This window comes from Melospiza georgiana, chromosome 2 (genome assembly GCF_028018845.1).
Source record: "Melospiza georgiana isolate bMelGeo1 chromosome 2, bMelGeo1.pri, whole genome shotgun sequence".
Taxonomy (NCBI): domain Eukaryota; kingdom Metazoa; phylum Chordata; class Aves; order Passeriformes; family Passerellidae; genus Melospiza; species Melospiza georgiana.
Window position 1 is genome coordinate 65,363,888 of NC_080431.1, and position 72,089 is coordinate 65,435,976.

General features: G+C 40.9%; 3 protein-coding genes across 4 annotated transcripts in view; 1 reads left to right on the forward strand and 2 right to left on the reverse strand.

Moving 5' to 3' along the window:
- Positions 1–205: 205 nt before the first annotated feature.
- On the reverse strand, positions 206–28,963 carry CUL5 (cullin 5). Its single transcript, XM_058045304.1, has 19 exons — positions 28,828–28,963; positions 21,339–21,448; positions 18,938–19,037; positions 17,399–17,575; positions 16,541–16,682; positions 15,353–15,498; positions 15,196–15,276; positions 13,916–14,009; positions 10,556–10,686; positions 9,689–9,796; positions 9,052–9,116; positions 6,907–7,039; positions 6,226–6,357; positions 5,490–5,613; positions 4,570–4,745; positions 4,290–4,451; positions 3,505–3,623; positions 2,174–2,297; positions 206–1,060 (listed from the first exon to the last, which is right to left on the reverse strand). Exons 1-19 carry the CDS (start codon positions 28,849–28,851, stop codon positions 866–868), a joined length of 2,343 nt encoding a protein of 780 aa, XP_057901287.1. The 5' UTR covers positions 28,852–28,963; the 3' UTR covers positions 206–865.
- Positions 28,964–35,696: 6,733 nt separating this feature from the next.
- RAB39A (RAB39A, member RAS oncogene family) lies at positions 35,697–45,226 on the reverse strand. Its single transcript, XM_058045231.1, has 2 exons — positions 44,904–45,226; positions 35,697–38,832 (listed from the first exon to the last, which is right to left on the reverse strand). Exons 1-2 carry the CDS (start codon positions 45,224–45,226, stop codon positions 38,406–38,408), a joined length of 750 nt encoding a protein of 249 aa, XP_057901214.1. The 3' UTR covers positions 35,697–38,405.
- A 21,873-nt stretch (positions 45,227–67,099) lies between these two features.
- SLC35F2 (solute carrier family 35 member F2) overlaps positions 67,100–72,089 on the forward strand; it is a 20,562-nt gene continuing 15,572 nt past the window's right edge. The window contains exon 1 of one of the 2 annotated variants that reach the window (XM_058045372.1): positions 67,100–67,278. In XM_058045372.1, the coding sequence (XP_057901355.1) occupies positions 67,100–67,278 (179 nt within the window). Of the gene's footprint in view, positions 67,279–68,564; positions 68,629–72,089 lie in introns of those variants that run through there. The other variant, XM_058045373.1, reaches the window with a different exon arrangement.

Genomic DNA, 72,089 nt, shown 5'->3' on the forward strand with positions numbered 1-72,089 from the left:
GTACAAGGAAATACACTTAATATTTCTGTTCCTATAGCAGACCCACCCAAGAAAACTGCTTTTAGAGTCAAGTATCATTCAAGAAACTTTTACCTTGTCAAAAAGGATTGTAGCAAATCACCCGTCCAAATTAAGGTAACAACATATCCACTTGTTTACAGGAAACAATTTAAAAACAATGATCTCTTGTTTAGGGAAATTGGAATTACTTTTGTGTCACTTAATATGTTAATTATTAAAATCCAGTTACTAGATTGAAGCACTGCTCTAGCAAACAGGTTTTAACTGTAACAAATACGGATCAGTTGTGACGCATGTGTTTGTGTCTCTCAAATGTTATTACATGAAAAGGATCAGAGATGGACAGTACATTACTCTGTTGATCCAAAACACAAAAGTGAAAGTGCTACTTCTAGTCCTAATTGCATTAAAAAAAAAAACAAACCAACAACCCAAAAATCAAAACCAAACAAAACAAAAACAAACCCAAAACAAAACTAATAGCAGTTCCTCAGTGCATGAATATTTGAATATTTTTTCCTTGTGCAAGTACTGGTCATCTAAAAACCCAAACCTGTATTCTTCCTGGTGGGTGTAAATCAAATCTACTTTAAAAAGTTCACAATGGGCTCTTCATGAATGCAAGTTTCCCACAAAACAGCATGCTGTTAAAAGTGTGCAACATGAAGGGAATGCCATCATGCTAGCTGAATGAGATTGGCAAAATATAGTCCTCTGTAAGGTAAGGCAGGGATTTTAATATGTAACGAAAGTCAAAACAAGTCCTTCTGCAGCACAAACTGTTGCAGCTGTCTGTCCAAGCACCCTTCCATTTATGTTCTCAGCATCCCGCAGAGTCCTCCAATTATGCCATGTATATAAAGGTGTTGATATCCGACTCATCTCTTCTGATATATTTGTGCTCTATAAGCCATTCAATTTGCTCTTTTATCATTTTCTTTTGTGGCAAGAACATGTTTTTCAATATTTCTACCAGTTCAGTCTGAAGCTGGGCATTAGTAATTTTCTTGCGCATCTTCATTATTTGGATGATAGCCTCCTAGTGGGGCACAAGAAAAAAAAATTAAATACCTGGGTGAAGTGACAAAATGAACACAGCATTAATAGGAGGCTCCTAGTAAGGAAAGACAGCAAGGAAATCTGTATTTTTCCTTAGAAATCAGAAATACACTGCATTGTTTTAGCCTACATAGAACTGCTTTTACAAAGAAGCTGATAAAGGAAAAGAATGAAGCACTGGCAAGATGAAAGAGATGTAAGACAATGCCAGTCAAAGGAGCAGTTAAATCCTGTATCTAGAGTGTGAATTACTCACTAAAACCAAATGTTAACTCACAGCCTGAGCAGAAGTTGCAATTCACTAGGTGACTCGTGATATACCTTGTTAACATTTCATTCATTTCCTAAGTACAACCAGGCATTAACCCTGCTGCTGCCAGAATGGTTACATCATGTTACATCAGGTGGTACAACCCACAATGCGCATGGCCTGCAATCCAGCCTGACTGACAGAACAGACCTGAAACTTGAAGGCAAAATGAGACTCCATTGTATGTAATGATCCCTGATGCCTGAAAAAATTCAGGCTTTTTTAAAATTGTCAGCTCAGAAGATTTGGCATGAGTAGCTGACTATCAACCACAGAGCAGGAAGCTGCAGTTTGTACAGCTAAGATGCACTTTTCAACTTCTCCTCTAAGGAGAAGTCATAGTACTGTACTACAGCGTGATTCCACCTCCAAGATTATTCTTTACAGACAGATCAAAGAGATCTCAAGATCAGCAATGCTGTGTTTATTCATGGTGGTGGCCAGTGTCAGTCAACTTGGCCAATCTGCTGCTGTCACCCACCCCACACTGTATGCCTTCACCACTTGTGTAACATCTGCTTTGTCCTCTTTGAAGATGATGACCTGGTACCTCAGAACAGGAGGCTGATAGCTGTAAGTGCATGAACACACATGCAGAATCAGGTATTCACAAGGATCTAGAGTCATACAGCAGAAGTGACTTCCAGTGGCATTTAAAGGCACCCATTTCATACATCAACATCCAATGATGGGCAGCATGTAATGATAATACAACAAATTACAGTAATGACAATGCAACAAAAGAAATAGGGGAATTTTGTATTCCTCTGGCAGGTTACTTGCCTGGGTTCGCAATATTCTTAGCTGGACTATTCCTTCATTCTCCTCTTCCCGCATCCTCTCTGTAGTAAGTTGCAATCGACCAATCAAATTTATCTTGCCCCTTTTCTGAACTTTAGCGTTTTTTCTGAAAAAAGTTGTATTGCATGAAAGTGAGCAAAAAAAAAAAATACAAACCCCAACACTTTCAATCATAGAATTCCTGTTAAACTTAAACTACAGCAGCAACAAGTACCATGACAGATCAGATACTTATAGGTTATTAGCATTGCAGCAGCGAGAGAGCTGACAGATCAAAACTCAATGCCAATGTCTCTGCACAATGAAATCTAAATAATGCTAGCTGAAACCACAGAACTTCAGAAAAATATATTTCAATTTAGTTACATAAATGTAGAGTTTTTGGAGGAAGGTTTTACAACAAAGTTCAGGAAATACGGATAGTTAATATTCCATCAAAGAACTGTCTGGGACAAAACCCAGCTATTGCAACAAAGAAAGGTGATGACATTCTTCAGTGGTGACCCACAAACTTTCTCTACAGCCTGTGTCTTCTGTCATGTCCTATCATCATTTCCCAAAGTTCAGAATCCTGACGACAGGAATAAGCATTATGGTCCTGGGCAACAAACTAAGCCCCAGGAAAGCAGATTCATCACTTATCTCTTTCTCGACAGATCCAGATGTCCAGCTGCTGCTGAGAATGAGGCACAGAATCTGAGGTTCCTAGCAAGGAGCCAGTTCTCATCATAGACATTGAGAATGGAGGCAAGTATGTATCACTTAGACCTTCTCTCTTTGTATTATCTTGTGCTCAAAGGATTTCAAAGCACCAATAAAAGAGCACTGCAATTCTCACAGAAATAAAGACACTCCTCTCTGGGGAGAGCCACACCAAAAATCCTGGCTCTTCACAGCACACCACATCATTAAGCAGCTTCACTTCCTTTTTGTTAACTTATCATTGTTTCTGAACTTGTGTGTGTGTATGATAATCAATACAGCACTACTGCTGTGATTAGAGGCTGTCTTCCATGAAATTTTATGGACTTACTGCTAACTGGAACATAGCAAAGCCTCCAATTTTGCACTTCATCCCTAAGTGTGTAAGAAATTTAATTTCACAAAAATTAGAATTATAGAAACATTTGTTTGAAGGGGCTGCTGGAGGTGATCTAGTCCAATCAACTACCTGAAGCATAACTAGTGCCAAAATAAGTGAGTGCAGGGCAGCAAAGCATGTGTCTAGGTTCAAGAGCAAAGGTTAAGTTAAAGTGAATTCCTTTAGTTATAAAACAGTACATTGTTATTTTACTTTTCAAACATCATCTTACATTAAACTGAACTCCTGGTTCACCGAGAAGAGGGTTCCTTCTGTAAAGTCTTTGGGTGAATTGACTTGAGGTTCATATAATAAAACCTGACGTTTCAGCTTTGGAAATGCTACAAGAGACTACAGAGAAAAGGGAAGGGGGAGAAAGAATGAAAATAAAACACCAGACTTTCTAAATGGAAACAACTACTTTCTATAACCATAACTCACTGCAATACTGACTGTAGTGAGGGAACCACATAGCCTTGTTTGGAACTAGTAATATCAGAGCGGGGACACGGTTTACCAAATCTCCTTCTGAAATGGGTTAGTATAAGCAAAATCATACAAAGTAGTAAAACACACAAACTCATGGCTACAGAAGTGGTGTCAAGTCTGACTTACGTGATTTCTCTCTTTATTCATGAGCTAAATAATTAGTAGTCTGCTAAAGCAAACACTGAAGTTATTTCTAAGGAACATTTACCAGGTGTCACTAATTTCCTAGAGTTAGACCAAACCTACTTGACAATACACAATTGTAACTTTCTGCTTTAGACAGCATATGGTCAAAAAATTCTTGCAGTTTCCAAAAGTTTGTGAAGTAACACTGGGTAGAAAGAACATGTCAATGTAAAGGCTGTGTGTGTTCAGCAGCAGTGCAAGGAGCCAGCACTACAACTGATTAATTACCAAGAAAGGCGTTCACATTTTAAAGTGTTATCAGGCAGTGCTTTAAAAATACTAATCCAGTATTTCAGAGTACAAAAATCAAGAAGCAATCTGTTTCAAGAGAAAGGGATATACCCATAAAGTCCTCCTAAGTTCTGCATCAGGGAGCTCAGTTGCCAGTTTAAGATTTTCAAAGCTGATCTTCTCTCTGGGTCTTTGGTTCCACGCAAACAGCACAGCCAGCTGAAATGTTGTAACCTCCAAGTCATACTGGCCAACCTCGTTCTTAAATGTTATCTGTGAAGAGGATGAACATTTTACTTATAAGCCTGTCTGAATCACAAGCTTTCTTACTGTCATAAATACACAGAGAGTGCAGTCATTAAGACTGATACAATGAAAACTACACACTTACAATTCCATTGGACATGAGGTGGTGCCAGTGGAGTTTTCTACCACTGTGATTCTTTTTATAAAATTCTTCGACCTCTGGGATGAGATCTTCTAATTCCGTGGGCAGCGAGACAAACACTTTTTCAGAACTTCGGGACCAGGCACCAGCATTTAAAATTTTAATATTCACAGAGTCAGCTGTAAGATGATATTGGATGATAAGAATCTCCAGGAATAACAGATAGATAAACCAAAATGTTTTGGGTTTTTTTCCTACTCTCAACACAATTATGAAGGATTGGATTTTCAGAAAGTTGCAGGGTGTCTACCCACTTAAATATTAAGGCACTCTATGCACCACTGGCTTTCTGCCAGCAGCACTGATCAAAATCTGTTTTTATCTCTTGCTGCTGCAGAACTCCTTAAACACTGGTGCACCTTTACAGCCGATGCTAATAAGCACTATCAAGGGTTTTCAGCATGGCAGGTCCAATGCTAGATGTTCCTCAGCCTCTCTCATCGTGAAACAATCTCAGAATGTGAGTTATGCTCTCCATAGCATGCACCCAGCTCTCCTGCTAGCAGATGAAGGAGGAGCACAGCATGGAGCACTAGAAGAATGATGAGGGCATAAAAGGAGGTAGTTCAGGCATTCACCTGGCTGATGCCAATTCAAGCCCCTGCTTGCAATTTGTCTACAAGCGAAGGGAATCTTTATCTACGAGGCTGCTGACAAGAAAAACCCAAAACAACTCACAGAGTGATACAGCTCTAATATCAACTGCAGGAGAACGCAGGGTCTACAGACAATTCCAATCTAGGGGCAACAGAGCCATGGAGACTGTGTTCAACCTGCAGTTGACATTATTTTTAACCTAAGATTTAACTGAGCTATTTTTCACTAAGAGAAATAAAAAGTAGCAAATAATTTGAAAACAATACCTGGTAAAGCAAGCTTATTATTTTTGTGCATTTCTTTGAAGGCCTGGTTCAAGTCTTCAGAGACTTTGATATCCTGGAACATTCTAGCCAGCTTGTTTACATAGTCTGCTGGCATTCCCACTTCCTACATAAACAGAACAGTAAATATGACACAGAAAACTACGAACAAAAATTTTATGTTTAAAATAATAAGCTCGAATAAATAAAAAGCATAAAGAAGTACACTGGTATCATCACTTTACAGTAATAGTGAATCTGCAATACAATATAAAGGGTTTTTTGCATAAATCATAAGTAGTTATCCCTTAAGGGCATATGGTGATTCTTTTAAAGAAATTCAAGTGCTGAAGAACATATGCATGTATTAAAGAATCCATGACTTCTGAAATTTGAAGGAATGTTTCAGGCATGCAAATAAAATTCAAAATTAGAATGCATCTCAAATTATTTACATAATTAAATAAGTACACTGCATTTTGCTTATATGGAATATATGAAACCTTTACATAATTGTATGTGAAATACTTTAAAATCTGTCACTGGCACTACTAAAGAAGAGCCAAAGAGTTTTACTTCCACGAAGTACTGTGATAGAAGGGAAGTATTAAGATGCCCTGAGGGGCCTGCTATTAAAGATAAAACTCACCTAAGCAAGAAAGATATTTAAGTTCAAGAGTGGAATATTAACTAATCACAAGCATGAGACACAACCAAAGAGAGATGTGATGCTACTTACTCTGAGCCATTCCACCATATTCTCCTCAATTTCACTATCAGCTGATATATCTAATATCAGACGTCTCGTTAAGTGAGCTTTGTGATATCGCATGAAAACGTCCTTATTCTGTACATATTTAAGTACCAAAAGCTGTCAAAAACAAAGTTAAATATATTTATTTGCATTGTCAGCCAGACGAGTCTGAATGCTGATCTAATGGCGCTGCAGACTATGACTAAAGAAAGGCTGCTTGACATTGCCTTAAGAGCAACTGTGTTAGCACTATCATAGGCATCAGCAAGGAATGTTTCATAATATCACACCTTCAATTTCTTAATTTTTCAAACATCAAGAAATTATCTTAGATCAAAGAAGACATTGACACTGGTATGTGAAAATCCCCTGTATTATTTTCTAGACAAATATCAGTTATTGTAATATGTTACAGTCTCATATAGGCATTAATTTAATATACCAATTTTGTGAACCAACACAGAAGACATGAAACACCAAATGATTTACAATATTCAAACACACACACACACTTCATAACAAAATAAACTCTTTTCTCTACTATCCTACTATCACACCCCACACAACTGCTTTTGAAGATCAAGGCCTCAACCCACATACGGAAATAAATTAAACCAAATAAATTCCTTCTTCAGAATAATTGTGAAATAAAAAGCAAAAACATACCACTTCTTTAAGCTTTGCTTCAATTTCTTCAGAGGTTAGTTTTTTGCTTAGTGGTGTTTTTCTTAGCAACATGTCACAGTAATTAGCAAGAAGCTCAGGGCATTTGGATTCAGGCTGTGTTTTCAATCCAACACTAGATAAAAGAAGAACAGTATTTCTTCAAACCATACAGCATCCTGCTATTCTGGAGTAGTCACATTGTTAACAAGACAGACTGCTCTCTCCTGATCCCCTTGGCAAGGATCCTGGTGGTGAATTTATATCCTCGTTAAACTAATAAAAAATCAGTGATAACACCCTTTCTTCTTGAAAGAATAAATACTGCCAAACAGTTTCAGAAAGCTTCTATAGATTATTTTAACTAATTACAATTTTAGAACTGTAAAAATGAAGTATACAGGTGAAACTACAGTGTGAAACAACAAAATATTGTATGGAAAGAAATATTCCAGTAAAGAATTAACAAATGCTACAGTGAAATGTTTCACTCATCTTCTCAGTATGCTGTAATGAGTTCTCAAGAGCAGCCTCCTGCACCACACTTCACAGACTGCACAGACTCAACCCATCTAACACTTAGTAACAGGATAAAGTTATTTCATCACAGCTATAAAGGATGGACTAACAGCTAGGAGATTAAATGCAGACTAAAGTTGAACAAGATGCCACAGTAGACAGATTGTGGTTCTTCAAAATTCATCAAGCACAGGTCATGCTCCAAACCTGTGTCTAGACTGGTGAATAAAACCAAATGGCAAGGACCAATCCCTATTGCTAGAGTCAGATGGCACCAACCTGACTGCTACTTAAGGGCCCACAGCAAGTTCAAGAATCCATTTTTCTTGCTCATTATTTCAGCCTCTCATCAATTAGTATAGACACAGCTAACACTCTTCAGACAACTTGTCCTTCTTTCAAATTCATGAAGCAGCTGGCAGGCTAATGTCTTCTGCCCTCCTAAAGACCATTTGAAGTACAAGCAGATCACAAGTCTTTTGGCTGTTACAGAAAACTAAGCAAGATGAAGTTTCATTTTGCTCAAACCAGGCTGCATATCTAGACAACTTCAAAGTGCTTAGGAAGAAGAATGCTGAACAGAAGATCATCACAATTACAGTGGTTTCTAAGAAACCACTAGGCTGGGTTCACTTTAGGAGTGAAACAGTTTGAACCAGGTATCAATTGGGATGGTCTGAGAGGAAAGGAAACTATTAGAAGATACCTAAGAAACTCCTCTACCTTACCTACATCTATGCAAAGTATACAAAGCAGGGATCTAGTCTTTTGTGACAGCATTCCTCCAATAAATACAAGGAGAAAGACTAATCCCTATTCTGGCTTGCCATTATCCAAAACCAAACCCAAAATATGAACCAAGACGTTGGACAGATATTTATAACCATCCACCCCTAACTAAAAGCAAATGGAAAGGGAAGCTGGCAGCCCAGCTGCAAAAGCTTTGTTTCCATAGTAAATCAGACGACAACCTATATATAAGCCATCCCAAGCACCTAAATAAACACAAGTTCCTACTCAAGTGGCACATCACACGGTAAATATTAACAATCAATAACTGACTGCTACCTTCTCTTGGCTGAGTTAGCAGAGCAGGCTCTGTAAGCATGGTCCTTCTTCTTGAGTCACGCAGGTCTGCCTAATCTACTGGAAGTTGTTTAAACTAACCTGGTTAATCCTGCACTGAAACAAAAATGCAACAGCTGGACAGGTCACACTCACAACTGGCACAAGAGGAGGTGGAAAACAGCTTGTGGATGGATACACCTTAATCAGCCACAGTTATTCCCAAGATTACTGCCTCATTTTTCCCCAGGACCTTTGCTGAAGTTGTGGCAGAGTTATACAGCTGAGGTTTTTGAAATTAATAATCCAGGAAACCATTATGAACTTCAGCTAACAAACTGACTCATGGTGTAAAAGAACAGATCCCCAAATACTACAAATAAATTTAAGTTGAACCAGGCTGCTATTCACTGATCCACTTCCACACAGAGAGAGTCTTACCAGAGGTCAATAAGCAATCTGAAATTCCATAATGCAAATAACACAAAGCCCTTTTAAAAACAACATTACTTTTTGAAGAGACATTTTAAAAACCTTGATTCACATAAAGTTTACACGGCTTACCCCTTTTGCTTCAATGGCAATTCAAGTTTAAATATTGTAGCATCATTCACAACTGCTTTGTATGCCTGAAAAATAATTAGATTATTGGTGCTTCACTCCATTTCTGATATGAATTGCAAAAGTTTTCTCTCTTTTTACACTACTGTAACATGGAATTAATTCAAATTTTTTTATTAGCCCAAAGTTTGCAGATTCTATTTTCAGTTTGAGAGTTCAAATTCTATGACTCAATTTCCCAATAAACTGATGTTTTCCTCTTTTCCACTAACATACTAGTTTCCTTTAAACAACAACTTAGCAAGGGATTACATGGAACAGGTTGCACATCTGAAGTCATGACACAAATACAAAGTAAATTCCAAACAAATTATTGCTGAATTGGACATCACAGTTCTCAATACAAAGATCATCTTCTGATGTGCTCTACACCATTACAAAGCTGAAGATATGCAACTTTATGCAGCTGTAACAGAAATTGAAAGCTCCTAAGTTGGTAGTAAGTTTCATCAATATTTTAGTTTGCACATTTAATAGAGCTTCTAAATTTAACAGTGAATGCACACAAGCGTTTTGGAGACATCATAACACAAATTGCAACAAGTCTTATAGTGAACAAAAGACCAGCAGAAACACATACCTTATCTCTGGCAGTAAGAAATCTTGGATCATCCTGAAAAGCTTCTTTAACCAACTTGCTAAACCGATTAAATAGCGTGAGCAATTGCTCTACATACTTCTCAGAATCCTAAAGAGGCAAAAATCAAATAAAAAACCAAGGCTCCACAGAATTCAGGGTGAGCATCCACGTGATTTCCTAATCTGTAAAAATACTGTACCCTAAAAAACCTGCATACTGTGAATTTGTATTTTATCTTCAGTCTTTGGATTGAAGAGCTCTACAGCATGTAGGCTTAAACACAGACTTTCAGGATAGTATTTCAAATATAGAAAAAAAAATTTAAAACCCTAACTTTCTAATACTATACAGTAATGTTTTATTTTAAAGGACGTTCTCAAGGATCAATAAAAGACAAATGCCACATCCTAACTGCTGCAGCCATCTAGGCCTCCTACACCCTATGGAAAAAAAGATGATAAAAAGCTGAAAAAGTATAGTGGAGAAAAAACCCCTATGATTTCCACACTGAATAACCACTCTTAGATTGAAATCAAATGCCAAATTTCATCAAGAAGTTATAATTCTGGGAAAACTGATTAGGCTTTTAAAATTAAGATTCTAGCATAATTGTGTTGTATAAACAACCCATGCACTTAATTTATAACTTTTCTGCAAATTAGATTCACTTTCTAAAGCCACAACTGAAAACAAAAAATAAAAAGTTATCCTAAAGACATTTAAAACTTTCAGTGGACCAAAATTGGACCTCTAAACACAAATCTTAAAAATTATTTCCATTCATTCATTTGTCCCAAAAATAGAGAATATTTAACTTCTGGAAAGTTGTTTTCCTGTTGTTATTTTACTAAAACCCAATACACTTACAGTAGTAATAGTTTCAGCAGCTGCTACCATGTCTGCAAGTCCAGCACTAACAATATGTTCTTCCAAATCCTTCAGCATAGGCTCTATGCCATTTGGAACTTTATCCATCAGTGAAAACATTAAATGCAACTCTGAAAGATACAAATACCAATGAAGCCACCAGTCAAAGACATCTATAAAACCCAAATATACTGTATTTCTCCTAGACATGTCTCAAGTGGAACATTAAATACATGAAGAATTAATAATCCAATTCATCTCTTAAAAGGAAAGATGTCTTGAGTACTGTTCTAATTCTGGTCCCACAAGAAGATTCTTTTGAAGGCAAAAAAAGGTATGTTTATTGCAATGTAATACTTGCTTATGCATATAGTATCTTATATAGTATGCTAATGCATACAGTATCACAAGCTTGAATAAGCCCCCCCTAAAACCAATGCCAATTTGGATTAAGTCCAGGTTCTAACACATTGCCTTTAAATCCCTGGCAAGAATGTCTCTAATTTGGAAGCCTACAGAAGTTTATGCAAGAAACTGTATGGATTCAAGACATTTTTATATTTTAAACTAAAGCCAAACACACCTGTCTTTGTGTACGTTTCAATACCACTTACAATGCTTTGTTTTATAAAAGCTTGCAAAGTTCTGAAGTAACGAAAACTGACTAATGCAAACACTGAACTCTTCTTCTCAAAGAGTTTATTTAGTTTTTTGGAAAGTTACCAGTACAAAAACTTCAAAATGTGATGCTTTATTTGTCTACTTTTTTGTGAAGATATTTCAGTACTGCTTAAAAAAATAAAGAGGACATTGAAACATCAATAATCATCTTGACAGAGCTGTCCACAAAGAACACTGGGATTATTAAGGTGACCAGGTTGTAGTAAAGAGACCACAGAGAATTGAACCCAGCTTGGCAAAGGACTTTGCTTCATGAAGTAGAACAAATGGACACTTTTTTTTTTTTGTCAGAAAACAAAATTTATAGATTCACTTAGTTCCTTAATGTTATGTCTGCTGTGAAAGTGGAAAAGTCAGAGGCCCTGCCTTTGCTTCCTTTTCTGCATTACTTTTGTCAGCAACAAACATCAAGATCCCATCACCAGTGAGGATGAAATATGCTACCATTATCTGCACCACAACAGCTGCTGCAGAAGCAAATAGAAAAGCATAGAGAAGAAAAGAAATCCTTTTAGAACACAACAAAGCAAATTAGAGAATGGAAACTACAAACAACATTGAATAAGAACTTGCAGTGGTACTACAACTCATAATGGGGTGAATTCCAGGAACCAGAAAAAAATGTAGTTGGAGGCATTCTCAGTGCAATTTAGATCTGCTATAACAAATGGCACTGTTTTACATACAAAAAGTCCAAAAAGCTCAACTTTTACTGGATCTTTTAATCTAGGCTTTTAAAAAGAGTGAGAGGGAGGAAAAGATGGCAGAAAAAGAGAAACAAAAATATATGTTAAAGGGCTCTACATCTGTTTCTGTACAGTAGTGATGCCATAAATATTAAAAAAATCAGTGGTTTCTCTTAAGAATCAGTAACAAAGGAAGACTCCAGTTGCATCCCTAAGACTGCAGAATCCAAAAACCTATAAATTCTTCAAAGACAGATTTCAAAGTAACAAAACCAAAAGGAGTATGTTACTGGAACTTCTCTTAGAATATATTATGACACTGAAGAGTAAAGAAATCAATGCAGTAGCTGTAGGGGCACTTTAAGTCTGCTTTCATTCTGTATTCATGAAAGCCAAGCATACTTTTCATTTCTGTTGCACTTCAGGAATAAAATTTAGGCCTCACTTCCCCAGTACTATAGGCAAACAAAACCACAGAAAGTCAGTTCTGAAGTGTTTGCAAGCTATGACATTTTTGATAGATTTTAGTTGAAAAATATTATTCCTTCCTGTCTTTGCACAGCATGTAAACATTACTTAACATAGTAAGAGTATGTGCACAGCTCATAACCAAAAATCCCCACCAAAACAGCCCTTTTTTGTCAGTGCTGTTTAAGAAAGAAAACATCACTGAACTCTTTGGGGCAGATAATATCAGCAAGTCAGATGAGTAAGCAAAGCAAAGCAGAGCAGAGGACACTATCAGATGTATCCATTCCTATGCATAGCTCCAGTCTTTAATTATGTTTCAGCCATCTGCACCTGCACCCTTCATTGAAGCATTTGAAGCAGTTCTTACAGACTGAGCAGAAGTGCCCTGCAAGCACAGGACAGGCACAGCCACAAGAGAGGGCTCTGGGAATAGCTCAACAGGTTTCTAAAGAAAGGTCCTTGGGCAGATGAACCCTTCTGAAGCTCTGTGTTTACATAAGCCTCCTGCATTCCCCCAAAGGCTGTAACATATACTCATAAGAAGTTTCACTGCTTTCTACATTTAGCTCTGGGCAATTGCCAGAAATCATGCTGCTAGATGAACAGATCAGTATGACATAGTTTTGAGGTCAAATATTTTCTTAAATGCTGGCTTTAGAAGTGAGTATTTTCTGTAATATTCTAAGTCATAAAACAGTTTTCTTATTTCAATAGAAATTAAAAACTCTGAAGACATTAGTAAATATTCCCTGGCTGCAGGATACCAAGACCTCAAACAAAAATTAACCTGTGATTTCAGTTTGGTTTCTTTTTTTTTATTTTTCCTACCTGAATTACAACATTTTAATGACATATTTAGTTTGTTTTATCATAGTAACTTCTCAAATTCTGGCAGCAGAGTTAAAAAAATCTTCTGAAAACTTTCAAGAGGCATGCAGAGCTAACTTCCAATACTCACACTGATATATTGGCCATAAACCCTCATGAACAGCTTGCAAAGATTTTGTTCATTTGACCTACAGGTCCTGCATCAATAATCAGAATAAGAAAATTTTCTCTCTGCCTTTCAGAAAAAAAATCTTTTATAAAGAGATGTTTCACTTTTTTTCCCAGGTGTAAAGAGGTAATGGGGTGAAATAAAGAGGAAATGCTTGTATCTGAGTACTCAAAGACAAAGACAAAGTGAAGACATATGGAGCATTTACCAGAGTTGATCAATATAATGCAAGTAAGTGTAGGAAAAAATAGAGAAAAAAGAGCACAAAATATTTTCTTTGAAACAAGATTAGAGCTATTCACTCATTCAAATTAAAGTATTGTGTACTTAAATTTCAAAAGTGAAAGGAAAAAATATGAATCAATGATGGTAATTTTTTGAGGGATTGTTCATGTGCAATAATATTTTTATATGAAGAACTACCCCCATCTATTAAAAACAGTAATTTGATCTATCTACACACAAATCTATTTTTATCCAGTTCATGCAGGGTTCACCCTGCACTGCTCTTGAAGCTCCACTTACTTTCTGTTTCATTTCGTTTGATCATGCCTTGGCATTCAGCTAAAATAGTCTCTTTAAAAGATGTCACCAGGGCATTGACGCAGCACTCCATGAGCTGAAATACATTAAACACAGGATTAGCTCAAGCAGCCACCTGAACTGAAGTCTGATGTGTCTCCAGTTTGCCATGACACAAAAACCAACCTGTTCTCAACAACTAGCTCTACAAAACAATGAACTCATTCACTGATTCATAAAACTATGTGCAGTTTGAATAGAGTCTATACAGAAACCATATTTCTTCAAAATGTTTATGGTAGTAAACGTGGCAAAGTCTCCTCCAAACCATTAAGGAGCTTAGTATTTCTGTCGACTCTTTTCTCTCAAGGGAGCCACCACTTTTGGAACAGTAACTACCCTACTTCATTTCCAAGTATACATCCAAGAGCTAAGAATAGTTCTCATTCCAGCATACCCTATTTGGACCAGGCTGGATGGCTTGAACAAGGCATTAGATCTAGAACAGAAACTGCCTGTACATGTCAGGACCATCTCTCCTTTGTCAGCCTCTTTATATGGGCTACAATTGATACCTGTGCAAAATGAATGACTCACAGCTTAACAAAAGGTGTAAAGCACATTTTGATCCACTTCAAAAAATGATCAGATTTAAAAGGTATTTATTTAAAATAACCTGTTTCCTGAACTAATTTCAACACAGACAATTATGACATATTCATTGCATTCTTCCTCTAGAATCTGAACTGTGTAAAAAACTGCTGAAGAGGGAAGAAGGGGAAAGAAAAAAAGAAAACCCATCTTTTATATTAAAAGGCCATATTTCAGCCTAAGAGGAAATATATTACAGCTTTAATGAAATTTCTATTGCTCCTTTTGATTGCAATGAACAATAACTCTTTCAGGTGTTCTAAATGAGAACTGAGAAATCATTAGCCAAACAGATTTGACAGTTCATTTTCAAACATGATTCTCATCCACTGTTAACCATAGGGAAAAATCCAGCATACCTAATTCAAAAGGAAAGAACAAAAGCCAATCTGAACAAAAACTTGCCTTTCAGTTTTAACTTTTGATCTACATGTACTATTTAAACATTTACAGAAATTGTAGATTACCAGACTGGAAAGTAACACATGTTTTTACAACAAATAATTTAGGATTTGCGAACACAAAATAAACAGTTCCAATTTAGTGCTATCAAATAATACTGCAACACAAAACTAAAGACTACAGCACCATATAACTAGGAAATACACAATTTTTCTACACATTATACTCACTGCTTCTACAGAGTTACATTCACGTCTTGTTTCTAAATATCGTAGTGCTCTTTTCTCTTCTTCTTTTAGTTTAGCATCTGCCTGTGCAAAAGTAGAACAGCAATCATTATAAGTACTAACACATTCAGTACAAAGTTACAACAGAATTTTTACTTACATATTTCATATAATTCTGTACACCGTTTTGTTGTAAATAAGAAGGAGCCTGTGTTCTATAAAATCTCTCTGTAGAATCCAAATATGCCTTTTCAAAGTTATCCCGATATATCTGAAGTTTATCTTCAGGATTAGAACAAAGGTTAACTGCAAAGAGAAAGTCCAAACTTACTCTCAAGTCTTGGAAATTTATGTGGCTAATAATAAGCAAATTTCAATGAGAGAGTGAGACTTGTATTAAAAGGTTGCATTGAACAATCTGAAAGATCTGATAAATGGCCTCTGATCACAAAGGTAACCCAATTTGGCCAATCTTTGCTCCCAGAAACATTCAGATCCACTATGGCAAACTGGAAAAAAGTTTCATACTTAGTTCCAGCACTTCAGTCATTCAAACTTGGTAACCATAAATACACATACAACTGCAAAATTGTAAGGAAGGAATAAAAAAGCTCAGAATAGTGCCTAATAAAGTGAAAAGTTCTCCACCTGACTGAGCAAAAAGCTTCTCTTAGATACTGTTCCTGAAATCACAATGTCTCCATTTTAGACTTTTTTCCCTGTTTTACAAGAATGGAGACAGTAAGCTTATTGCAGTGCTTTGCACTATTTGAAAGAGAGTTTCAACTGTTACAGAGAAATGAATAGTCATTAAATGGAATATGCTTTAAAAAAATTTAGAATTTGACTTCTATAAAAAGCTGTCTTAAAGAATATTAGCCACAAGTTTAGTTCAACAGGCTGGAAAGCTTTCAAAAATAGCAGGCAATGGGGAAATATCACAGAAGTTTCAGATACACAGATCTGTTCTGCAACAAAGAGAGACTCAAACTCTTAAATGTAGCCTGTTTAGCATTTCTTCTTCAAACTGTCTGAAGAATCAGAAACAATATATAAAGGAGTACAGACACTGCTGTTGTACAGTTATATGTGCAACCCCAAAAAGTCAAAAACTACTCTTCTCTTAGAAAACATCGATTTTGCAGTAACTGATACACAGGTAAATTACTTAGAAGCTAAAGATTATGAACAAAAATTAATTGGTACCATGAATCAACAAGCACAACAAAAAAAATCAATTCAAAATGCTGAGACAATTCCAACCCTACCACCACAACTGCCAACTTTGTAGGAAGAAAATTCATTTATTAAAGTGAGGAGGCAACAGGTCAGTGTGTGCAAGACATACCATATGATTCTCGAACTCCAATAACGAGCTGGGAGTCAAAAGCTTCTCCTAGCCTTTCAGCATGAACTAGCTTCATTGCACTGTCCTGAAGTCTGTTTTTTATATTTGAAAATATGGATTCATTCCATGTATCTAGCATGAGCTGCATATCAGGAAGAAAAAAAACAACAACCTGTTAGAAAGGTACACACAGACCTAAGTTCATGCAAAAAAGTACAAGACATCAGAAACAGAAATCAAGCAATTTATAATGTAATTATCAGGTCCTACACAGCAGTTCAACTATGTCAGAACTTGATCTTGCTCTGAACTTGTTATACAAGTCATATTCAGCTCACATTCTAAATTTACTTTATGTAACTGGACAGCTAAGGGGATCAGTCTTGAATTCATGTATTCACTCCATAATTCTCTATTACTTCTACAGTTCTTCATAATCAGTCAAGTAACCTTCCAGCAATACATTGTGTCAGGAGTTGCTATATGAGGGGTACTTTTGAGGCAAACACCCAAATATAATTCACCATTTGGCAGGCATAGTCTTAGACAAAACGAAAAACTCAACTAACACCAAAGTTACATGAAGAGAAAGACTGATGGATTTATACTGCTTTTATCCAACAAGAAAGTTCAGTATGCACATAATGCATCTGTAGTTTATAAAAAACTCCATATCTCATCTAAGCACTGCAAAGTGTTAAGATTACTTGTTACGGAGGTTCTTATCAAATCCTCATCATTCAATGTGCCCCTTCATACTCCATTGTGTGATTTGTTATTTTTGGTGACTGCTGCTAATTCTGCTGCATCACATGAGGACTGGTGCAACAAAGCTCTCTGGCAGTACAGCCCACTCACCTTTCGAACAATGCTGTCTTCCACGTTGGACTTCTTGTTGCTGCCCTGCTTGCCCATCAGAGTGATCTCCAGCTGACAGAAGGGCTTGGGCAGAATGTCGCACTGGGTGAAGAACTTGCGCCACTCCACGATGTAGGCTTTGAGCAGAGCTGTATCATCCTGGTGACTCAGCACTCTCTGCAGGTGGGGCGAGCAGAGGAGGCAATTCACAAATCAATTTATGCACAAAATATGGGCTCTGTTTATGCTGAAAATAACTCCCCATATAAAACTCAAATATACACATATATCAGACTAACGAAGTCTACATATTGAAGTGCCATTTGGTTTCTTGAAGCAGTTATTAACCCATGTCATATGGGTCATTTCTAAAGGGCAAAGAAAGACAGCAGTAAAAAAGTACTCAGCAAGTTCAAATTTTCTAAATTAACCTCTTTTTTTAAGTCATGTGCAAGTAAAAAATTAAAATCTTTCGTCTAAAGGCATGTGCTGGTACAACCATATTAAAAAAAATTAAATCAACATAAACCTGTAAGAACTGTGTTATATTCTGTACACTGACAGGTTTTGATTCAATGGCACCTACTAACCTTTCATTAGACCCAGACAGATAGTTAACATCTATATTTTATTAAATCCTGAAAACTTAGCTACATTGTACACTGGCTATCATAATGCCAAAAATAAAACCTGTCTATCAAATAACAGCCAACACAAATCACATCAAAAGGCCTCAGCTCAGCATGGCATTTATGCATATAAGCAGGTAAGCTATGGAACTTAAAAAACAACATTTATATGCCTGGTTTTAAAAAGGCCTCTAATAAAAAACTATCTTCCTTGAAGGGAAGCCTTAGTGGTGTAAATCACTTCACTTAAAGGATAAAATGAAAGTTTACAGAATTTTTCTAAACCACTGTCACAGGATGCTTTAGAATTTTCTTTCATTTCACAACTCCCTCTTTTAAATTCCTCATAGCAAAAGATGTCTTCTGTAGTATGTGTTACAAACACAAGAACTTCCTTTGAGTCTATTGACAGTGCCAGTCATTTGGAGGGAAGCCCATAAAACTGGACAGCTGAGCTTGCTGAGTGGATAGCACAGATATTTGTAGTACACTGTACATATGGCTTCTTTTAAAGCCATCCATGAACAAGTCAAAATAGCACTGAAGCTATATAAACATTTTTTTTCTGACAATAACTTATGAAAAATTCTGCCTTTAGAAGTTTTCAAGTAGAAGAAAATTCCATAAGTACTGTTGGATAAACAAAAATAATGCTGTGTTTTGGTTTTTTTTTAATATACCATAAAAATCACTGCCCATCCCAGCTTCAAGCACTGTGAGAAAACAATGAGCCAGGCAAACACTCAAGGGTCTTCTTTTTGTCAGCAGAAATTTGCAGGGTAATTACAATCTCCAGGACATCAAAAAATTTCCAACAAAAAAGCAATGCATTTAGATCCAACAAAAGTCAGAATTATTTGGCTATTTTTCTAACAATGTGAATAAAAGTTATAAAACATTAATAACTTACTGCTTGTGCCTGTTTAATAAAATCAAGGATGTCTTCCTTCAGAGCTTGATGGATTTTTGCTGGACCTTTATCATCCCACAAACACACTGCATGTACATCTCTAGAAAACAATTTATCCACCTTTTAGTAACAGCTACTCAAAATTTAATGCTGTAATATATGAGACTTTAACAGTCATGATTTCAGCATGTCTAAGAAATTGATACACTTATTATCTGCTGTTGTTGAACAACACATAACTAGATCCCATAACCAGAGAAAGCATGTTTGGGGAAGAGACTGAAGCTTTAAGAGAAGTCCTGGAAGCAAGTAACTGCAACCTATCTAGCAGAAGGCTATGGTTAAGGAGACGTGTAAGACAATTCTGTTTTCAGTACCTATGCAATAATCCATATTGAATTAAGGACAATTTTTAAAGCTTTTCTTTGACAAAGACAGACATCACTTGCCAGTAACAGCATTACTACTGAGCCCATGCTATTCTAAAATGCTATCATTAACATGCAGCCTTCCTTGACAGTTTCGCAATCCAAGCGCTACAAATCCTACAAAGGCAATAGACCATCCTTGTGAGAAATCTGAACCCTGAGGGATCAGGTGATTTAAAAGACGATTCAATTAGTTTTAAAAGATCCCTCAATACCTTTCATGGCAGTGGTAGCATTTTCAAGTGAAACACTACTGGAGAAAAGTTACTAAACAGCACTGCAAAGCAAAATTCTGAATTTTAATTGTCATTCAAATGAAATTTTTCCTACCTTACAGCTCAGCAAGCATATCTTAACTCCAATTCTTTCCATACTGAAGAGTAAATAAAGCAAGTTACACTCCTAACCATATGTCACACATAACATGGCTCAGCAAGCCTTTTTCTGACTCATTACCATCCCCTGGTTCTTCTTCCACCTTTCAGTAACAAGGCCACATCTCTGCAGAAAAGCACCCCTATAGTCTAAAGCTATTACTTTGTTCCTATTAAATCAATACACTTATTTCAATACAAAAGCAGCTTTTTTAGTTTAACCAAAAAGACAAAACTCACAAGTTGCTTTGACATAGATTAAAGGTGCTGGGCCAAGATTTCAGAGGTCTAACTCAACTGGTGAGACTTACACAACATTCACAGGCAGAAAAGGTGTTACTGTATTTAGAATGTCATTGTTTCCTGACAGCAGTGAAAAAAAAGCAGTACCGGATAATTATACTCACAGGGCATGTAGAAGACACCTACAGATTCTGCATTTTTATTAAGAAGCTTAACAAAGAACACTGTCCAAAAATATACATCTAGGGAAGTGGGATCCTTTACCTCAATAGCTTTAATTTAGCCATGAAGTCACTTAAGTTCTATTCAATAACTCAGCTACAAGAAAAAAACCAATAAATATGAAGTTTTCATTCCAATGCAGAATTATTGAACTACTTATTAAAAATTAAAGCAATGACTCAGAACTGAATTTTTACCTTAACTATACCATGTCGGGCAACTACTACAGCAGAGGCATTGTAAGATATTAAAACCCACCACATGTTAGATTACCTTTCCTCTTGGCTGGCAGAAAGATGTGACAGGTGCATTAAACTGGGTGTTAAAAGTCACTACATTGTCCCCATCAAAAAGAGCAATAAAGACAGAGTGCCACAAGACTGCATTTGAAAAAAAACCTACTATTCTGACAGATTTTAAAAAGCAAAAGCAAAAGTCTGCAGATTTGAATTACGACTACATTAGAGGGCAAATAACTCCACTGAGACAAAGATTATTTTAGATATACTTTTGATGTTTCTTTTGTAACTCACTTCCATATCATGTTTTCAAAAATCACACAAAAAATTATCACCTAAGCTTCTGGAAAAGCAGCTTCTTGCTTTTTGGAAGGAAGAAAATGGCAGGGTTTATAGAAAGCACATTAATACCAACATTGTCTGAAAACTCTTATATTTCATTCTTAGGGTAAAAAAGTATTCAAATTAATCTGTTAATTCAAGTTAAACTGCACCACCCTGTTACTTCAGTTATTTTAGAAGAAAGCCATTCAAATCAGAATAATGTAACATTCAGCAGACTGCCTTTAAATTAATTTACTGACACAGCAGTAAACATTTTCTCTCTAATTCGAACAAGAAGTTTGTGGGCAGGTACAAAACTTGCTTACTGAAGTCAAAAGCGCTGCTTTTCTTTCTCCACCCTGTTAGCAAAGACCTGAATCCCAGCAAAGCTCAACTTCTGCACACTTTAGAGTGATGTTGGCACACTTACCCCTTAATAAAACTTAAACTAGTATTTTCGTTCTGTGTTTCCAAACCATGTGTGTCACATAAGTTCTGTGTGTCTCAAGAGTAGCTCAGTAACTGTACTTCTGTCATACAGAAGGATGCAAGATACAAAACAATTACTTACGAAAACAGATCGAACCATTGCTGTTTGGTGACCGACTCCTGACGAAGAAGTTTCAGAACGATTGGGCGCATGAAATCCCATTTGTCTTCAAACTGAAGTGAACCTTTATTCTAAAAGAAACAACAAAAAAGTCATGTTGATAAACCAGTATCTTACTTTGTTTTTAAGGATTGCAGTTTACACAGTTAACATAAAAATATTTTCTCAGGTGTTCCTCATAAGCCAGCACTTAAGCTACACTACCACAGCTGAACAACACTTTTCACAATAAGTATTATTTTAAGAAGTGACAGAGCTATTATTTGGTTCAAAGAAACTGCCAGTTTCTTCATTTAATCACTGCATTAGCTACAAGCAAAGTTCTAGCCAGCATTCTTCAGCTGTTATTGGAGTTATGCACAGACAACACAGATGGTATTTGGGGCACCTTCCCTGTTCCAACCAAGATACCTGCGATGGAAGTCAGGCAGCAGTTGCAAACCTGTCTCGAGTAAATTCCCCTGACCAGAATGACAGCCAGGAGTCAGGAATGGTATTGTGGATGCTACCACAAACCTTTTTTGTCTCACTGTGCAACTGGCATCAGCAGCAAAGAGGGAGGAAGGAAGCAGAGTAATGCAGGAGCTGCTGCAGACTCCCTTCCTGTGGGTTAACTGGCCACAAGACCAAGACTACAGCTGGTGTAGATAAAAATTATTTACTCCATGATGAAAATTCTAATCCCAGGTGGACTTTCCAAATTTATGATACAAATTAAGAGGAAAAGTAAAGAAATGAAGTGATCCCATATAATTCTGATTATTCTGAAAAATCTCACCACAGTATCCAGGCTAACTTCCATTATTTAAAAAAACCAAACAACACAACAACTTTGAGAGAAAAACAGCAGTTCTACCACAAATGTTGTGATTCTCTTTGCTTAAAGCTCCACATTCTAAAAAGAGAAACCTGCAATTAAAAGAATACACTGATTGAGAGTTCTGTGGCAGAAAGACTACTGCTTCAGTTATCTGCAGGGCTACGTTCCAGTGCACTGTTTACTTCTGAACAGATCATTGTCTTGGCTAGAAATACTACATTTGACACAATTCACTTCAAATAGAGCAACTAACACAGTCTAACTGCTTTAAATTCTCGTAAGTGCACTGTTCTGCAACTAACATCTCTTCAGATAAACAAGTACAAGCAGCACACCATGTTCCCTCAACCACCTCCTTCTGATTAATTTCTACATGGAAATTTACAATTAAATCTGTTATTTAGTATTCAGAATAAGCAGAGTTTGGCAGCCATATCTGCTGGTGTCCTCAAGTAAGGATACCTCATCTTCAAGGTATAAAGATGCAACAGGCACCACAATAACTATTTTTACAGCCACAGCATCTGAAGGCCTCACAGCATTGTGGTAGGTACTGAACACAGCTTTCATGGAATCAGCCCCTGTTGATAAAGTCTATAAATCTTTCAACATAAAAAAATAAAAAATTGTTTGCCTATTCAGAGACAGTTTTACCTATTCTTTCCCCGTGCAAAAAAAGAAAATTTGAATGCATCATCTTTGAAAATCATCAACTAAATGCTTCCCCTATATAGAACCAGCTTTATTATTATTTCCTAATGTTTGATGCATTGCTCTAATCTTTGCTAGTCCTCTGAAATTTGTTAGCTTCTACTTGCAGATACTTCTGTTCCAAGTCCCTCTTGGAACAATAATGAACATAAAATATCAGCTACTGAACAGTTAGAAGTTCCACAAAAGGCATTATAAAAAAAGTAAAAGCAACTTCCTTACAAGTTTTCCTTTTGAATGAAACATCAGAGAAGACCCCTTAAGTTTTTTGGAACAGATAAAAAAATCTGTTCTGCAATTATTGAGAAGTGCAATTCTGCCCTTCACCAAAATCAGCTGAAGATAAAACCTGAATGCTCTATCTTTGTGAATAAGATTAGATTCAGTGTAAAACATGGGGAGGAGGAGGACTGCAAACACAACCGTTTATATGATTTAGACTGCAATTACCTACTTAATCCTAAGAAGCACTAATAAAATTCAACTTCAGTTGTAAAAAAAAATCCTGTGTCCACTTGTAACCAACATCTGCCTACTTAAAAAGAACTCCTCAACTAAAGCTTATCCTGAAATCCCATTAGAGAAGTGTAGAATTTTGTTTCGTATACATAGGAGTAAATTTTTTTTCGTATTTCCTTCTTTATTCTTTAATTAGGCAGAAGATGAAATAAAACTGATGGATGAAAAATCCTATTTAACTATTCTTTAAGTTCAATAAACAATTCACAGAAATATAGGATAAGCTGAGTTGGAAGGGACCCACAAGGACTATCAAGTTCAACTCCAGCTCCTGCATAGGACCATCCTCAAGAATCACACCATGTGCCAGAGAACATAGTCCTAGTGCGTCTTGAACTCTGCCAGGCTGGTGCTGTGACCATTCCCTGGGCAGCCTGTTCCAGTGCCCAACTACCCTCTGGGTGAAGAACCTTTTCAAAACATTCAACCTAAACCTTCCCTAACACAGCTTCAGGCCATTCCCTCAGTCCTGTCACTGATCACCACCGAGAACAGATTGGTGCCTGCCCCTCCTTCTCCCCTCACAAGGAAGCTGCAGACTGCAATGACATCTCCCCTCAGTCTCCTCCAAGCTGAACACATCCAGTGACCTCAGCCACTCCTCATATGGGTTCCCCTCAAGGCCTTTCTCCACCCTTGTTGCCCTCCTTTGGACACTCTCCCATAGTTTAATGTCTTTTTTATGTTGTGGCACCCAGAACTGCCCCCAGCCCTGGAGGTGAGGCTGCCCCAGCCCAGAGCAGAGCAGGACAATCCCCTCCCTTGCCCAGCTGGCCGTGCTGTGCCTGATGCCCCCAGGACAGGGTTGGCCCTCCTGGCTGCCAGGGCACTGCTGGCTCACGTCCAACTTGGCACAGACCAGGACCCACAGGTCCCTTTGTGTGGCACTGCTCTGCAGCATCTCATTCCCCAGTCTGCCCGTACGTCCAGGGTTGTCCCATCCAGGTGCAGAATCCAGAACTTTCCCTTCTTGAACTTCATCTGGTTGGTGATTGCCCAGCCCCCTCATTTGTCCAGGTCACTCTGCACTCTGCCATCAAAGGAGTCAGCAGCTCTTCCCAGTTTTGCATCATCTGGAAACTTCCTTAAGTGTCCCTTCCAGCCCTGTGTCCAAGTCATTTATGAAGATGTTGAAGAGCACAGAGCCTAAGATGGAGGATGGAGTCCCATGGAACCATACTTATGACAGGTCTCCAGTCTGACATCACCCAACTCCCTACAATGAACCAGTTGCTCACCCATCACGTGATGTGTTTATCCAGCTGTGGGCTGGACCTTTTTTCAAGAAGGATGCTCTGAGAGACAGTATGGAAAGCTTTACTGAAATCAAAAAAGATTACAGAAACATCATTTAGGTAGATTTAGGCTTCCATGACATTACAATTTTATACAGTAACTACAGGAAGAAAGGGTGCATTAAATACCACCTACTATGTGGTATTCCCATTCATTAATTCCATCTCTGTTATGCACGACAGATTTTATAGAAGAGGAGGTCCAACAGTGGCAATTCTTAGTTACCAAAGTCACACATGCAGTATTTCCCGAGCAATTTTTCTTTCCTACTTTGCTTCCAACCACAATTCCAAAGGAAAGGTAAACAGAACAGTGAGGCATACCTTTGATGAAATAAAATTACTTCTCTGAAAACACAGACTACAGTTGATAGCCACACCCTGGCCAAGTAGCCATTCTAGTTGTTAAATTTCAATGCTTCGAAAGACATCTCCACTTATGAAATATTTTAAAATTCACTTGAGTAAATTTGTTCATAAAGATGTAAAGTTCCATTTTAACACTAATACTAATATTTACTTGAAATACATGCTACTTTACACTTTATACTTTTCCCTGTTCTTCAATTCTATGCATAAGTACTTTAACATTACAGATATAACAAGGCAAAGCAATACACCAAGACCTTCATGCTACTCTCCCTCTGAACCTCAGGATGTGGAACTCTCTATGCTGTGTAGTCTCTTTACTTCAGACCACACAGAAATTCAGCCCTGGTCTCTGCCAGATGCTCTACAGCACTGTAGAAAATAAGTGTTCTCTAGGTCTTACTGTACATCTGATCTACAGATGAGTAACATCTTCACCTTTAGAACTTCACTGATTTTAGACAGTATTTGTATTAAAGCCAGCTGACAGAGGGATGAAGTAGGAAATATGATGTCCTAGATGGAAACAAGCACTGTCAGATTAATCTCCGCTACAAGTAGCTCTAAAAATCAGTGTAATGCTTGTAGCAAGTTTCTGCTCAAAGCAGAAAAGTAGCCACAGGAAAAGCTTTTGTATGTAACTAACTAGCGTGCAACACTCCCTAGCTTCTTAAGGATATCCTAAATGGAAACAGCCAGGAAGAAACAGACAAAATACAGACTGGAAACATGTACTTCAAGTCAAAAAATTCAGAAACTTCAAATGTGTTTCTAGTTGTCAGTGACAAACAGCTGAAACTGATGCAAGGATAAATAGTGATCCTCATTTCATTTAAGCCCAGGGAAAAACTGGTGCTTCCTTTGCTGCTTCTTTCCTAGTATCAGGCTCATGCTGGAGTTCCTCTTGCAAGGATAGACTCCTGCATTTGCTGGCAGTTCCAGTAAGGCCCTACAGTAGTGTCAAGATCTGCCAGCATGGATACAGCTACAGGTTTCCTTTGTGCTACAATAAGCTGACGTGCTTTCTGCTCCACAAAATGCAGAAAAACTCAAGTCTCTTCATGTCACAGGGGTGAATTGGTTTAGACTGTAAATCATCACTGCAAAGAGAACAAGTTACAAGTCCTACAGGGCCCCTGAAACCAAGTACCCCTTTTTAGAAGTGTCACACGTGTGTTGAGACAAAAAACTCCAGGGGACTCTGCTGGAAGTGGCTTGGTCACCTACCCGAAAGCCACTGCCTCAACGAGGGAGAGCAGCTCTGCTACAGGTAGGGCAGGCACCAGCTGAGCCTGAAATGGCTCTTACTAAGTACTGCAGCATTTCCACCACATTACAGTTTGTTCTGTCTCACCACGATTCAACAGGACTGGTCATTCTAATTTTGCATTTAAAGAAGGCTCTCCAAGAATATGTTTCTCACTAAAAAAAAAAAGAATTTACAATTAGGAAAATTAAGCACTAGTGGAGTTTAAATGATGCCCTCTAAAATTATGACAGCCAGTCAGATTTGGATTCAGCTGGATCTTTTAATAGAATCAGAAAGGAATATTTCACTTCATTGTCTCAACTATGCAGAAAGCTGGACCAGGATGGAGGAAAACAAAAGAAAATACTCATGTCCTGCTCATGCTGGCAAAACTAAGACCTGTCTATACCCAACCTAGATTTGACTATGCAGGCTTATTTGGAAAAGATATGGAAAAAACTTACGGATGTTAACACCTCTCTTTTCTTTTTCTTATCCTGGTATTTATACTGTGCCCAGACATTGCTTTTTTTTTTTCCCCTTAAAGATGAAAGCAGAAGTGAGCTGGACAGACTCAGATGGCACAAGGCACTGCCAGGCAACACTGACCTGGAATCAACAGTTTGCTCCTCGGAGAGCACTCTGATGAGTGGAACTGGGGAGCAAAGGACCTTACCTAGTTCTAGTTCTCACACTGGTTTATCTTGCCATCATAAACAAAGGCAAATCACTGTGTAATTCTTCCTTCTGTAATGTGGGAATCATACTTTGTTATACTCACTAATTAGTAAGCTATATGCTTAATAACACTTTGAGTGACCAGAAATGCCTATTTTAGAAGATATATCTCTGCAGCATTTTTCCTAAAACACACTGTGCATATATATTTTATTGTCAATATAAAATACTGATGACTCAAAGGTCAATGGCAAAAATATGACTAGTTAACACAAAGACTTCAGTTTGGCAGGAGCCATCTCACCAAGTCAAGGCCTCTGTTTTTACTACTTAGTGCTCTTTCAAAATAGCTGAAGCAGAATGCTGACAAGTCTTAGAGGTCTATGTTTCTCCTATCTGCTGTGGGCTATCCCACCACGTGTATCATCAGAGCACGTGCTGGACTTCCGAGAAATCCTCAAATGTACAGAAAAGAGATGGTCTAAAACATTACCAAGTGGATAAAACTGTCGGAGCCCTGCTCTGAACACATGCATTTCCACGAAAAGGACATTTCTTCGTAAGAGATATTAATTTTTTCGTCTGTGTTCTTGGGTTCCTCAATTTTAGATTTTTAAGTATTTTGAAGTATTATCTGTCTAAATATCTAAGAACCACTAACAGGCATAAAAATATGCAGGAATTAATTAAAATTCATTTCAATTTCAAGGAAGATTTTTTTAAACATATCTTTTTAATATAGAGATTTTTCTGAATATGAGGAAGAAACAAGGCGATAAATTACTTATCATTTCTTCACACTGAATGTCTCAGAGTAATAAATAAAACCAGCAGATTCAGGCTAGAGCTATACATCCAAATTAGGTCAGGTTAATAAAACGCAAGCAACACTTCTTCAGGACCACAATGAACTATAATACATAGTGCTGAACACATGTTTATGCCTATATTTATATATATCTTTAATTGTCAATTCCTCAAGTTAAGCAGACAGCCTGCCCTAGGCCTATCTTAGCACTGTAGCTAACTGGTGTTTTAGAAGCACTTACTGGCGGCATTCATAACAGTGGTTTCAAGTAGGCCCATCATCCCTGTGTTAGCATGGCCTCAAAGGCCACACAGTCTTCTCCTCATATACATACCACAAAGATCAGGACAGGCAGTCCTGAGCTCAAACACTGGACTGTCCCACTGAAATCTTCCGTTCCAACCTGCGGCAGCTTGGGGTGACTGACATCTGCCATCAAACGTCGGGAAAGTGCTTGAAAACATATGACTACAAAAGCAAAGCTGCTTAACGTAAGCGAAAGGCCTCCGGGAGTTTTCCTTTGCAGGAAAACTGCAGTTAACAAAAAAACTGGAACACGGCAGCCACCCCAATAACGGCACCTGCCCCCATCGAAGACATTTTCCAACTCTTTGTTTAACTTAAAACTCATCTGCCGTACACCCGGATTTTCTTAAATAAACAAAGAGAAGACACCGAGCCCTGTCTATCCGCACGACGCAACGCTGTTTCCCAACGGGGCGTGTTTGGGAAGGGAGAGCCGGGGGCAGGGAGCGCGGTGCTGGCAGCAGGCAGCAGCAGCCGCCGCCGGGGCCGGGCCGGGCCGGGCCGAGGCCGGCAGCCCAAGGCCGCTCACCTGCGGGGGGGCCCCGGGAGCGGCAACTCCGGCCAGCGGCACCCGCGGCCCGACCCTGGCCCTGCCCCCGTCCCCGCCGCCCTGCCCGGTCCGGCCACCCGCAGGGCCGCCCGGCCCCGCCGCCTCCCCCCTCCTCCCGCAGGACTCGGCCGGGCTCCGCTCTCACCTTTAAGAGATTAGACGTCGCCATGATCCCCACTGCAGGGCCTCCCCGGCCGGCAGCGGCGGCTTCTCTGCTCGAGCTCGGTTCGGCTCCCACCGGCCGCTGCCGCTTTACATGGCCCCGGGCCGCTCGCCCGCCCGGCCGGACCCGCGGCGGCGGCGGCAGCAGCAGCAGCGGCGGCGGCAGCCTCAGCGTTAGGCGTCCCTGTCCCGCGGCGAGGCTCGGGGAGCTCGGCAGCGCTGGGACCGGCCGGGTGCTCCGCACGCAGCCGCCCCTCAGAGCCTCATGGCGGCGTCCGCCCGGGCGGCGCTCGGCGGCCGCGGTTCCATGGAAGGGGCCGGGCCCACATGATGCGGCGCCGGGAGCGGCCCCGCCGCCCAGCGCGGCTGCGGGCCCCGCCTGCAGCGCCCCCTGCCGGCCCGCCGCCCGCGCCGCCCGGCTCCGGCGCCGCTGCCCTCATGGCCCCGCGGGACGGGGCTCGGCGCGGAGTGCGGGATGGTGTGGTTTGTAAGCGCAGAAATAACTTGACTTCCAACTAACTAACTAGGTATCTAACTAACTAGCTATGTAACCAGCTAACTAGCTACCCCCGGCCCGTGCCGCCGTGCTGTCCCCGCGGGTGCTGCGGCACCGCGCCCCGCACGCCCGGCCGGAGGGAGCGGAGAGCGCCGCGGGCACAGCCCCGCACGGCCACCCGCACTCAGCCGTGTGCTGCGAAGCCAAGCCGCTGCCCTACACCCAATCTCCGGCTAAGCCATCACGCTTCGTGCCAGTTGTCACAAGAGTTCTATTTACAGAATCTGTAAGTGTGTAAGCGTCTGAAGGCAGAGTGTCAGGAGGACACCCAGTGGTGCCCAGCAATCGGGACGCGAGGCAATGGGCACAGAAGTTCCACCTGAACAAAAGGAAGAACTTCTCTGCTGTGAGGGTGATCTAGCACTGGAACACATTGCCCAGAGGACTTGTGGAGTCTCCTCACTGGAGAATTCAAGTGCTGTCTGGACACAATCCTCTGCTCTAGGATGGCCCTGCTTGAGCAGTGAGGTTGGACCAGGTGACCTCCTGTGGTCCTTTCCAGTCTGACTCATTCTGTGACTCTGTGATCACAGAGCATCTTCAGAGTTGGAAAGGGACACACAAGGTTCATCCAAGTCCAATACAAGGGAATATTCAGTAGGAAAAGTTTGCATTTAGGTACCTTTTGAGAAGGATTTGGAAAATTTCAGGGTTTCTTTATATATTTATGTAAAACAGAATCTCACTTTTCTCTTAAAACATTTAGCCTTTGCCTAAAAATTTATCTTGAAGGAAATGTCACCAAGGTTTCTGCGCAGGCTTGGAGCCCTGAGAGCTGATGCTTCCTGTTCAACCTGGCCTGCCCTGAGTCATTAGCATGGACAGCCACACCGCTGGCCACCAGGGATGGCAGCCCTCCCTTTGCCTTTCCTGGGCCACAGGATTTGAAGATAAATTCATATTGCAGAGGATAGAGACCCTGAAGTTAAAGAAAAGCTGTTAAAAATATTTAAGAAATGTGTATACTGTTGTGGAAGTTTTGATAATTCTGACCAAATGTGACCTGCAGCCTTAGTAAATGAATAAATGATGATAGTCATATTAAGGCCTTCTTTTAACTGAGAAGTGGAAACAAGGTGTTTGACTAATGTCCTATTCTGACAAGGTTTCCAGCTTCCAAGTGCTCCAATTTATGATTTTTTTCTTTGCTTTGTTATTATATGTTCTATACTACCAATATTTCAGTATATGGTATTTATTGCACATATAATGAACTCAGTTATACAGTTTTGCATATAATATATAATTATGCAATGTAGATCTCATTGTATTATGCACTTTCTATTGCACATATATTCTACAACAGTGCTGAAGTTAGGAGGTCTCCAGCAGGGGCAGTAAAATGTGTACATTGTGCATTTGTGCTTCAGCCTCTCCACTGCCCAGTCTGTGTATTACGTTACAGGTGTGTAAGTACCTGAGAAGCTGAGATACAGGTAAATATTCTACAGAATGTGACATGGAGACAGCCATTTCTATGAGCCACTATTCTGTGAACTGAATCATTCTCTTTTGCTCATACCCTTTAAAAATGTGAGCATTTCCAATTATTTAATATGTTTGGTTCTTTTCATTTTTATCTGTTTCTTTTTTAACATATGTTTGCTATTAGTGCCACGATTCAGTGATGTTTATAAACTGCTTTTGATACATAGAGCCAGAAGGTGAACTGCTGTAGAGAGCTTCATCTCAGGTCCCTTTGATGCAAAGCTTAGACAACAGCACAAATCATTAGAATGCTGTAAAAACTGCAAATTTTGCTTAATCAACATTGAAGCTAAATGAAGTTGGGCAGTGTTTTAAAATGCTATGTTTGAAAATGATGGATTTCTCTGTATTTGCACTTTTCATCCAATCTTTCAACCAAATGTTGCCAGAAAAGTGAAAAGTGTGGGAGTACACAGGATGCAGGAGCATGCAGAGTACTTTTCATGGTCTGGTCTTTTCTAAGTCCCCTGGGGCACCTGGTAGACGTTGTGTAACACTGGATGGGTCAGCAATGACTGTGCTGAGTATGAGAGTTTCTGCATCCTGCCCCAGTATGCTCTTGTGCAACAGTTTTGAATGGGCTAGCCAAGGAATAAAGAGAACTTGAACATCTGAGAAGCACAGACACAAGGAAATGCTGGTACTTTTTACTGATATTAAAAATAGCGTGTGTCTCATTTTGCATGGTTTACACAATGACTGTAATTGTTGGGGTTTTTTTCCCTGAAGATCTGTGCATGAATTTTCTGGGAAGTAAAGACATCTGTGAGTCTTAAGGTTTTGTAGTATTTTAGTACCACTTCAGGGTGTTTCTACAGTGCTCAGAGTTACACAATATTGTTTTATTTACTTTAATTCTATTACAAATGGATTATTAAATTCTGCTGGTAATGAAGATAACAATTATTGATTGGTTCTACATTGGCCTACAGTTTTAATCCTTTGCATGGATTGTAAAAGGCAGAGGGAATGGCAATCCCAGATGTGCACTACTTCAAAGTGATTTGCAAGGAGCAGCTCATGAAGATTTGGATGATCAGTGAAATTATTACTGTCATAATATTCTAGATATCTTGGAGTAAACTGATTCCAAGCTTTGAATGAGTTCCATCAGAGAGAAATATATGTTTTAATGACCTGAAACCAATAAGATGAACCAAGAATATAAACATGGTTCTAATCTTTGTCCATGAAGGGAAAAAACATGTGGTGCTTGAATAGTCCATTTTAAACTCTTCTCCCCTCAAACTAGTTATATTCAGTAGGGATACTAAAACTTACAGATTTCTTTCAGTTGGAAATTCTTGTTTATCGCTGCTGTGGACTGTCACAATGACCTCATGCACAAAATGTGCTGTGAGTCACCGAAGACAATCCTTTTAAAAGGGCAAGAACACTCAGACATCTACCTGTAGCTGAAAAAGTGGCACTGTCAGTGACCAAACTTCTGTGTTTGTTTCCATTTCAGCAAGTAAGCGAACACTTCTGGCGTTTACTATCTGGGCTTCACATCACCTTTTCTGCTAATAGCAATGGCATTCTGCAGAAATTGCCTGCATGTGGCAGTAAAGATTACTGCTGCTTTCACTTAAAGCAGCCAAGGCTTTGCTATCTTAGCGTCACCAGAACCACCTATCCTGTGCATCTCAGTATGACCCCTTTGTTCTCACGCCAACATTGTCCTGCAGCTTAAATAACCTTTCTCACTGGTGTTTGTTTTTCTCTGATGTGTTTTTTAGACCACAGTGCTATTCCTTCATATTTTCCTTGCTGGAAAACCTTACACTTTTTTTCCTGAGTGTCACTGAGGATGGTGAGGGGTGCAGAGTGACTGTTCGCAGGCAGAACCTGCAGGAGGGTTTTTGTTGGGGCCAAATTCCTCCTGGGACACAGAGAAACACGTGGCATGCGTTAGGCAGAATGTGGCCATTGTTCCTCACACAAGCACAGAGTTGCAGAGAACTGCTGTGGGGAATTACATTTGATCTCCCAGTGGTTTTTGGACAGCTAGAAATTTACTGTTCCATTCACTATGTACTCGGGGAGCTAAGAGTTGAGCTGTGAAGCATGGTAGTGTGAAAGATGATACCACAAGAAAAAACATGTTCTACTTTTCTGACACTTGTTCACATATGAATCTCTTTTTCAGTGCTCAGTAAGCTTTGCCTCTCTTTTGTTTTAAAAGCTTTTCTGAGAATCAGACTCTTTTCCACAGAGAATTGGGCAGAGAAGAATCCCAATAAAATGAACTGTTTTGATGGGATTTGACTGATTGATGGGATTTGAGACATGTATTTTAAAGTTACGTCCTGGCATAGCTTGTTCTTTTAAAATATACAACACAAGTTGTATGTCAGCAAAATTACTAAAATGATCTGCACATAGAAGACTTTTCTTCCTGAATAATATGCAGTAATTATTTTTAAATTATGAACTAATATAAATTATTACTAAATAGCTGAACTATTTCTTTGGCATTGAAAACTTAACCAAAATGGACAATTCTCGAAAGTGCTGCAGAACAGTTTTTATTACTAAGATTATGACTGGAATATTTTCCACAATTCTTCCCCTCAGTTTTAGTACCTTAATACTTAGCAATGACCACTAAAATTTCCACCTATTGCCCTGCTCACTGTCAGACCCTGGTGCCAGATATGCCTTCGGTCAGTCCCTTCCTGTAAAGAAACCACGTGGGGGAGAAGGTGGAAGGGGAAAAAGCCTGCAATGTAGACATTTGCCTTTATGCAATATAGACACTATGCAATGTAGACGTGGTGCCGGCACAGAGTTATACCCAACCATGCCTGCAGCTGTGCCCCACAGATCCTTAGGGAGTGCTGGGGTTAGGGAGTCAGGAGCCTGCATCTCTGGGCAGACTCCAGGTCCTTGGTGCTCTCTTTCATCCCACAAGTCCCAGTGCAGTGATGAATATTTCTGCAAGGTCTTAAGGGCTCTGGCAGTGGTCAGTCAAAATTCTCCCTCAGGGCTGTGCAGAGATGGAAGAAATTATCTGTGTCCTCCTTCCACCCTTATCTTGTGCAGCCCTCTCCCTGGTGACTGACTTTATTGCTACAGGAGGTTCAGTTTGTCCTTCCACAATTTTCATGGAGCAAGGAAGCTCAGTTTGCATAGATTGCACAGATTTGAAGCCATAGCACTGAGGAATGGCAGTAATTGAACTGTAGCTGAAATGCCAGTTTTTTACCTAGACATTGTTTTTATTTACAATGCACAGCTTTTGGGTTTGCTACTTCTACTGTTAGCTTTCTGTAGAAGCTCTTCAGCTGCAAGGGGAGCCTTTGGCAGCCTGGGATCAGTTAATCTCAGTTTGAGCTGCCCTTGTAGCCTGTGAGGCTGCTGGGGGCTGCTGTCATCTGGCTCCCAGGGAGCAGTCGTCTCTCTGCTGGTTACACACTGAGCATCCATCCCTGCATCACTCAGGCCTGGCTTAAAACGTTACTTTCTCTGAGAAGTAAATTAATTAAATACTTGCAAAGACAGTGATCCACTCTAGCAGCTCAGGATTGGGGTTTTGAATTCCTCAGTTTGAATTTAAATGAAGATTTACCTACCCTTCATAAAGAGCCTGCTACTCCCAATGGCCTCTGTGGGTGATGAGCAATTCCTCTTTTAGAATTTTCATTTCATTCACTTATTTGAAAGATAGTCTCTAGACTCTGAGAAATGAGCAATGCAAATTTTTGCAGTTGACAGGTTTTTTTTGATATTTAATGATTTCTTAAACTGTCCACCATGTTTGTGGTAAGGTTCCATGCCCATGTAGAGGATAAACCCTTGGCCTTTCTTCTTTTTCTTCAGGACTGAATAAAGGCTGCTGAAATTGCTGTGCCAGCTCTGTGTAAAAAGGAAAGGTGGAGACTTGCAGGAGCTCCCATTGTGCTGGGGTCTTCAGTGAGGGAAAAAGCACTCTTCCTGGATGTTAATTATGTAAAAAGAAGGCAATGAAGCATGTACTCCCTCAGGGAGCTGAAATGCTGAGACTGAAATATCTGTGATCATGCCCCCCTCGCTTTCAGACAGGCGGCATGGGTACCAGCAGCCGTTCGTGTGGGGCAGAGGGGATCTCAGCACAGGGCAGCACAGAGGGCCTGGGGGCTCAGTCAGGCCTGCATCATTTTCTGTGAGCACAGGACAGTCGCCAGTTTGAGCTTAGATTGGTCAGTCTATTCCATACTGAAGGCATAAATGAACAAAGCCAAATCTAAAGCTTTTCCTTGGTTGATTCCTAAGGTATGAGGCTAGTTTCTGCTTCTTACATGGGATGGATACAATTATGAGCAAGCCAAAATATCTTAAGAATTCATATGTAAAATATTTTAATGAGGAAGATATTTACTCTTCTTTATCAAACTTAAAATAAAGCAATGGAAGTTTAAACATTTTAGGAGTCCAAAACAATACTTTTTATCCGTTCATTTGTCAGGCCTATGAATCCAAATAAAACCTTTGTCAAGGTTTTTTCAATATTTTTCATTTCCTAACTGGAATTGACCAAATCTTAATTTGCAAAGTTTGTGGTTTTTTATTAAATATTTTCTATTTTTTAAATTTGGTTACCATGTAAGATTTACCTAATTGCTGTAATTTCTGGGAATTTAATTCTGTTGTCAATATTCACACTTCCTTGGGGAGAAAAAGAATATATATGCACTGAACTATTACCCATTCCACAGCTTATTCAAGCTGTTACTTACATATCATCTTGCAAAGCATCTGAAAAGAAAATAATGCATTTTGACAAATTATCTGTTTATCAGACATTTCTATCAACTGCAAGTGTGTAGTGAGAAGACACAGTAGTGGTTTAATATAGCACAAAGACAGACAGTGTTTGAAAGTACATGTTAATCTACATTTTTAGGAATTACAAATAAGACAACTATGTGTACAGTACTTTAAAATGTAGTGAACTTCTCTTCTAGTTGCATGGCCAATACCAGTTCCTTACACAGTTGAATCTGGTTAAAAGCTCTATTCCCAGTGTAATAAACGTGACACCACAGGTACAACATTGACAACAGAGATTAAGGCTCTGCTCTGATGATTGTTTCTCTGTGCATACCTCCCCTCCATTCCCCTCTTCTCCTAGTCCTTCTACCCCCAGTACAACCCAATTTTTTTCATACAGAATGAAAAGCTCATTGGCTCCAGAGTATTCAGGAAGAAAAATTAATGATACAAGACTTTAATCTAAAACTAATGAAATATGCAATGAAATGTAGATTCACAGCAATACCTGGCACTTATAAGGCTGTTTTAATTTAATTTTTTTGTTATTGTTATTCGGGTATGTCAGAAGAAACCAGTATCCACATCCTATGATGGTAAACACTCAAAACCAGGTAGCACACAGAGGATAGAGTCCAGGACTGAAGATCATATAGACTGATTTGGTTTCAGCAGTAAATTTAAGGAAGAACAATCATCTCTATATTTGAGATACAGAAGGTGAGGCACAAAACCCACAAAAGCCTTGCTCAGAAAAACACAGTGAACCAGTGATGGACTTTGGATCTGGTGACTCCCTAGTCACTGATTTATTTAATTAAATTAATTAATTAAACAACAAAGATATCTTCTGAGATGCACAACATAAGCCTCATATCATAAAGAAATGAGTATCAAGTGCTTGCAGCCTGATTCTGCACTACCTTTTGGCATCTGTAGTCATGTTTGCTTTGTAAAGAGGGCTTAAAATACCCTACAAAGTTGATTTGGTGTCAACACACGTAGTTTAACAGAAAATCAGGTTCACAGCAATTACTCTCTGGCATGCTGAGACTAGAATTATCTGTCCTATTTGCTAATGAATTAAGGCTGATTCCTGTTTATATTAAGGCCTCTGTATCCTTCCATATAGTGTAACTGTGCCTCAGTGCAAGTAAGACTCAGGCTTTAGAAAAACTGTAAGTTCTAGTTCCCTTTGAAGTCAATGATTTTAGTTGCCCTAAATGTACAAAGTAACTGGAACCAAACAACCTGTCTCCATAGTACAAAATATTTGAAAAAGGATTGTAAAAGAACGTCAAAGTAACCTGAGAGAAAACCAATCATATGCTTGTTGAAGAAGAAAATTAGATTAGATAGACTTGCTGCCAGATCTTGAAAAAGAAGAATTGTACATGATAACACACTTTTATATGAAGATAACTGGCTTGATGTTTGGTGGCTATAATTATGCCAAATAAATTGTAGATGCTTATTAACTCTGGAGATCAAGTTATCTTTCATTCCACTACAAAACAATAGAAATAGATTTATTTGGTATTTACGTGCTAGACCTAGTTTGCATAAAGCTAATGTGTGTTATATTCAGAGGAGTAGAAAGATGACTCCAAGCTCAGTAAAATGCTACATGATCACAGATTTCTCCTACTGTTGTTATTAAAAGCTATTATGAGTTTCTTTCTTAGGAGCTCTCTTACTTTGCTCTCTGTAGACCAGCATCATTTTAGAAATTCTTTCCTCTCCAAATGCTCTGTTTGTAACAGTTTTAGTTTAAAACCTTCCATTTTTAAACAACAGTTTAACATTTGCTGGCTAAGAATAAAACTGTCCTTGCTCTATTCAAATTTAAGGCCTAGGTTCCCATGGGTTGCAGCACTTTTTAACTATTTTTACTTCTAGTTATTATTTTTTAAAGCTAATGTGGAAATTGTTTGTGTAAATTAACGTGATTCTGTAGGCATCAATGTGACAATGATAATTACCCAGCTGAGGATCTGGCCACTGAAATGCAACTCCAGTGATTGGGAAAGCTGTTTTGTACACAAGTCAAATAACAGCTGGATCATATGTCGTGTTATGTTTAGTTTCATTGGCAATTCAGAAAATATTTAAAAATAAATTCCATTGTTTCTATTCCCCATTTTCGTATACAAATAAATCATCTGTTCTAAAACATTCTTTTTCTTTAATAAGGCTTGTACTCATTGTCATATCAAAAGTGTTTGCTATTTGAGCAATCTTTCAGTTTGCTTTCCTTAGAGTTATATTTACTATCAAATTCTACAGCATTCTAACTTTAATGGTCATTAGCAATCCTGCCCTTGAGTAAAGAATCACATTAAAAAAGTATAAGACATAACATTTTCTTGTCCAAAGCTAAGGCAGGATGAACAATAGTAATGAAATCATCTGATCCTCATCTAACAAGACTTGATTTTAAACAGTATTCAGAAAACAAAGCCCAAGTGAAGATGTTGTCATGATGGTTATTGCACTTTCTCAGTGTCTTGCTATAGAACTAGGTTTCCCTTTGGCAATATTTAATTTATTTTCCTGAAGACCACATAAAGTTATGTTGTACTCTGTAAAGAAAAAAAGCACTTAAAGTGTTATGGATTATAACCTTGACAGAAGGATACAAAACCAAATTACCGTTCTATGACTCAGCTATGCCATGATCTAATGTTGTTTTAAAATTATTTTTCTGTCATTTAGATTGGCATCATCTTCTAAACACCCCATGGGCTCTTTGGCATGCTACAAACTCAGCAGATGCACTGTCTCCTGGGCTTTACAGCTTCTTCTGATGAATGTACAACATTTGGAACAAAGCCGCTCTTGACACCTTCCCATCCATCTTGTATTGAGATTTCTCCATTTTTTACAAGTTCATAGATATCTCGGGTAAGAATTGTAAAGGACTCTTCAACGTTTGTGGCATCTTTTGCTGAAGTTTCTATATACTTCATACCACAGTCAGATGACAGTTTTTCAGCTTCTTCTCTCGTAACCTCGCGCTGTGACACTAAGTCACATTTGTGTCCTACTAACAGGAACACAATCTGAAAGGGCTGCACGTGCATTTTTGCTTCTTCCAGCCAGTCCTTCACATGCTCAAACGATCGTCGATTCGTGATGTCAAACACTAGCAGGCCACCCACAGAATTGCGATAATAGGAGCGTGTTATTGATCTGTGAAGGGGAAAAAAGAGAAAATGGAAAATTAAAATGCATTTTCATTTTATTCATAAAGCAATTACTTTTCCATATGGAAATGTGTTTTTATAAGTTTTATTAAATAACTTTCCTTTTTTAAAGCTGCTTGAAATTTATTAATTTAATGTACTAGACTATTATTTTATTTCCTACATTCAAAATTCACTTTCTAAACATTCCAGAACCCAACACCTCTAGGGCAAATATTGAATGCTGGATTTTTCTGTAAAGTAGTCTTTATTAGGAAACTGTGGGACATGTTCACAGAAGCAAAGATATATGCTTTTGGTATAAAGTTTGAGTCCTTCAGCTTCATATAAACATGTACTTCACTTTGTTCTAAACAATTATTTCAGACTGAAATATGTACATATATGTCAAGAAACCTGGAGACCAAACTTGCCAATGTTCAAGCATATCCTTTTGCACCCTTGCAGAAACATTCTTTAAAAGCTAATCATAACTCTTTGTGCATGCAGAAATCAACAGGTAGCAGGCAGAGAAAGGAAACTCCCAGAACAAAACTGTCCAAAAGTTTTGAGTGAGCTGGGCAAACACAAACTAATTACAAGAGACACATCTACCTCCAGCATCTCTCTCACAGAGAAGTTCAAAAGCTCTTTATATTTTATAAATTTGCAATTTTTTGGCATGAGGGCTGGCAAGAGTTATTTTTACTTTTGGGCCCTCTAAGCTCCAGAACATTCACTGGAAGGAATTTTGGAAATAGAAGACTCTTCTTCTGGTTGAAAAAAATTTCAATGTGCTTTAGAATAAGGAAAAAAAGTTAGAATGTAGAGAGATAGAGTAAAAGATATAGGAACGAAACAATTATTTTCAGTCTCTAATCATGAGCAAGTAGGAGAGAATGGAGAGGGTGAGAAGAGACACTTTAAAGGAAGTGACAGCTTACCAAGGAATGTACGCAAGCACTTGTTGCTGGCATAAATACATAACTAGTGTATATATAAGTATTCTCCAAATGAAATGAGAAGCACAGTTTCTAAACAGTCATTGTTTGAAATCATAACCTAAGCTAAGAATTAATTCCATTTTATCTCATGATTATGAAGAGGATGCTGACGCCAAAAACTCAAAACTTTAGCAAGCAGGATGAACTGTACACAATAGCACAACTTTTCATTACAGTAGCTCCCTCCAATTCTCAGTTCATCACATTTCATACAGTCTTTGATGACAATTTGATCACAGAGGCATGATTAGCAGCAATAGTCCTTTTACAGATAGGTAAGTGCATAGATAAAGAAGACTTAGATTTCTTGGCATATCCAAATTAATTTCGCCACAGCAAACAGCATTTGAAATTGTTTTATTTACATAAGAAGGAGGGGGTGTTTCTCCTAATGCTTAGAAAGATCTTTTCAATATTCCCAGTAATAGAGTCCATGCAGTGTCTCTCTGAATGTGAAGACAACAGGATCTTAACCTCAGATTAATTCACAAGGCCTGGATATGAAAAATGGCACACTGTTTCACAAAATTGTTTAAGAACATAAGTGAAGGGTGTCATATCTTGTGAAGTATTAAATACAGGTACTATAAAGATCTGTTTCTGTTTTTCCTAACCATTTTTTTCCTTTAGAGTGTCTGCAAACACAAATGAAGGCAGAAAAATAATTCAGATAGTTCTAGTAAGAGCAAATGTGGATGACAAAAATGGGACTTGATATGGAGAGGTAAAAGCTAATAAAACCTACTTTCATTAAGAAATAAAAACAAACCCAAAATAAAAAACCCAAACAACCCTGCTCCCACCCCAAACTTTGAAAACAAAGAAATGCATTAGCCAGGAAAGAAAGTAGGTTAGTATTGAAAATGCAATGCATCACCTGCCAAGTATTTCTATATAAAAAGTTGTTCTATCATTTATCTATAAACTGGAGTACTGAAACTCAGCCCTCTGCATGTTTTTGGATACTTACACACAGCAGTCAGTACCCTCATCTCTTGCAAGCCCCTTCATTAGAGATGTGCTAATTTACAGTAGCTGATGATCTAAGCCATTATATTGAATTATGTGTATGTATTGCTTTTATTGGAGATGACTAAAAAGTATCCTGTAGCTTTGTGCTGTACATCACAAAAACTGGGTGAATATATTGGAGAGACAACAGTCATTTTTTGTGTACTTCTGATATGTATAATTTGAAACTACTTTTCTCCTTACCAAAAAAAAATATTTGTGTAACAGAGAAGATTTAGAAAACAGCAATTCAAGAAAAAAAGCAACACAAAATTTTTTAAAGAAACATCAATACACACAATATCATGTTAAGTGGTTTTCTAGAATCTGAGAAAAGGATCATAGAACCGCAGAATCTTGTAGGCTGGGAAAAATCTTTAAGATAATTGACTCTGATTGTTAATTCAGCACTGCACTGTTCAGCACTCTACCACTTCCGTGAGCTGACACACCTACAAATATTTAAATAATTCCAGGGATGGTGATGCCACCACTTCCCCACACAACCTGTTCCAGTGCTTTTACACTTCATGAGCCAGCAGTGCCCTGGCAGCCAGGAGGGCCAACCCTGTCCTGGGGGCATCAGGCACAGCACGGCCAGCTGGGCAAGGGAGGGGATGGTCCTGCTCTGCTCTGGGCTGGGGCAGCCTCACCTCCAGGGCTGGGGGCAGTTCTGGGTGCCATGATATAAAAAAGACATTAAACTGTGGGAGAGTGTCCAAAGGAGGGCAACAAGGTGGAGAAAGGCTTTGAGGGGAAACCATATGAGGAGTGGCTGAGGTCACTGGATGTGTTCAGCTTGGAGGAGACTGAGGGGAGACGTCATTGCAGTCTGCAGCTTCCTTGTGAGGGGAGAAGGAGGGGCAGGCACTGATCTGTTCTCGGTGGTGATCAGTGACAGGACTGAGGGAATGGCCAGAAGCTGTGTCAGGGGAGGTTTAGGTTGGATGTCAGGAAAAGGTTCTTCACCCAGAGGGTAGTTGGGCACTGGAACAGGCTGCCCAGGGAATGGTCACAGCACCAGCCTGGCAGAGTTCAAGAAGCACTAGGACTATGTTCTCTGGCACATGGTGTGATTCTTGGGGTCATCCTGTGCAGGGTCAGGAGTTGGACTTTGATGGTCCTTTTGGGTCCCTTCCAACTCAGGGTATTCCATGGTTCTATGAGTCTTTGTATAATCACATCAGACTATGGCTTTAGGGAGGCTTTAAGTCAGTGTTTCTTTTTATTATGATCTTACTGATCTTTACCAGATGAACCAAACTTTCACTAAAAGCTTTACCTAATTTTGAAGAGTTATTTTTATACTATGACTAAAGACTACATGGTAATGTAATAATTTTGAAAATATATATTGCTTACTGAAAAAGAATAGGATAGTGTTTTATTTTCAAGATGTACTAGAAACAGAATGTGTCTAATATCCTGGTCTACTAAAAAGTGGGTTAATGGAAGCATCCCCACAATATTTTGCCCCTACTGAAATGAACTCTCAGTCTTAGCACCACGAGCATTTTATGGCATTGGAGGTTTCATGACTTAAATATATTATTTGATTTAAATACAGGAAAATTATACAAACAAACAAAAACCATGGCAAAGTAGATGATGTAAAACACAAACAAAATAGCAGATTGCTCTAAATGACTGATCTGAAGATAGAAAGAAACTGAGGATGTACCCTTCATTTACGTTAATCCGCATTACAGACCTGAGTCTATACTAAGCAAGTCTGTAGGTTCTTGTTCTAGTAAGATGTTAAGGGCGTTACTGACTATGTTGTTATTGTCCATTTGGCACCTCAGACAATGAGAGAGTCTGCTTAGTGATGCCTGATTGATGTCAAAATAAATATATTCAATAGCTGCTATTTCAGGGCATGTTAAAGATGATTTATAAATCAATGTATAAAATCCTGTTAAAATACGGAATCATCAGTGAGCTAGAGACATGTAAGAATTTTTCCCAAATAACTCCTCCAAGGAAGTACATGACATCTTTCAAGAGAACGTGATGGCAGGTGTGTCACATCTTCCTTCTCCCCTGGGAGTGTCCCTAATGCCTGGGACCAAAAGAAGGGGGTTATTATGCAGCCAGTAGTTTTCCCTGCATGCAGGGAACTCCCCAGAGAGCTTTAAAGACAGGTTTTACCTCCTCTAAAATCCCAATGCAAGTGAGCCAGAGAAGAACTGGAAATCAGAACTGCAAACTGCTTGGTGTTCCCCAGTATTAGAGAACTTCTTGGAGTAATTAGCTCCTCCCTAAATCGTCTTTGCTTGTGATCTGTAATGTTCTCCATTAGCAGAACAGAATGCAACATTGTAACCTGTGGCGTAAGGTAGTAAAATATTTATAATTTCTTTGACTAAATGTAAAACAGACTGTACAATAAACACTATTATATTTAGTACATCAACTGACAAGAAACTGTCTTAGCAGAAAATCAAATGCAAATATTTAAAACTACTTTCTTCAGGCTGCATCTTCTGAGTATTAGAAAAAACACAGAGGTAAATTTAAGAGCAGCTGACTGCATGACTCATCAGTGTATATTCCCTGAGCATTCCGGGGTTAAAGGATTGCCATAATTTGATTTTAAATGTATGCAAGATTCTGTGTATTTGCATTTCTTTAAGTTGAATGTCTTGTCATTTGCCATCCTGGTTATTTGTCAGCAAATTCAATAATTTACAAGTATTCTACATTCTGTCTGGAATGCACAGAGAGTGAAAAATGCCAAGAGCTTTCCATTAACACTGTTAATTTCTTTGCTAACCCTTCAGAAGCCTACCTGCAAAAATACATCTGACTCATGCAAGCCCAGGAAAGTTGTTTGTTGTTTCACTCTAATGGTTATTATAAAGAAAAAAAAGTTGTTGTCCTCCAGTAAAACAGCGCAATCCACCTCTTCAGCTGGGTGTGGGCATCTGTACAACTGTTGCAAGAGAAGACAGGCAGTTCTCTTGGAATTGATTGTGGCCAGTGAAGGGGCCCATTTTAATCCTCCTGCTACTGTTCCAATAACAACAGGTGTGTGGTCACAGAGATGGGCTGTGCGTTTGCCCATGCCATGAATTCATATCTATTGAACCCCAAGTCCAAACTAAAATCCATGCACGACTTGCCTGAAGTGGCAAGCACTACAGATAAAACAGAGACACAAGAGTGAGTGAGCGACAGTATCAATTTGCAAACTGGGAAACGACTGAGACTTTTCTGGGGGAGGAAAAGAGGGTAGTTTTGCTACTGTTTGTAACAGAGGGGACAAAGGAGAGTGTTTAATACTCAGTGCAGCATTTGAGCTAGTTTAACTACATTATAAATGCTAGCAGTATTAGTGAAGACTTCTAGCAACAAACAGCTCACAGCAGGTGCAGAAGGCAGACAAAACACTGAAATAAGGGACTCTAGCTGACTGCCCAGTGGCTTCCACGCTGCACTGGCTGCACTGGTGCAGACAGTGTTGCTGTGCTGGAAGGCAGAAGAGCTGGGAGGTGGCCTGGTCTCCAGATTGCTTGGGAGAGTTAATGGCACAGTGAAATACTGCAGGGGAGGATGAGTTCGGAGGTGATGACAAAGTAAGAAATGCAGAGTTAGGCAGAGGCCTCTTGCAGCAACAAAAGAAAAAAACGTGGAGGAGGGATTGCCATGGTAGGTCCAGGACTTCAGAGGAAAAATGAGGAAGGGAAGAAGAAACAGGACAAGGCCACTTGTTACCCTACAGTGACAGCTGGAAGGAGAAGGGTAGCTGTTACCTGGTGCGTCTGAAGGGAAAGGGTGGGGAAGGAAACTACTGGGAAGGAACTTGAGGGCACTGAGGCAAGAAGGACGGTGGGCCACAGGGCTAGGGCCACTGGAGGGCAATGAGATGGAGGACTGCTTGGGGCACAGCAACCAAGTGGGTGCAGGGAAATTTTGCTAAAGGGCAAGGCAAAGTCCTTAGGGCCGAGGATGTGTCGGATGAGGAGGGTACAGGGCCGGGAGGGCAGCAGGGTGTGCCCGGAGGCCGACAGATTTGGGGAGAGGGCAGGAGAGGGTGTGGGTAAGATCCCAGGTCCTGTACCTGAACCGCTCCTGCCCCGCCGTGTCCCAGAGCTGTAGCTTGATCCTCTTGCCGGGCTCGATCTCTACCAGCCGGGAGAAGAAGTCCACCCCCACGGTGGGGTCGGAGTGCAGCGGCCCCGGGAAGCGGCCCTCGGTGAAGCGGTGCAAGAGGCAGGACTTGCCCACGGTGGAGTCGCCCAGCACGATCAGCCGGAACTGGTAGATCCAGATCGCCGCGTCCATGGCGGCCCCGGCCTGGCCCGGCTCTGCCTTGGGGCTTTTCCTGGGGCTCCTGCGCGGCCGGTGCCTGCACCGCGCCCCGATCGCCCCCACGCCCGGCATCGGCGCGGCGGGCGGGCGGCGGCGGGCGCTGCGCGGGGCCCGGGGCGCCGCTCCCGCGGGGGCAGCACGGAGCTCCCGCGCTCGCCGCTCCGGGCGGGGGCCGGGAGCCGGGTACCCCCGCCCCGCTCCCGGGGCTCCGCGCCGTGCTCCCCGCCGGCTGGCCGGGCGGGGCGGGGCGGGGCTGGCGCTGTCCCTTCAGCACCGCGCTGCCCCGCTCCGGCCGCGGCTCCGCGCCCGCGCTGCCCCCGCTGCCCCGGCTGCTCCCGCCGCTCCCGCCGCCCCGGCCCTGCCGCCGCGGCCCGTGCGCGCCGGGGCCGCCTCTGCCGCCCGCTGGGCGGTGGCGCGGCCGAGCCGCCCGCCGGGGCCGCCCTCCCACCGTACCGTCATGTGCGCGGCCAGACGGGCCCTCCTCCGCCGCAGCGAGCGCTTGGGGCTACCTTGGGGCTGCAGCCCGTGCCCAGCGCCCAGCTCCCCCCGCGGGCAACAAGTGCAGGCTTGTGCCGGGAGAAGGGGGATGCTGGGGCAGGGAGCCAGGCCGGCATGGAATGTCACGGGAGAGAGACTGTTAAAGCATGACTTTTGCAAAGAAATTGGGAGCAGAGAGGAGATACTGGGCGAGATGTGGAGGAACGAGATCGGCAGGTGAAAAAGGGGCACGGACCTGGAAAGGAAGGTGTCTGGTGGAGTGGGATCTGTGCAGGCCAACAGATAGAGAGGAACAAGTGCCAGACTGTAATGATGTGCTGGGAAAGTGGCAGAAGGAAAGAGTTAGCAATCTAGTTATCCCCAGAGAGAATCACACAAACTGCCTAGAGAAAGGACATAATACTGGAAATGACAGGAACATATACTCTTCATTTCCCAGTGAAACAAACTGTATTTGGCCTTGGTGAATGTGCCTTTACCCAAAGTAATAGAAGAATTGTGTCAGAAGAGATTCCTGCATCAGAGAAATTTCTTTGCCCTCCTGGTATGTTCAGCTGACTATCATGTTATGATAAATCTGCTGAGCAATAGATTCCTCAGATTTCTTTTAAGTCTGAGAACCACATGGGATAACAAACACTAACAATGGCTGGTAAGGGCATTAGAGCCAAATAAAAGGAAATCGTTGGACTTCTGGTAAACAGAATTGCATCAGCTTCTTCTGTAGTTTGGGCTGGGGTGAGGGAGCCACGGGCAGTGAGCCTGAAAACTCAGCTGAGTAGGCTGGGACAGCTGGGAAGTAGGTTGTTGTTGGCAGAAGGTCAGCAGCAAGTGGATACTGATATGAATAGGCACTTTGATAGTGAAAAGGACAGGGAGAGGAGATGGGTGACATTTTTCACACAGCCTGTTTTCCTCTGTCCATGTGGGGCACAAATGCAGCTAAACCCTTAAGTACCTGTGGTTAGTTAGAGGCATATCTGAAACCACATTTCTTCTGTAAGGCTTTGGGGCAATTTGCTGTGACAAGTATTCTCATTGCCTGAGTCTGGTATTGTTACTGTGATGTGTTACTTGGTCACCACTGTGGGACAGGTAGATTTCCCTTGTAGGCTTGGGTAGATCTTGCAGCTCCACAGAGTGGATGAGTGAGACTAAGGACAGGGTGAAGTAGAAAGAGGGGTTTGCATGCACTGCTTAGGAGATGATGTCTCCCAGCCCCAAAAGGAGTTTTTCTGGGATGTGAATGGGTGGCTGGTCCTGGGGAACAGATCCAGATACCCCAGAACCTTCCAGCAAAGATGTGGCCTGGCAGTGTAGAAGCTGTAAAAGGCACAGCCAGGAGCTGCCAGAGGGATTTATCTTGCTATGCATGCTGAGCTGAAGCTGCAAGATGCCACCTGCTCCAAGAACCTCTTTTCTCTAGGGACCATTCAGGCTGTCCAGTCAGTCCCTGGGACACAGCGATTCTGCCTCTGCCTGTATCTCCGAATATGTTCCTTTTTGATTCCTGCACATTTCTCCCACGTACTTTCACCAGCTCTTCTTAAAACAAACTGAACATAGCTTATACTTGACTAGTTGCTCCTTTAAGTAGCAATTAAAATAAAACTGTGTTAATAATGATAATGATAAATGAACTCTCATAAGGATGAAATCAGTGAATTTCTTGCAGTTCTTCATGGGCATGATTACAGGTGATTCCTAGGAACCTTTCCTAAGTGTTCTGAAAAAAGTGGCACTTACATACAAGAAGTATTCTCATGTGAAACAGAGGTTCAAGGTACACTATATCAGTAGTTCTGATACTTCCCAAATGTGAATACTGAAAAATTTCAAGTGGACTTTGTTCACTGTATAATACCTGGATCAGATGCACAGCAGATGGCTGTCCTTTGTACATCTGGGCTGGAAGAACCCCACACTAATCAGCTACACAGCTCATTTCATTCCTAACAGGTGAACAAAGCCAATTTGCCTAGGGCATTTACAGTTGAGCTAAATAGGTCTCCAAATATTATCAGGCTTCCAGAGTCTGGTCTGTCTAGCTAAGCTTGTCATTGTAGAAAAGCTATGGCACATACATATCTAAACCAAAAACTTTGATTTCATTTGTGATCTTTTGGCTGTCATATGATCAGTGCTACCTGACGAACCTGCATTTGAATTGTCATTTTGAAGTGAACGCAGTGGGTGAATTTTCTGTCCAAGTCATTCAGTTTTGGTTCATTTACTGGTGAGTACAGAGGCCCTGACAGCACACAGTTCTCACAAAGATCTCAGACCAGCAGTCAGAAGAAGCAATCAGGAATTGCTGCTTTGAGGAGCTGGGATGGCTAGATCAGAGTAGTTAAAGCAGCATCAAGAACCTGACTTCCCTTCAGACAATTCCCATCACTTGTGCATTGGCAGCTTCAATCTGCTCTTCCCAGAGAGAGTGAATCAAATCTAAATTCTGCAGGGGGGAAAAGGAGCCAAAAAACTCCAAACTTCCAAATCTTCTGCATAATCACCATTATGACTTCACAAAGCTGCAAATCCAAGATGTTTCAATCTAAAAATTCCTCATTTCTTGTTACGTTTTTGACCCAACATGGATTTTTCTCCAACATTGGTGACTGGATAGGGGACTACATAGATCACAGGACTCCTGAAGAACATGGTCATGTGCTTATATAGAAATTTAGAGAAACATAGATGAAGGCAATAGATTTTTAACCCCAGACAGCCTGTGACTGAGAAACTGTGCCTTCTGCTGCCACCCAATGATCTAAGAGAACTGAGGGACCAGTCTGGAAGCAAGATGCCATCCATGCATGTTTTAATTGCCTAGGCTATTAATCTGGAGGCTGATAAAGCTGTTCATTTTTTTCACAGAGCAAGTTTCAATAGATGCAAACTATTGATTTTTTTTTTTTCTGCAAGCTCTTTTCTTTTGTTAGAGTAGTACTGGAGGTGAGATACTCCCTACTAATTAGCAGAGACTTTCCTTCCTCTGACATGTCATCAACCAGCTCGGTTTCACATGATGGTGGGAAGGACATTTCTGAAATAACAACCTCTTAGAAGATGTCCTTGTTTGATAACGGTGTTCCTTATGTTGTTGAGATAAATATGTGCATAGAAAATCATCGTACAAACCTCAGGAAAAAAAACCAAAAACAATTTGCCCAACTGAGGGATCAGAAACCATGAATGGACTTATAGAAAAAAAATTTAAATAAATAAATATCTACATAAAGGTCCACTTTGTGAGGCATTAAAATGGATCTGTGGAGATGATGCAAGTGAAACTACTCGACAGCTGAATGAACTCATAAAGACAGTTTCAGTGAAGAAGAGAAACACCCATCTGGGACAAGAAAAACTTCTAACTATTCAGACCTGATATTCCAGAAGTAACTACAACATAATTTCAGACACAAGCCCGGGGGAAAAAAATTCCTTACTTAACAGGGTATTAAAAATCAAGGAGTGGATATTTACTCAACAAATGTTTTATAACCATTAGATATTTTTATATTTTTCCTCACATCTCATCACCTCTTGAGCCCTCCTTTTTTCACAGTGGTTAACAATGTGTACCTGAACTACAGGGCCATAATTGTCTTACCCTCTTGGCCAACTATCTCCTCCCTCAAAATGTTAGGAATATTATGTTATACTCAGAGCAATGACTCACATCTTGGTCTTTGCTGTGCCTAAATAAGATGCACTACAAGAAGTGTATTTCCCTCCCAAACCCCCGTGTATTCCAGGAGCAACAGAAGATATCTAGCTCTGAAAATCTTGCCATTTTAGACATCTAAGGTGACATCTTAGACAGCCACAGTAACAGAAGCACATCTAATGCAGTGGAGTGTCAGGAAAATACAGGAACATGTAACCTGCTCCACTAAAATACTAAAGTGAATTCATGTTCATTGATATGTCAGAGATAATGCCTAAACTGGCTGAGAACCTGTCTTTAGGCAGGATTAGATTGCCTTTAGGTGAGATAAAGAACCAAATTCCAAATGGAAATTTATTCTGTGACACTAAACAAGTGAATTATGTGTTCTCCTGCCTCACTCTTCCATTTGTCACTTGGAATGGATCCTTCAAGTATTCTATGCATCTTTTGCTCTGATAAAGTCTGTCTCTTACATTTCCTTTCTCTTTAGGAATGCTGGTGTGTGAAACAACCTAGATTTCCACTAACAAAGAATGCTCCTTGTCTGAGATTTGTGGCATGAACCCCTTGGACATATTGATCAAAGGGGTACTTTCTTCTGTTAGCACTGCATTTCTAAAGGAATCCTACAAGTCATGGCCCACTATCATAGTCAACTTTGACAGAGTCCCACTTTTGGTCAGATGCAATCTCTGATAATTTCTTAAGAGGTGTATTACTTTTAATTGCCTTCATAAATATAATTGCAGAGATAATTCAAGACAGGCAAACAAGTCTCCCTGCACTGCTGGCAAATATTAAACCAAGAACTTCCCTGTATGGTAAGTTCTGCTGAGTTTAGCCTATCTGGAAGAATTGCCCAGACAAATAAGCTGTGATAGCATCTGCCAAGTTTGAACTGATGAATCCAGTATGAGCTGGTAGCACAGGTAATGTTTCTTCTCTTGTACCTTGGATGGAGGGCTGGAGGGTTATAGAAACTCTGGTGGGAACGAATAATTTGCCTCTGGGATGGAGGAGTCAAAGATGCTCGGCCTCAGGCTGTGTGATTAGCAGAGCCATTGCCACCTTGTATCAATGATTTAATATGAAAGGTATTAAATTGTTAAAGTGATAGTCCTTTGGGAGCAACACCACACGTGGTCATCTGATACCATGCAGGAGCTGAAGCACAAGAACTGCAGTGCAGGGAAGCTACACTGTCATCCATAGACCTAGCATGTTGAGCAGTCAGAATGAGAGACCTGTTCCTCTGGGATTACCAGTACAGGACTGGTGGGGCTGAAGCTCTGATCTGTGTGGGATGTGTTTGCAGATCAGGAATCCTCATTACCCACTTACCCATCCACTCAGGCAAAGTGTGTATCACACCTCATCTCCTCGTGACCATGGGATGTATGGTGTAGATCAGAGACAGCTTTTATTCAAAAAACACTGACAGCTGCCCTGCAGTCCTGCTTCTGGTGTAAAGGCTTGCCTTAGGTTTTGCAACTGGAAGTAGGCCCCATGGTCTTTCTCCCAAAACACCATCCCCTATGCTTCTAGTTGAAACTGCACCTTGCTTGCTCTGGAGGTAGACTGAGTGACTTTAGGACAGGAAGCCTTCCCTCTGCCCATGGGAATTTAAAGCCTTTAAAAAGTGAATAAAATTTCTTATAAACTTAAGAGACTTTGTCTCTGCTCAAAAAGCAAACAATATGTGGATATTTAGAACAAAGAAGAAGTTCGTAGAAGGGAATTAGCAGAAATGAGTGGACAAATTTTTTACAGTTAGGGAAATCATCAGAAGGGGTTAGACTTAAGAGACTGTGGTCACAGAGCTATCTGGGGACTTTTTACCCCATAGTACTTCAAGAAGTGAACCTAAATGAGTACACCATTTATGGAGTATGTAAAGATGAAATTATGTGACTGAAGGCTCATTCCCATGAACACAAAGGAGCAGAGACACAAAATGACAGGCAGGAGAAATCCAGTAACTGCACCAGAGCTGAATGAGCTCCTGGCAGGGTTGTTCCAAGGGCTGGAACAGGGGAGCCACCAGCCCTGTGGGTTGGGGGTGGCACCCCCAGCTGAGTCAATTGAAGACAATCCCCATCAATGCCTTTACAGACTCAGAGGGAATTACTGCCTACAGGACCATAGGACTCACCGTGGGAAGCTGGAAAGAACATTTTGGGGTTGTACAAGACTTACTATGGGATGTTTAGGGGAAGGATCAAGGACAGGGGAGGGAAAGATCAAACTGGACCTGGGAGTAATGAGTATGAAAAAACAGAGAAGAAAGAAGACAAAAGGAGCTGGACCTATGTAAGTAGGTTACTGGTCAGTACACTTGTGCTGAAGGACAGCACTAGTTGGGGCCTTCGCCTGGGCTCCATTCCTAGGTGATGGCTTTGGTGTGCTCAAGGACACAGACAGCCAATCTATGCCAATGGTCGTCAGGAAATGGAAAAGCATCCAGAAGTAACTGAAGCAAGAACTGGAAAACAACAACAAATCAGAAAACACGTGGGGTTGTCATCAATGAGGTACTTTGTAACCAGTCCTACAAGTAAGGACATGGAAGGGTACTGAGGTAACTGGAGGGGACTTAAAAATGACCCTGGGGAGGGAGGGCCTATGACTCTGCTATAAGGTGCAGGACTGTATCTGTAGCTTCTGAGTTCAGAGACCTGAAAAGAGTGAGGGAAACCCAAGACCCACCCATGTTCCTGTGCTAGGATGCCAGAGCGTGGCAGGAACAACCACACTGACCCACCCATGCTTCCTTCAGGATTGCACCATGTTTCCTGCAGAATGAGGATCTTGTGAATGAAACCACAATGCCAGCCTGCCCAGCTGCTCCACTTCATTGCACCATCACTCCCATGGCACAGGGAAGTCATATAATTTGCAAAATGTCATATATCTGTCTACTAAACATAACCAGCATGTTGGGGAAGGGGCTATATGGATAAGCTTCTGTGGGAAGGTCACAGCCACACTGGACACAGCCAGTTTCCTCTTGACTCACCCCTGCAGGCCGGAGCTGAGCACACAGCCAAGCTAATTGGTGGCTCTGAGCCACCAGATGGGTTTGTAGCACCTCTGAAGCATCTGCTTTAAAAGGGCAGAAAGCACCAGCAGGGAAGGAAAAAATGACCAGGAGTATAGCAAAACCCATGCCTGAGCAGGGCCCACCTGGCATGACTCTGAAGGGACTGCTGCTGATGGAGGAACCACTCCATACTGATCCCAGTGTCTGCACTGGCCATTGCCTCACTGAAGGGACTGAGTGCAGTGCATGGTGTGAGGGAACGGGACAACAGCAGAGGGGACAGCTGTGCAGAGGGAAAAAGGGTGTTTTTCATGAGGGTTTGTCTGCAGTCCAGTTAAGAACTAATTCCTGTCCATCCTCCCAAGAGGGTTTCACTTCTGTTATGCCTTCTGAATCTCTTAATGTTAGTGTCAGGAATACGCCTGTAGCCAAGACTAGACAGTTCTTTAGAAAGACCTACAGACAAGCCTTCCATCAGTGAAGTCCTGCACCTTGTCTCAGGTAAAATGCACTATGAATTGAAATAGAACTCAGCAGACCTTCTGACACCGAGAATGAAAAGAAAAACTATTATCAACATGTCAAACCCTCACCCTAACACCTCTCTGTGATCTCTCAAATATAATTTGAGCATCTTTGCTCTCACTCCTTTAATTCTTATGTCCGGGAATGTATTTGGGTTCAAAAGAAAAACTCTCTGATTTTGTAGGAATCAATCAAAGCCAGTTACAGATTATCAATGTTCAAACTTGGAACACTGCCATTCACATGCATGTTGTTCTTTTTTTATTTGCCAAAGGATGTGGTGTGGAAGGACAGGAAACACTTTAAAGCTGCCGTGTATGCCACGGCAGACAAAGCTGACAAGCAGCACTTTCCACTGGAGGGCAGTGAAAGGCTGGGGAAACCTGAGGTGAGGCTGAGAATGCTTCTGCCTAAACACAGCTCCTAACTCGAAAGATCGCCTCAAGTGGAAACAAAATGCTACACTGTGCGTAGCTGGCAGAGTTTTGGTAGCAGTGGGGCTTCAGGGGCGAGTTGTGTAGGAGAAGGTCTGCCCTTCAGTCACAGCTGGTTCCAGCTGGCTTGGCAACAGATGCCACCGACCCACCACATGCCAAAACCTAAACCAATTACAGAAGCATGCAGCATCTCTGTGAAACACATTTAATAAAGCAGCTCCTGGGAGATTGGTGAGGGTACAAGTGATGACACAAAAGAACACATAGGTGCAGGAACATCCTGAGATGGCTGCAGTCCATGAAGGCATCCCTGCAGGAGCAGGTACTACACTGAAGGGGACTACAGTCTGGGGAGGAATCCAAACTGCAGAAATTGAAAAGCGTAAGAAATATGAAGTGACAAGGAAAGAAACCACTACCAGGTGCTGTAAGCAAAAGGCAGCTCCTGTTCTAGTGATCTTTGTAAAGCAAAGTGATTTGAGCAAACGCAGATGCAATAAATTTGTTTCAAGAGAGGATGCTGCTATTTTGGTGAAGATTATTTGCTGTGAAGAGATGTATATCAGTGTGTGCATACCTGCAAATATCAAGTTGGATTAGTTGGTGAGAATGACAAGAGGCTTGGAAGCTGTAAAATGGAGAAGCTGTAGGTCTAGGCTGGGTACCAGGGAGACCAGAGTGGTCTGACAGTTGGCTCCTGGAGGGACCAAGGGGTCCAACCCATCCACTGGAGAGGCTATGAGGTCAGTGGTCAGCCTGAGACCCATCTGCAGGTTTATGTCTCTGAGTGTGGCTCAGGGGGAGACAGGAGGAGCCAGGGACAGTTACTGGGAAGATCCATAGTGCACACATGTAGGCTGTTGGTTTGTGTGGGGTCATGCAAAGTAAAGTGGAAGGCTGAGGGTCCATGGTCAGTTACTGGACAGAGTGCTTGAATTATACTCATTTCATGGCCATAATAAAAAAATTATTTCACAATAGAAAAACCCTTTATCTTCCAAACAGGAGGCAGGATTAGGATGTTTGTGCCTCTGGTGGTGTGATCACCTCTGTGTGTGTATATATATATATATATATATATATATATATATATATATATATGCACACACACTCTGTGGGATTACTGGTAATACAAGCAATAGCCCACCCCAGTACTTACTGCCTCTGGCAGCAGGGAGCTCAGAAGCCTCTCCTCTGTTGGACTTCCAGCTGCAGCAATCCTCAGGCCAAAAGGTTTCTCTCACAACACAAAGACAGCTCCAGCACTTGCAGATAAGTGGTTCTGCACAAAGTACACCACACTAATGCTGGAAGTGGATGCACTGAGTCTCTGTTCAGAAGAGTACTTGTCTGTATTGCACGGGCAACAGCCATTTAATCCACCAACAAAAGGTCACTGTGAATGACTTGCAGCAGAAAAGTGCTGAAGCTTCAGTTCACAAATTTTATTTACAGTATGCAAGTGCAGAGACAGGATTTGGAAATTTTGCTAACCGGAGAAATTAAACAAAAATCTCTGGAGTATGTCCAACAACCTCACAGCTCCTAAAATATACCTATGCCATAAAACAATGGCATAACATCTGTGTATCTGTAATGTTTCCATGTGTGCCCTCTGAGTCTATTATTGATTTGGCGGAACTCACACCTTAACATTTAGAGTATGACAATGAATGTTAAAGATTTTCCTGGATAAGCAATCAATGAAACCATTTTTTTATTCCTCAAAATATATTATGTGGTCTGGCAAGCTGAATAAGTGTGATATATATACAGAGCAAACCACTCTTTACTCTTTAAAATCAAACATTGCCAAAGAAATAGTTAATAATTACCCAGAATTGCAGAGAGAGCTTTTTAATAGAAGAGCACTTGCCTTTCCCCATCCCCCCAGTAATTGTTATAGGAGCTTTAGAATAGAATAAAATAGACTAGGACTGTTTTTGTTGGAAGGAGCCTACAATGATCACCCAGTCCAGCTGCCTGACCAAAAGGGCTGAGAAGAGGCTAAAGCGTGCTATTAAGGGCATGATCCAAATGCCTCTTAAACACTGACAGGTTTGGAGCATTCACACCTCTCCAAGAAGTCTTCTCCAGTATGTGACCACCCATTTGGTGAAGAAATTCTTCCTAATGTCCAGTCTCAACCCCTTGTGACACAGCTTTGAACCATTCCCACACACCCTGCCATTGGATACCAGGGAGAAGAGCTCAGCACCCCCCTCTCTACTTCCCCTCCTCAGGAAGCTGTGGAGAGAGATGAGATTGCCAGTGAGCCTCCTTTTCTCCAAAACAGACAAGCTCATTCAAGGACCTTTGCATCCTTCTTAAATTGCAGGGCCCAGAACTGCACATGGCAATCAAGATAAGGCCACACCGATCTGGAATACAGTGTAATAATCACCTTTGAACCCAATGCTCCAGTCTATCTAGATCCCTCTGCAGGGCCTCCTGTCCCCCAAGAGAGCCAGCAGCACCTCCCAGTTTGGTATTATCAGCAAACTTGCCAATGGTGCATTCACCTCCTGCACCCAGACCATTAGCAAATACATTGAACAGAGCTCACTCAGAACTGAGCCCTGAAGGAGCAATGCTGCTGACCAGTGGCCAGCCAGATGCAGCCCCATTCACTGGAACACTTTGAGCTCTGCCCTTCAGCCAGTTCTTCACCCAGCACACCATGAACCCACTCATCCCACAGCTGGAGGGCTTGTCCAGAGGGGTGCTGTACTAAAATCCAGGAAAACTACATCCACTCCTTCCTTTCATCCACTATGGAAATTACCCTCTCACAGAAGGATACCAAATTACTTAAACAAGAATTTCCCTTTGTGAACCCATGTTGACTACAAATTCTTCTTTAGATGGCTTTTAATAGTACCCAATATAACCTTCTCCATATTTTCTCCAGGAACTGAGGTTAGGCTAACAGGTCTGCAGTTCTCTGAGTCTTCCCTCACATACCTTTCTGTAGGTGGGACTAACATCCTGCCAGTAGGTGTTGGAACCCAGGACATGTCTCTGGTTGTCCTGGCTCGAGCCCCTGCCAGGGGGCTCAGAGACCTTGGCACAGTGCCCAAGACATCTGTGACTTTGATTTTGACCCATAGAGAAAATTGCCACCTTTAGATGAAGAATTACAAATCAAGAGAGTTTAAGTAGAATAATAGTTAGTTTGCCATGGGGTGAAAAGTAAATTTTTGGAGTTTTAGAATGGGAGCTCAGAGTCCCAGCATGGAGGAATTTGGGCGTGCCCTGTCCTTTCTTCTTCCTAACCTCCATGTTCTGGGTGATGTTGGCACTTTTAGATTGGTTTAAGGTAGAAACTCACTGTCTAACATAGGTGATAGGTATTGGGAAGCTATTGTAAATAATGTACACGTAGTTTTTAGTATAAAAAGATAACACCGTCTCTGAGGGCGGTCAGTGTGCCTCTGACTGACCTGCTGAATAGACCTTGGCAGGCCAGAGAAAGAATGTTATAGATAAAAAATAATAAACAACCTTAAAAACTACAGCTGAGGAATTCTGACTCCTTCTTCGACTGCCAAGCTGAGAAAACAGACTCGTACGTATCTCTGAGTCACTCGGACCAGCAAACATCCCGCCAGTAGGGAGCTCCCCAGACTCCCAAGACCTTGGGTAGATGATCAAGAGGAGTCCTGCCATAATATCTGCGGGCTCCTTCAGACCTCTGGTGTGAATTTCATCAGGCCCCACGGACTTGTGAGCATTCACCCGGCAGAGCCGCTCCTTTGCAATTTCAGTGTCTGCAAACGGAAGGTCACTGCTCCCACTCTCGTGGTCCTCAAATTCAGGGGACAGGGCAGCCCAAGGTCTATCATTATAACGGGTTGAGGACAAAAAAAGCTTTCAATGCCTTAATTCCGCTGAAGTTGCCATGCATGTTGCCTTTCTTAATTGGAAGGAGCGGGGATCCCTACCCGGCTGTGAGGCACCTCCGCTGCGGCCCGTGAGGCGCCGCCTGACCGCCAGGGGGAGCCCTCCGCCCGCGGCAGCCTCGGGCTCTGCCGGGCTGGAAATCCGGGATCGCCTCATGGAGCTGAGCGCGGCTGGGGAGAGCGAGCGCCTCCTGGGACACTGGCGGCCAATGGCATCCTGGCCTGGATCAGCCAGGTGTGGCCAGCAGGAGCAGGGCAGGGACCGTCCCCCTGTATCCAGCACTGCTGAGGCCGCAGCTCCAATCCTGTGCTCAGTTCTGGGCCCCTCAGTGCCAGAGAGACATTGAGGGGCTGGAGCGTGTCCAGGGAAGGGCAGCGGAGCTGGGGAAGGCTCTGGAGCACAAGTGCTGTGAGGGGCAGCTGAGGGAGCTGGGGGTGTTCAGCCTGGAGAAAAGGAGGCTCAGGGGGGACCTTGCTGCTCTCCAGAGCTGCCTGACAGGAGGATGCAGCCAGGTGGGGTCGGCCTCTCCTCTCAGGTAGTAAATGGCAGAACAAGAGGAAATGGTCTCAAGTTGCACCAAGGGAAGCTTTATACTGGATTTTATGGAGAATTTTTTCCTTGAAAGGGTGGTCATGCATTGGAACAGAGTGCCCAGGGAAGTGGTACAATCGCCATCTCTGGAAGTGTTCAAAAAACCTGTGGCTGTAGCACCTGGGGACATGGTTTAGTGGTGAACACAGGGGGTCAGGTTAACAGTTGTCCTGTATGATCTTACAGGCCTTTTCCAACATCAACCTCAACCATCCTACAATTCTATCATTTTAACACAAAATTACAGAAAAACTTTACATTTTACCTTCCAAATCTACACCTTGGCTTAAAACACATTGTCTTTAGCCTATTGTGTTCTATGGAACACACTAGGTTTATGTGGCTGCATTAGAAATAATTAAACATAGTAAGAAGTTGTAATGCCATGTTGTGCCCTTTATGAGCTATGCCAGAGATGTGTCTGCATGCACCAAGGGCATTTTTAAGATGGGTAAAACCCAAACGATTTGACAAAGTTCTTTTTTTTTTTTGCTGAAGGCAAAGGAAAAAAACCCTTGGTGCTGAGGAGATTCTCACTGATCTTCAGGGTCATACTCCCAGATAAGTTTATAGATGGATCATTTTTATCAAAAACTTTTTCTGGGAATAAATTTCAATTGCTGTGATTAGAATATGTTTCCTACTCTCTCCTCTGTGATGTCTTTGGAAATGACAGTATCATGTTCACTGCCCCAACAGAAACACTGTCATGAATGTAGTTTAATACAAACAGTTGTCCATAGTTTAGAAGACAATTATTTATCAAATAGTTTAGAAGACAATTACCCAGCTGCTTTTAAGAGGGAACACAGGATAAACATGTTCAGCCTGTTGTTTTTTTCTGGGAGGTGCCAAACATGCGCAGGTCTCTTGGCATTACAGATCAATTACCAGCTCTCTTCAATCCAGACTTGAAGATAAAATCTATTTCACTTGGTCAACATTTATTAAGCCTCATTAGTCTTTTTAAACATTCAGAATTTATGCCAAACAGTTGAAAAGACAATTTTTGTGGGTTTTTGTTTTTTTTTTTTTTTTGCCTTCATCTAGTAGTTACAGCTAGCTAAAGGCAGCTGGCAGGCTCAGTTGCCTGGTCCTTTGATTTGGGTCATTTTTCTATGCAAGGAAAATAGAGTGTGACTAGATCAAAGCTGGAGTTCAGATATATATGTACAGTCTTGGCAGCCACCCTGAATTTATTCCAGTCTAACTCAAATCAAAATCTGGCTTGTGATTTCCAAATAGCAGAATGCCTTGTTCTTTCTTTTGGTTAAGTTCTGACTGACTTGTAAGGAAACGGGAAAAGGTGTGACTGTTCCAGATAGATCCAAAACCAGAAGTAAGTGCATATTTGACTACAAATTTAGGAAGTTTTTTAAAATGTGCATTGTCTAAGATATTGTACTATTTACAGCCCCAGGAAACACAATGGCCTTTTCATAATGCAAAAATAATCAGAGCTATTTGAAAAAGTCTTTAGCTCACTGTTAATGCAATGGAGATAACAGGAGTTCCCTCCTTAGCATGCTGAGAGAATTGAACAACCATTGGTTTGTACATACTGGCTATAGAATCAGAGGGTGAAATCAGGTCTTGGAAGTGGTCACTGTAACCTGAGACATTTGATGTGACTGCTGAAGTTATGGCTGATATCACTGGTTTGGAGGGATGGGCAATGCTGACAAGGGGTTTCGTGGTGTAAGTGGGCTGGGTGGTAGCGGTGGACTGAGAGATATTGATGGATCAATATCTCTGATTGCTGGGGAGGGAGGCAACATGAAAATGTGTGTGCCAAACAGAGATCCCACACAAAAGAAATGTAAACAAGAGAGGGCGCACAACAAAAATGACAGTTTTCATAAAGTAGTCACTTAGTAATAATGTCGTGCACATGATTTCTGTAAATCAGTCTACACATTCTTCTTCTTTCACAGATGTTATGCCAGTTTTCAGGCAGGGAATATTTCATTTATCATACCCCAACAGCATGAAAAAGCAACATTATAACACCCTGCTACACTATGGTTGTTCAGTTTTGGACACACACTCTCTGCCTGTGTATTTCCTGTGGAATTACCTAACTTGTAGCTTCCAGGACCGAAGACCAGGTAAGAAAAAGTTCTAAGAAAAAGACCAAATAAAATTCTGTTCAATGCTATGATTTGCAAACTTATTACTACCTTACATTGTTATAAAGATGTAAAAATGTGAAACACAGAGCACACTTTATCATAAAACAGCCAAGCTTTCAGATAAGTGCATATATTTTTAAATCTTCCCCCCAAAAAAGAGTGATTTCCTTTGCATTAACTTACATTTCAGCATAGCACTCAATTTTCTAAGGTTGCTTATATATTAAGGCTATCAGATAAAGAGAATTCTGTGATCAATCTTAATCCTAAAATATCTAAGTCCTATGATGGAATCATAATAGGAATAGGAATGAGTAAAATTATCTGGTTACACTTCTTGGTGAAAAATGTTTAGGAAAGCACTTCAACATATGAAGCTAAGTGGGTACTTAATATTTTCTTAACCTGGCAACTAAGCTCTGCAAGTGTCTCAAAGACCAATATTTTCTGACAGTCATATTGAAAACAAACAAGCAAACAAACCTGATCAGCATTGCTTATTTTGTGTCAATTTTTGAGAACAACTAAAAAATTTCTCTTGGAATGTATATTAAACCGTAGTTCAAAATGTCTTACAACATCTTCCCACAAGGTGAAATTCAACTGAAGTAATGCTACAATCAAGGTGCAGCTTGCATCATTTACTCATTAGTGGAATGCCTTGCCAAGATTAAAACAGAGAGTGGAATGCAGCTCCACAGGTCTTGTTGAAGCCTAACCTCTTTGCCTTTTATTCTGCTTTTGCAAAACCTTCCCCTCTCTCTCCTTGCTTAAAGAAGGTGTTTAGGATCTGTTCAGAATAAAAATACAAACTCCTAAACTCCAATATGGGTAAAAGAACAGAGATATTTACCCCCCCCCCCAACTTTCTATACTTAATACAGAAAAAAATCTTGAAAAAAGATAATTATTTTTGTGAGAAGGAATAATTTATTATTTATTATTTAACTAAAATAGTATTTAACTAAAATTTCTTCAGGCTAGACATTTCAATGAAATGGCTTTTGGATATGTAAGAATTGAAAAAAAAGAAGTAAAGCTTCTTACTTCTGCATTATTTATATAATATCTTTTCTCCACAGTATCTTTTTATATGTAAAATAGTTTTATTTTACACAATTCAAATGGTTTTACTTATGCTTTGTTGGATTGCCAAAAACTAAAAAGAAGAAAAAAAATTTGGTCTTAGTTTCACACTGAAGTTGATACTCAATTTTTGCTTTTCCTTGTGTAACACCTCATATGCTTCTACAGAATGCTTCTCCTCCAAGTATGATTTAAAATGTCAGAATTGCATATTTTTATTTCAAGAACAAAGTCTGTCCTAAGAATAAGTAACACTTCTTTCAATGTGCACAAAAATAATGAAGAATCAATAGATCAGTAAGAGAATGTGAGTCTTCAGAAGGGAGCTGGCAGAATCCATGTTTCTGAGACAATAAATATTAAAACTGCTGAAATCACTCTGCATGATCACCTTCATTGCTGTGCTCAGGTTTGGTGTCTCCAGGACAAGAATGACAATGGCATTTAGGAGGGTGTCCAGCAATGGAGATGGTGAGGGGTCTGCAGCATATGACAGCCAAGGTGGAGCTGAGGGAAGCTGGAGATGAAAAGGGGGGGTTTTTTGCACTCTTCACGTTCCTGATGGCACACAGCATAAGGAGAAAGGCTGACAATCATGATTTGCAACAAGGGAGTTTCTGAGTATGGAAAAGGATTTATATATTTATTTTGTATTGTGTATGCTTATGTCTAAGTAGGCTCTTTTATTGTGAGCATACTTAGACACTGGAAAAAGAACACAAAGAATTGTGAAATCATCAGCCTTGGAGATATTCAAGCTTAACAGGCGAGGATCCTGAACAACCTGCTCAAGAAGACCCTGCTTTAAGCAGGACTTGGGCTACATAGCCTCCAGGGATCCCTTTCAATTTGAGCTACTCTGAAATTCTGTGAAAATCTTTTGATATACCCTAGGGTCCCTGTCTTCATAATATTGCATTGATGCAGCCCAAATCTGCAACAGTGCAAATCCAGTTGGATGAACTGCTGTGTGTCTAGCTAAACTCTTTTCAAATTTCACTAGTTGATTTAATTAAAGGATTTCTTCTCCCTGGAGTACATGTTTTGTTTGTGGTGAATCATCACAGTGCTGCCTTAGATGATGCTACCTACAACTTTTTCATCAAGGTGTGAAGGAAAAGTAGCAGTGCCAGTAAAGTGTAAAAACAATTATGGAAAGATTGTCCCAACTGTTCTGTTGGGTTGGGAGTGGAAGCAGGGGTCTCACCTGCCTGTAAAATACTATCCTACCCTCACACCTGTTTTAGTTGGGGCCTGGCTCTTCTCAGCCCTAGTCTGTAAGTGAGTGGTAAGATTTAAAGATGCACCACACAATGCAAAGTCTGGCATTCACATTCATGCTGGGAATTGTGGATTCTAGCCTTCACTACTCTAAGTTTAGTCTCAATTACTCTAACAATATCCCAGCATGGACAAGCAGGCAAACTGAAATGAATACTACACAGTCTTAATCAAGAAAGATCTCAGACTGGCAAATTTTGCAATTCAATTTACACAGATTTTATTTTTCACGTAATAGCAAGGCTGAATGCAGTGTCATAGGGTATTCTGATAAAAAAAATTAAGTCAATGTAGTAAAATGACTATTTTCTTTGTGATTTTCTTCTTAAGACTAAAATCCCAAACTATTCTGTATAGTCCAAAGAGCCAAAGATGAATGTTATAGAGGATCTACTGGATCCTGCAGATGCAGAGACAGAAGTATTCCATGAAACCACTGTGAGAATGCAATTATTTTAAGAGAAAGAAATCTGTCAGACAGTTGAAGAATATTTTCTTTTATTTCAGGGACAGAGAGTTTTGATTTAAAAAAAAAAGCCTTCAACATGTGCTAAATAGGCTTAAATTTTGATAGTCCTTGGGCTTTATTATGTCTGTCTTTCTGAGACTGAGTTCATGGTTTGAAGCTGTAATGTCCAGTTGTCCCAGTGGCTCTTTCAATATTATATATGTTGTGTCAGTGATGGAAGGTTAAAGATTTGAATGAGCTCTGTTTGGACTGGTACAAAACCAGAGTCCTTTGAGATTTTGCTAGTTATTAGTGAAAGTAACACCCACGTTGGTTTATTTAGGCCTTGGAAACACTAAATTTGCAATAAAACCCCACCTTTTTTTTTGTCTGGGTACGGTTGTAAGCAGGGGGTCACATTTCAGGTGAGTGGGAAGTGAGGATGGTGTGTGAGATCAGAATTACAGATGCATAGACTTGTGTGACCTCATTCTGATTGCCTCCAAAATGCATCTGTTTTACCACTTCTGTTGGCTCTGCTGATTTTCAATGCAAATCAAGTACCTAAACTCCATTCTTTATATTTCCTCATCAATAAATCTCACCACATATTGACGTTCTCACCTCTCCTCATTCAGTTGCTTTTGCTTAGTAGATACCTTCTTTGACATTACAATGTGAAAAGACATCTTTCTTCACATTTCCTTCTTGGTAGAGACAGCAGAACCACACGTGCACCCCAGGATATGGCAGTGCAGGTATAAGATGTGTTTTTCCACTAAATTTCTTACTGTGATATTTCTCAGATTAATTTTTTTTAGAGAATTTTAGAGAATATTGGCATATTTTAATTTTAAAATAGTGATTTCCTTTATCTGCAGATTTTTTTTTTTAAGATACAGGATAGTAAGGAGTCTTTTGGCTATCAAGGCCTTTGCAGTGAACCCATGGCAGTGAACCACAGATCTTTTTGCATCTTTCTGCACATTTGTCCTGAATATGAGTAACCAGCACATACCCCACCTTTCATTAAAAGTTCCCCCAGGACTTTTACAGAGTAACACATCTCAGTGTTGATTCCAGCTGATGCATTCTGTGATTCCATTTGACCTTTGTGCAGCTATCAGGCCTTTCCAGCTCATGACCATCCCAGGAATATCAAGTAATTCTTGGCCTTAGTTCCTAAACATTTCCAACTAATGAGCTGTGGTTTTTTTGTTACTAGTTTCCCAATAAATTACATTGTGTTCTGTAGTGATAAATTTAATGTCAATCCCAAGGCTGCACAGTTCTTCCAAACAATGTTCAGACATTTTAAACCAACTTCTAACCAGGAGAAATAAGAAAATAATGACACAGCAGAGAAAAATTACCTTACATCTTGTTTTATTGTTCCAGTTGTTTATCCTAATTTAACTCATTAGTTTGACATTTGTTTCCTTCCTTTATTTTTCTAAGAGAAAAGTGATTATGTTGAAGATGTGGTATAAGACAATGAAAAATTGTAAATTTAAAAACATGCAGTTAGTGAAGTGAAAATAAATAACATTTATTATTTCATAATAAAACAAGAGCTTTTACTGAATAAATGCTATCTGAAAAATCGTATTGGTATCTTCCCAGAAAAGGCTTCATCACGATAAAACCACTCCATTATTCTAAGAATTTAATACATTAAACCAAATAAATATCTTTAGAAATCATAATTCTCATATATACCATGGATAAAAGAAAAAAGCCCTCCCAAAATGCTGTGGAGGAAAACATAAACTGACCATGAAGGACCTCTAGTGGCAAATATACTTCCAATCAGAAAAACCCTGACATTATGCTTGCTCAGCATTTCAGAAAGAATCACTTCTGCAGTTTCAGATTTTGACTTCAGTTCATGTAACATTTTTTTGTCTTTCCTTCAGTTGGCACAGATGTAAAAAATGTAATTTTTTTACACTAATGTACACAAAGTGTCTCTCTGAACAATGACTTTGCCCTTTACTTTTTGTCATTGTTATCTACTTTTATCACCTATTCAAACTTACGATTTTCTCAGCAGGAGGGACAGTCTGATAAGACACACTGAAATGAAATTGTTTAGCAAAAAGGAGTTGAAAGCAGATGAGGATACCAGAGCAATGTCTGTCTCGTATTTGTTATGGCTTTGCTAATTCTTTTATTTGTCCTCAGTGCAAAAGTTTGTTTTTTTAAAAAAGAAAAACAGTAAAAAAAGCTATGCTGGTACTTTTGAGTTATCCTTCATCCATTCTAGAAGATATCCAACTGTAAGAAATATTTGGATTCTTAGTTCCTTTCAGTCACACTTCAAAATAGTTTGATTATTTAGATGCAACTTTTGAATATGAATAATTTATTTTTAAAGAATTCAGTAAATGTATTGCAAAAAGTTCTTAGTCAAAAAGGAGAAATATACCTACCTCTTAGTCTAGGCCCCCAAGTTCATTTGCAATTAGCTTAGTCCCCAATGTCTAACAAACGGCACTTAAACAGTTGTTGCTGGGTTTTTTTGTTTGTTATTATTGTTAAAATTTAAATTAAAAAGAGATCAAACTTTATTTTGTTTCATATTTTTAGAATTCATAGATACCCCTCTGGCACTGCAATCTTTCTGCAGCTGAGCAGTCCAGGGTAAAGCTCTGGCCTGGCAGTGTCTTTTTGGTGTGAGGCTGCTGCAGCCTACCTGTAGCGAGGAATTCCAAGAGCTGAGCTTAAATGGAGACAAAGAGCACCAAAGACAAGATTCCCCATCTCTGGAAAACTGGCAGCAGATTGCAGACATAGGATGAATTAAATGTGAAGATAAGAGAACCACAGCTGTGGAACTCAGATATGACTAAATACACAGGGTCCGATAAGTCAGTTTCTTTTAAACTTTTCTTTAGTTTTGGTTGTGAAGAATCAGGACCAGCATGGCCAGATTCATAACTGTCATAACACTGAGACTAATCTTGGCAGACTGATTTCTTGCAGGAGCCAGAGCAGGACTTTTATTGGATTAGGAATTCAAAATTTAAATACCAGTAAACTATTCTGTTATACAAGTAAAGGAAAAATACATAAAAACTCAGTTGAATAAACAAATAGGTATGTACGTTATTAATATAGAAGTATATTTATTAATGCTTTTAAAACATGTAATTATACAGCTTTTCTTTCATAATGACCTTTAACATTACACCATCACAGAGTCAAAGAGGGTATTTGGGCTCCTCTCCCATATAGCCAATACCTTGGTAGGTATTTGAGCCTGGGCCCTTGGGGAAAGGGGAGACTAAAATTCATCTTCATTAATGACAGGTACATGGAAATGTAAAGATAACCTGAAAATGGCACAGTAATGCCTCTTTGACTCCTAAATCTAATCTTATGAGGATGAATTTGAGGAGTAGAATAAATAAACACAATGTGAATGAGAGAACTATGACAGAGAAAAACGTCTGAAAAAGAATGTTATAGTGTTGGGGGGAGAAAAATTAGATTGTGGTGCCCTGCGGGGAAAAGCTGAAGGTAGAGACCGACAGTGTCTTGTGGCAGAAAATCCTTTCTGCCGGCTCAGCGAGGACAGTGATAAATATTTGCCCCAATGAGGGCCGAAGGTTGATCTTCCTGGAGACACTTTTGGGGTTCAATTCCACCACATACAGAGCATCATTAGAAGTACTGTTAAGAAACCCACCAAAGTATGCAAAATGTCACCAGGTTCTCCAGGTGAGTTGCCCTGAGATGCAGGTGAAGACAAACAGGATGTGAAAAATCCAGAGGCATGGCAAAGAAGCAGCAAAGAAATGGGAGACGTTAGAAGACGCGAGGCTGCGCAGAAAGCTGCGAGAAGTTGAACTCGAAGCGCTCACAGTAACTCCTGTAACCGGCGGGTGCGCCCGAACTGTCCGCCCGGCGCCCTGCGGCTGCTGCTGCCAGGCTCCCGCGTGCCCTGGGGCTCGCTGCCTGCGCAGGCCGGGGCACAGCACGGCCCCGCACCGGGGCACCGGGCCGGGCTGCTGCCGGGGGGCCCGGCGGGAGAGCGGCAACACCAGCGTGGCGCTGCTAAAGCTCCCCACCTGCACCCAGCGGCTGAAGGAAACTGCGGGGCCGGAGAGGAGAAGCAACATCAGGAGAGCTCCGACCCCCCGTGACCCTCCCGGGGGCGGCCCCTCGGCGGGCACAAAGCCGAGCTCGGCCGCCCTCCGGGGAGCAGAGTGCTGCTGTCCCGGTGCTGCTGCTCATCCCTTCCTTCCGCCGGGTGCCGCCTTCGCAGCGCCCGCCCTCCATCGCTCCCTGCCCGCTGCCGGCGGGCGCGGGGCCGGGGCAGCCGCGCCATGGAGGAGGCGGCCGCTGCTGCCGGGGCGCCGCGGCCCGCGGATGCCACTGCCGATGCTGAGGCTGCCGACGCTGCCGATGCTGCCAGTGCTGCCGATGCTGCCAAGCCATCGCCCGGGCCCGCCGCCTCCTCTCCGCGCCGGCTGCTGGCGCTGCTTGGGGCCAAGCTCTGCACCTGGTGAGTCCCCGGCCTCCACGTGGAACCGCGCGGCGCCGGCCTCCCCGCCCGCCGGCTTCCGGGCCGCCCGCCGGAGCGAGGGAAGGACGGGAGGAGAGGGGAAGCGTCCGTGCCGCTCTCGGCGCTCCGACGGCGGCGCGGTCGGGATGCAGAGGCCGCTCTGCGCCGCCGGGAGCAGCCGCGGGGAGCCTGGACCGGAGCGGCCGCCGGGTGCGGGCCCGCGGTTACGGCCGGGGCTGCGCGGGGCTGAGCAGAGCCCGGAGCCTTCGGCCGGCCCGGCACCGGGGAACCCGGGGGAGCTCTGGCCGCTGCCTCCGGAGCGGGTGCTCTGATACCGGGGCCGCTCTAGGAGCGCCGCTAAGCTGCAGCCTGCGGATGCGGCTGGGCGAGAGCGCTCGGAGTCGCCTCGGCTGAGCGCGGAACTAGCGAGTGACGGCTTGACTCTGTTGAAGTAGGACTGTGCTCTCACACCTAAACACATGCATTTGTATTTTTTGTTCTTCTGTTTTCCGGTTTTTTTCCCTGCACTTTATCTGTTTTGTAGTTCTCGATCATTATGAAGAACAGGTCATGGGGGAATAGCAAAGGTAATAGAACAAAATAACTGAGACGAAATGTGGAGTCCAGAAAGACCAATATCCCCTCTTCCTCCTTCCGTAAATCAGCTTAGGATAGAGACTCGTTCAGGTATATCTCTTGAAATACGAGCACTAGTTAAGCATGGAAAACTTGTGGAAAAATACCTGCCAAGCTGTACAGACCAGCTGGTACTTCAGAAGCACTACCTTCATGAGAGCAGGACTGCATCCTCAGACTTCTAGACCATCCATTTACAGCTTCACTTTCCCTCTAAAGGGGGAAAACAGTCCCTGTTTAAAAGGCTTTTTTATAAGTTTGGTCACTAATAGTTATTGCATAGGATTTGTCAGCCAAGGATGTGCTGGCTTTCCTGGCAGCCGTGTGCTCATAAACTGTAGTCTGGCTGCTGGACTATGAGATCGTGTATGCTGGCCAAGAAGAGCCTTATTCCAGTGAGCAAAGTCTTCCCTGTTGGTTATAAGTTTTTCTCTTTTCACTCCTCATGCCTGTGAGGAGAGACCCAAAAGGCAAGACAGAAACTTGAGTTGTTCAGTAACGTCACCTATGCCATTAGTTTTGCCAACGGCTACACTAAGGGAGTCTATGGAAGGTATTTGAAAGAAAATCAATAGCTTTCACTGAATTTTAAGAAGTGTTGTCTGAGATACTGAATTGATATTTTTTCTTATTTTTTTTCCTCCAGGTGACAGCAGGCTCAGCCACTTCAGTTTTGTTTGAGGCCTTTCTGAGTCGTAGGAAGGTTTAATAGTTGTATGTAATAAACTAGGCCGGGTCTGGGTTTTGTTGTGGGGGTTTTTTTTCTGCCTTTTTTTGGTTTTTTTGAGTAGAACCATTAGAAAATATATTTCTGATGCTTTTCTATTTTTTACCTTTTGCAAATTAAATTGACATCAGTTTCAAAGCAGAACATGGAAAAACTAACTTGTGATGATATTAGTTCTTAAAAATATATTCTGTTCTTCTTAGTTAATTACTAATTATGTTGCAATATGGTTTGGTCTGAACCTGCATTTTCCCTTAACCACTAGCATGAAAAAGTATGATCATTGAAATTAAAAGGTCACTTCCCTGTTTAGGAAGGCTTCAGTAGTTTAAGCTAAGTGCAAGTACACTCTATACATGAACAGTGTTGCCAGGCTTTGCCATGTCAGTATTAGATTAGTGGCAGAATTAAAATGAATATTTTATTAGCTGTATTTTTTATAAGTTAAAAATTCACATTAAAATTACAGGATTTAGTTAACTAATTGCCAGTAAAATTGTTAACTATGGTCTTACTAAATTTCCTTTAACTTCCTCCTATATCAATTGTACTTTAGTATCTTGGTGTATTTTTTATTCTGCATTTCACATGGAGCCAAGGAAAGCCAGCCTGAGTTTCTCATGATGTTGAGAGCTGCACATTGTTCAGGGTACACTTTAGACCAATTTGTGGCAAACTTTCATGCCCTAAAAAGTCCCAAAATGTCATTAGTTTTGCTCAAAGCCATAGATACAGCTAGCTAAGATAGGGTGGCTGAAGGGAGGGAAGGACTAATCTTAGTAGCTTGCTACCAAGCATTAAAAGCCAACAATAACCCACCCCGCCCAACTATGAAATGAAAGGCCTTTTCAGAACACTTACCTTGCATCATCTGAGACTCCAAAGTGAATTTGTCTTTTCCAGTGCATTAAAAAAAAAAAAAAAAAAGCTGAGAGGATTAAGTTCTGGCATGGAAAAGTTAATAATTAATATATTTCAAAATCTGATCAATTATTAATAAGAAAGTCACTGTCATTGATACTCATATCAATAACAAATTAAATGGAAACTTGTGTCTTTAAAGCATTTTTCTCAGAAGAAATTGTCATGCAAAATGCAAACAGTAGGATTTAAAGTTTGCTCTCAAGTTTAGAGAGGATCAAACATATTTTTTAAGATAGGCTATGAGCCCAGTGCATCATGCCAGGAGCATGGTGATGTCATCTCAATTTGAAGAAATTGTTTTTCATGCTTTGGCAAATGGTATGAGAGAAACCATTGCTGCTTCCTGCTGAGGCTTCCACCTGGCACTGGGGAGCACTCAGGGCAAGAGCTGTGTTACCTTACACACAGCTGAGAAAGCTGCCAGGTATGGAGCATTTTGGGATTCACAGAAGACATTTTTGAGGGCAATTTTCCACTAAAGACTAAGTCTTTCTGTGTGTTTTTTGATGTTAATATTTTGAATCTGTTCAGGCAAGAAAAAATTTCCTTGAATTAAAATAGACAAAATTAGAGAAGGGCATGAGGTGGGATGAAGCCTGCTTGCTTTGTCACACACCTTTGTTATGTAGTACTGCCAAGACATATATTAACTAAATAGCAATGATTGCTAGGGCAATAACCACAAAGCAAACAGTTCTGGAGGTTCTGGACCTGCCTCTGTTCCCAAATGCAGAAATGCAAGGAGATAATTCCTTAGGTACTTTGAACTGGGGAAATTTGATCATTAGAAAAGCTGAGGATTAGTTTAGTGGAGTTACTCCACTGCAAGAGGGCAGATGGGTCTGTCTTGTTTTCAGTAAATGATGGTTGGAGTAGCTCAGTTGTTGACAAATTTGAGTGGCAGCAGGTTTTCCCCATTTTATCCTCCCACTGGAACATGGTTGCTATCCAGTTTGCCAGAGGGCTGCACGCAGAGTCCAGGCCTTTGCTGTAGAGAAGGTGCTGTAGCTCAGGAGGAGCAAAGTTGCCCCTTGCAACTCATATCCTAGACAAAAATGTTTAAAGCCCTACCACACCGAAGTCCATGTTCAAAGAGCCTCCTTAAACAAGCCTGTGGGGTGGTATTGCCTGTGCTTCTGCCCTTCTCTGTGGCAACACCCAGCAGGTGGGTGGAGGGGAGTTTGTGTCCAGATCAGGGCTTCTGCCAGCCAGGGCAGCTTTGGGCTCTCCTGGTAGCATACTGACAAGTGCAGTTCATTTTGTGCAGCACACAGGCTTTGCTCCAGTAAAACTGCAGCAGTTTTGCCCAGTCATGCCTCTATTCATGTCTGATCCCAACCTCCACACTTTTCTCCCGGCTAGTCCAAGTGCAGGGTGAGTTTAGTCCAATAAACTGCTACAGGCTTGCTATGTTACTTGAGTGCTGATGGTGAAGAAGAAACATTTTTCTGCTAGTTTGGGGCAAGAGGCTTTATTTCAATAATATTAAAAATGTGTATATTTTTAAATGCCTGAAAACAAGTTTTGTATGTTGTTCACCACAGGGTATCTTCCTTTGAATTTCAGTGGGTCTTCTGTCATTTTACCTGCTGCAAAGGAGCCAGAGTTTGCAGGGCTGGCAAAGGGCAAGCTGGAATCCTCATCCATGCCTGCTTGAAATTTTAGCTAACTTACATCACATTTGTTCTAATGGCAACTGGTTAAATTCTTTACGTGACTATAAAATAATATTTCTGCATCAGCCAGAATAATTAGCCAAAATGTTCACTAAATAGCATAGACAATTGACAAGAATATTAAGAAATTAAAAACATATCAGTTAAAATATAACAGAAGTGAGGTTGCTTCAATTTTTTCTCCTGCTGTTTTTAATGAAAACCACCCACCACCCCCCACCATATGTATTTTAGAGATCCGTTTAGAAATGAGAATGTTTTTCTTTCACACACCAGCAAGAGTTACTCAGATGAGACTGGACAGTACCTTACAAGATTGTCACATGATATATAATACTTGGAGTGTGAATGTGCACCATTCCTGGGATTGGCAAGGCAAGCTGTAGCAAACATGGGATTAAAATCTCTTGGAAGTACAGTGTGCCTGGACTTTGTAGAGATTTGCTGTCTCATCAGAATGGACTTGGAGAGCAAAATGTGCCCAGCAGCATTTTCAAAGTCAGAAGAGCTTGGTGTCAGGCTGAATTGATAAACAGGAATCGTGCAGGTGCATTGGAGTCTGTGCTAGGAAGATGCCTCCCTTCCAAAAGGAGGGATTGATTGCATGATTGTGGTCAGGTTTAGCACTGTCAAACCCACCCTTCTAATTGCCTGGCAGCTGGATTGCACAGCACAGCAGGGTGAGCTGGTCCTTACTGTGTTGGGTCACCCACCTTGGGAAAACAGGCAGTGATACTCTCAGGTGCTGTGCCTGACACGTGGGTGTCCTGCCAGAAGTCAGCGCGGAGAGATGTGAGCACAGGGTAGGTGCAGAATCCTAATGAGGCCCTTTCTTCCCTTGCTTGATT

What these genes read in the sequence shown, in the direction of transcription:
- CUL5 (XM_058045304.1), bottom strand. Translation starts at nt 28,851, where the DNA reads ATGGCGACGTCTAATCTCTTAAAG. An exon ending in TTGCCATTGAAGCAAAAGGG is followed by an intron (nt 7,040 to 9,051) that starts GTAAGCCGTGTA and finishes TCTTTTATCTAG; the next exon opens with TGTTGGATTGAAAACACAGC. An exon ending in AAGCAAAGCTTAAAGAAGTG is followed by an intron (nt 6,358 to 6,906) that starts GTATGTTTTTGC and finishes TGTTTTTGACAG; the next exon opens with CTTTTGGTACTTAAATATGT.
- RAB39A (XM_058045231.1), bottom strand. Translation starts at nt 45,226, where the DNA reads ATGCCGGGCGTGGGGGCGATCGGGGCGCGGTGCAGGCACCGGCCGCGC. An exon ending in GCGGGGCAGGAGCGGTTCAG is followed by an intron (nt 38,833 to 44,903) that starts GTACAGGACCTG and finishes TCCCCTTCACAG; the next exon opens with ATCAATAACACGCTCCTATT.